The sequence below is a fragment of the Balaenoptera physalus genome (genome assembly GCF_965194825.1).
Source record: "Balaenoptera physalus genome assembly, chromosome: 14".
In the NCBI taxonomy this organism is placed as follows: domain Eukaryota; kingdom Metazoa; phylum Chordata; class Mammalia; order Artiodactyla; family Balaenopteridae; genus Balaenoptera; species Balaenoptera physalus.
Window position 1 is genome coordinate 31,354,381 of NC_138893.1, and position 70,950 is coordinate 31,425,330.

General features: G+C 47.2%; 3 protein-coding genes across 4 annotated transcripts; all 3 read right to left on the minus strand.

The window, feature by feature from the left end:
- Positions 1-14,851: 14,851 nt before the first annotated feature.
- BUB3 (BUB3 mitotic checkpoint protein) lies at positions 14,852-25,937 on the minus strand. 2 transcript variants are annotated; one of them, XM_082424351.1, is made up of 8 exons: positions 25,810-25,937; positions 25,120-25,314; positions 24,436-24,505; positions 22,488-22,639; positions 19,793-19,951; positions 17,900-18,077; positions 17,437-17,653; positions 14,852-15,199 (listed from the first exon to the last, which is right to left on the minus strand). In XM_082424351.1, exons 1-8 carry the CDS (start codon positions 25,921-25,923, stop codon positions 15,190-15,192), a joined length of 1,095 nt encoding a protein of 364 aa, XP_082280477.1. In that variant the 5' UTR covers positions 25,924-25,937; the 3' UTR covers positions 14,852-15,189. The 2 variants fall into 2 exon arrangements, with proteins under 2 accessions (XP_082280477.1, XP_082280476.1); XM_082424350.1 differs by having other exon boundaries at positions 14,852-16,435.
- Positions 25,938-29,204: 3,267 nt separating this feature from the next.
- On the minus strand, positions 29,205-37,967 carry HMX2 (H6 family homeobox 2). Its single transcript, XM_082425025.1, has 3 exons — positions 37,896-37,967; positions 31,612-31,880; positions 29,205-30,670 (listed from the first exon to the last, which is right to left on the minus strand). The coding sequence occupies exons 2-3, from the start codon at positions 31,877-31,879 to the stop codon at positions 30,114-30,116; spliced, it is 825 nt and encodes a 274-aa protein (XP_082281151.1). The 5' UTR covers position 31,880; positions 37,896-37,967; the 3' UTR covers positions 29,205-30,113.
- Positions 37,968-40,311: 2,344 nt separating this feature from the next.
- On the minus strand, positions 40,312-44,067 carry HMX3 (H6 family homeobox 3; the record flags this gene model as incomplete). Its single annotated transcript, XM_082424710.1, has 2 exons — positions 40,312-43,051; positions 43,674-44,067. The coding sequence occupies 2 exons, from the start codon at positions 44,065-44,067 to the stop codon at positions 42,378-42,380; spliced, it is 1,068 nt and encodes a 355-aa protein (XP_082280836.1). The 3' UTR covers positions 40,312-42,377.
- Between the last annotated feature and the right edge of the window lie 26,883 nt (positions 44,068-70,950).

Genomic DNA, 70,950 nt, shown 5'->3' on the forward strand with positions numbered 1-70,950 from the left:
AAACATTCCTATGGACTTGAGTAGCTGATCTCTGGCACTGGAAGCAGGAAGCGGCAGCAGGGAGTTTAATTTCTGCTGGGTAGAAGGGGACTACTAGACAGGAAGAGGGAAGTATGAAGAGAGAAAAATCAACACCAACAACGAAGGACCAAAATTTAAAACCCCTACTCAAAACTCAGTGGGGGAATCCTGTCACAATGTATACGTGTATCAAATCATCACACTGTATGTTTTAAATATCTTATAATTTTATTTGTCAATTAACCTCAGTAAAGCTGGAGGGTAGGGGGAAAAAGGCCTAAAACAACAAAATTACAAGTCAGCCACCAAAATCAAAATTGAAACATGTATTAAACTCCAGATGAAACTGATTTTACAGTTCCATCAACCAAAGACTTTATTTATGTTCAAAATATTCAAAGAGGTAAATGAAGGCATAAATTCATTTAAAGCAATTCAAGGAATTATACAATTGACCCTTGGACAACATAGGTTTGAACTGTGTGGGTCCACTTATACGTGGATTTTTTTTTCAATAAATATGTACTACAGTACCACACAAGACACTGTTGGTTGAAGCCACAGAGGTGGAACTGTGGATACAGAGGGCTGACTATAAAGTTATACACAGATTTTCAACTGCAAAGGGGTCAGTGCCCCTAACCCCCACATTGTTCAACGGTCAACTGTATATCAAAAATAGGCAAGTGTAAAGCAAGAAGAGGTTAGATATGAAAAAAATCGAAACCCTAGAAGTGAAAAAAACTTACTAGGTGGAATAAATTCTGGACTAGATACAAAGAGAGAATTAGTAAATTGGAAGAGCGTTCTGAGGAACTCACCCAGAACACAGCACGGAGAGAAAATAAAATTAAAATATGAAAGAGCAATTAAGAGACATGGAGGAAGAATTATAAGATTCCAACATTCATCAAGCAGGAGCCAGAATAAGAGAATACAGGGAATACGGACAAGCAAGAGATATAAATGCTGAAAATCTTCCAGAATTGAAGACTTGTACTATATTTTGAATATCAAGCAGGGATATAAATAAATCCACACCTAGAAACATCACAGTGAAACTACAGAATACAAAGGATACAAAGACAATAGTTTGCAGAGTGTGATGGTTAATTTTATGTGCAACGCGGCTGAGCCATTATGCCCAGATACTTGGTCAAACATTATTCTGGATGTTTCTGTGAGGGTGTTTGGATGACATTTATACTTAAATCAGTAGACTTTGAGTAAAGCAGATTGCCCTCCATAATGTGCGTGGGCCTCACCCAATCAACGGAAGGCCTGAATAGAACAAAAGGTTGACCTCCCCCAAGCAGGAGAGGTTCTGCCACAGACTGCCTTCAGATTTCATGTGCAACATTGGCTCATTCTAGTTCACCAGCAAGCTGCCTTTGGATATGAACTGCAACTCTTTCCTCAGTCTCCAGCCTGCAGCCTATTCTATCAGATTTTGGGCTCACCAAGCCACCAAAATTGCATAAGCCAATTCCTTAAAACAAGTATCCACACACAAACATACATAAACACACACACACACACACACACCCCTTATTGGTTCTGTTTCTCTGGAGAATCCTGACTAATACACAGAGGGGGAAAAGAGATAGATGTTCTGTAAAGGAACAATAGTCTCACAACAGACCTGTCAACAGGAAATACAGATGATTAAAAAAAAAAAAAAAGGATACTGAGGAGAAAGTAACTTTCAACTTAGAATTTTATATCCAGCTAAACTATCCTTCATGCGTGAGGACAAAATAAAGGCATTATCTGGAATACAGACATATACTCAGATTCTTACTAGGAAAAAAAAAAACTACTAAAGGATATATTTCAGCAAGAAGAAAAATTAACCCAAGGGAACAAACAACTATGGGCAAAGATAAAAAATATATATGTTAATACATTTAATTAACTGCTAGATTATACAAAAAAAAAACTTTGATAATTTAAAATTGGGTAAAATTAAACTATAAACATCAATTAAAGGATGGTGGAATAGAGTGTTCGGTGAGTGGGTAACATATGAGAGACCACTGTGGTTGATGGGAAGAGGCTAGAATTACTGAATAATTATAGAGTATGACAGAAAATTTTATAGTTAATTATGAGTGTTAAAATTTTAAGGGTAACTACCAACTTATAGCTTCCAAACCAGAAGTGAGGTGGGAGAATAGGGAGGAATATGAAAAACTCTATCAATCCAACAGAGAGCAGAGAAAGAGGAAAGAGAAAACAAAAGCATAGTAAACAAAAATGTGCAAATAAATAAGATAGTAGAAACTGTAGAAATAAACTCATATGTTCAGTGATCACACACACACACAAAAAATCTAAATGGATTAAATTCATCAATTAAAAGACTGATATTATTAGATTTCTTTTGCATTTTTAATCCAGGTATGAGATACTTAAAATAGACATACGTGAAATCCCCAAGGCTGAAAATATACATATATATAAATATACATGACATGCAAATGTTAACCAAAAGATAGCTCACAGGGTAATATTACATCAGATAATACTTAAAGCAAAAGGTATTCATAGGGATGAAGAGGCATACTTTGTAATAATTAAAGGAAAAAATCCACCTAGAAAATATAATAATCATAAACTTGTATATATCTGATAACATAGCCTCAAAATATTGTAATTCATAAAATATATAAACATACATAAAGCAAAAGGCAAAAAAATACACAAAGAAAAATCAGAATTACAAGCAGAAACTGACAAATCAACATAGTGGGAGAGCTTAACACATCAGAAAACTGACAGATGATATAGTTCAAAATTAATAGGAACATAACAGGACTTCCCTGGTGGTGCAGTGGCTAAGAATCTGCCTGCCAATGCAGGGGACACGGGTTCAAGCCCTGGTCCAGGAAGATCCCACATGCCACGAAGCAACTAAGCCTGTATACCACAACTACTGAGCCTGCGTGTCACAACTACTGAAGCCCGCGTGCCTAGAGCCCGTGCTCTGCAACAAGAGAAGCCACCGCAATGAGAAGCCCGTGCACTGCAACAAAGAGTAGCCCCGGCTCACCACAACTAGAGAAAACCCACACGCAGCAACAAAGACCCAATGCAGCCAAAAATAAATAAATAAATTTATTAAACAAACTAAAAAGCAATTTAAAGATTGGGTCTATTTAAAAATAAATAAATAAATAAGAACATTACAGATCTGAACAACAAAATCAGCAATCTAATAAATATAAAAACTGAACCATGCACCTGACAAGTAGAGAAAAAAAATCTTTGTAGATGTATAAAAACATACTTGTGTCACAATGGAAAACTTAAATCACAAAAATTGGTATCATTCAGACCACTCTTTCTGACTACACTGTCATTAAGCTATAAATCAACTAAAGAATAGCCCACATGTTTGGAATTTTAAATGTACATCTCAATAATTCATGGGTAAAAGAGGAAAACTCAGTGGAAATTATTAATATGTGGAACCAAACAACTATGAAATAACTCGTATCAAAACTGGTGAGATACAATAAAGAATGTACTTAAAAGTAAATATATAGCGGGGGCTTCCCTGGTGGCGCAGTGGTTGAGAATCTGCCTGCCAATGCAGGGGACACGGGTTCGAGCCCTGGTCTGGGAAGATCCCACATGCCGCGGAGCAACTAGGCCTGTGAGCCACAACTACTGAGCCTGCGCGTCTGGAGCCTGTGCTCCGCAACAAGAGAGGCCGCGATAGTGAGAGGCCCGCGCACCGCGATGAAGAGTGGCCCCCACTCGCCACAACTAGAGAAAGCCCTCGCACAGAAACGAAGACCCAACACAGCCATAAATAAATAAATAAATAAATTAAAAAAAAAAAAGTAAATATATAGCTTTATATACATTTATTTTAAAATAAGACTGAGAATTAGTGAGTTTTGTGTTCCAGTAAAGAAGCATGAAAGAGAACCAAAGAGCCAGACTGATCTATAAAAGTCACAAATAATCAATATCAGGAATAGTAAACAGTAAAGATTTTTTAAATCAAGAGAATACTATGAACAATAAATTTGAAAACTTACATGAAATAAATAGGTTTTTAAAATATATATGTTCAAATTACTAAAATAGACTCAAAAGAATTTGCCTAAATAAATCAAATTGAATTGCTAATGAAGATTCTCTACCACCCCTAACACTTAAAGTCTACAAGGTCCAGATGATTTTCTACACAGCTTTTACCAAACTTTCAAGGAATTTATAATCATTGTTTTAAATCATTTCAGAGACTAGAAAAATTAAGGAAGCTATCCAATTTATTTTATAAGGTGAACATAAACTTGATACAACTAGACAAGGCCCGTACAAGAAAGAATAAATGGACCTATAGAACTGCATCCCAGAGACTCCAAGAAATGCAAGTAAGGCAAGAAATACAAAAGAAGACACAGCCTACATACCATTGCAAAAAATAGCCCCAGACCAAATATGTCCATGGAAGCAAGATCTCCATTTCTCAGGGGCCCCAAGGTCTCTGCTCCTCGGTGCACACCTCTGTTCCCTTCTCCTTAACTTACCTGTTTGCACGTGGGCCAGAAGTGGCTCCCCCAGCCCCTAAATATGTAGGACCCACCATTCAGTTGTGGAACCCACCACCATTGCCTCAGACTCTTTAGTGCCCTAGGAGGGAATTCCATTTGATCCAACTCATCTTTCTTCAGCAAGACAACAAAAGTCCAAGGTCACTACCCCAGGTCCAACCAGAAAGTCAGCTGCCCTTGAGTCAAGTATTATCTTAAGTCTGTTTAAATGTGCTGGAGAGGGGTGAGCTGAGGTTACATACACAGTCCTGTGGCTTTGTGTCCATCCCATGGGGCCTTGGTCCAGGACTGAAAGTGCAATTGTGCAGAAGATATGTTGGGGGGTGGTAATTTGAGAGACTTTTTTCTTTTAAACAATGATTATTATCATGATTATGTAATATATTTGCATTTGGTATGTATCCACATAATATTCATTCACTACACCTCCAAAATCTCTAGGCTTAAGAGAAAAATATCTAATTCTTGTCTCCTTCCTCTCAGCCTCAGGCCACTTCGCTGGCTTATGTGCCTGCCCGACCCAGTAAACTGTAAGCTTCTTGAAGACAAAAGCAAAAATTCATCTTTGATTAATTACAACAACAACCATACGTCAATTATATCTCAATAAAGTTGGGGACAATAATAACACCACCAATTAACATTTTGTAATGGTAACAGACCATATACCGGTGTTAATCACTTTATACCCATTATCTCATCTAATCCTTATAACCACCCTATGAAATAGGCACCACATTATTATCATCACATAAAAGACCAAGGACATGAGGCTCAGAAATTAAATAACAACCCCAAATTCCATAGTTAGCTAGTAACAGCAACTGCACTCAAACCCAACAGGTCTGCTACAGATCCCACCTTCCTGAACCCAATGCTGTGTCCAAGTCAGGTCATTTAGAAGTGTAGGTGGATGGATGGATGGATGGACGGATAGACAGATGGAAGGACAGATGGATAGATGGGTGAATGGATGGATGAATGGGTAAATGGGTAGATGGAGGAAGGGAGGAATGGATTGATGGATGGGTGGGTGGATGGTGGATGAATGAAAATGTTAGGAAAACAAAAAGTGACCCACAAAGGGAATACTTTGGTGGCCAGTGAGCTTAGTGGCATTAAGGCATGTTCCTGAGTAAGGTTAAGGGCATGGATTTGTTATATTCCTACTCTAGGTAAAACTTGGACCCCTAATAAAAAATCCCCACCACTGGTCCTAAAAGCGTAAGGGTCGTGTGTGGCGTGTGTGTGTGTGTGTGTGTGTGTGTGTGTGTGAGAGAGCGAGAGAGGGGGGAAGGGATGAAGGACAGAAATAAACACACGGTGAGTGTTAATTCTCTTTTAGGAGCTTTCACAAATCTGAGTTTGTCTGGATCAGCACAAACCCACCCTCACAAATGTTAGTGGGTCAGAAGGGTCATCTTCTCATGAAAGACATCTCATTATGCTCTAGAGACCAAGGAAGCAAGTCAGAAATGTTTTAGCACCTTTGTTCACCTCTAAATATTTGCCCTTTATAACAACATTAAAAGCAAAAGGCTCTGAAAGAATGAAATGCCTTTTGAAAAAAGACTTCACTCTTGCTTCTAATTCTCCTACTTGTGTCAGTTAGGTTCGGTCAGGGGAGCAGAGACACCACAAGGTCATGGAGTAGGGCTTTATTATAGGAATCTGACCGTATGTAGTTGTGGGAAAAGCTGAGGGAGGGGCGGAAAGGTCTGGAAGGGGTGCTGGAGGATCAGCACTCACCAAGCAGTCTATCAGAGAGGGCAGACGTCCAGACACCAAAGGACTGCAAAGGGAAGCTGGGGAGAGGCCTCTGTGCAGCTGTGGTCCTGTCAGTCTGCAGCCACCCATCTGGTGGTGGGCCTCAGGGCCAAGAGTCAGAAAGAAATGCTAGATGCAGGTCAGAAGAAAGCAAGGAACCCATCAGACACCTCTGCTGCCATCCATCACTGCACCTGACATCCAACAAAGCTCGGAGAGTAATGGCCATCCCAGTCTGTGTATGTTCCTCTTTGGGCCAACTCTAACCTGGAAACAGGCAGGCTAGGGGATGCTGGGAAACGTAGTTCTCAGCTTAACCTAGGCAACACAGCACAGTCCACCAGACTCCTTTAATTAAATATAGAATACTTAACGTTATTACTCACATCTTTGGGGAGACTGTACATTTTAATCATAATTACATGATAAATATTTCATGGTATATATCTTTGTCATATAATTAGGAATAAAAAATGCAATCTCAAAAAGATGCTAAATAATTCAAATGGCTGAGGATGTGATTAAAGCCTTGACTGAAATATGGTCAGAAGGTAACTCAAGGTCTTCAAGCATGATCTCCCAAGAAACATGTCACAATCAGGTATTTTTAAAAGTGCATTGAAATGGAAACACCCCAAAAGAAAAAAAATTTATATGGCTTTTAAATATGGGGTGAAAATCTAAAGAATATATCCACCTCAAGTTACAATCTGGCAAAAAATATTTTGGCCAGTTTATGAAATCAATATCCTTTCTTCTCTGGCCACTGCTAAGACAATGGCATTCATCTCACTCATTCATTTTGAAAATATCTTCATTTTTTCAAACCCCTGAGGTTAGGGACTATGCTATGTTACTTCTAAAGCCCCTCACAGCACCTAATACAAGCACATAGGCACTTGGGGAAAAATCTCTGGACAAATTTCAATCTAGTTCCACATTTACTGCATTCACTTCATACAAAGCACTGTTTGGTGCTAGGGAGCTGTGAGCAAAGGGGTTCCTGACCTCTAGGGGCTCATAAACCAGTATAAGAAACTACTCATGCACAAAATTTACTCTGAAAATAGAAATAGATGGGGCTTTGATAAGTGCTGTAGCTGAAATACAAGAAAGTATGCTTTGGGGAACATAGGAAGAGGTGAGATTAATGTGATATAGGGAATGTAGGAAGGTGTCTTGCAGGAGGTGGGAACAGGCCTTGAAGAGTAATCCTTCAAAAGAAGGATTTTGTGTGTGGATTTTGTACATGTGCGTGTGCGTGCGTGAGAGAGAAAGAGAGGAGATAAGCACGGAGGAGGGAAGAGTACAGTTGAAGATAAATTGAGGAACTTGTTGGGGATAAATTAGGCATGACTTCCCAATGGATCAACTTAAATATTCTCCGTGCTTCTCCCTCAACCTACAGCAAAGTCAGTGCCCATGGCTTCCATCATTATATCCTCAAACTCGGTAAGAAACACTTCTATCAAGAGTTACATCCTAGGTTTAATGAACTCACATCCTGTGAAGGAAACTGGAAACTCTTAGATGGGTCAAACTCTTGTATCCACAAACTACACTCCCCCCACCTCTGGCTGTCATTCATGTAGCATACATACATTTATTATGCTACAGGTGGTTTCCTCACTGTAAAATAACATCACTCTCATTTGTTTGTTGTGAGAGGGAACACTATTGAAGGAAATAGTGGAAAAAAACTATGGAAAAAATAGTGTCCTTTAGAAGCGATGATTATCGAGTCATTTAAGGATTCTAAGCAGGAAGAGGTAAAACATTTCAATTTTTCTTATTTCAAAACTTCATCCACTGAAATACTTAAATATAACAAGTCCATACTTGCAGAAGCTGAGAACCTTTGCCTTTCGAAAGGAAAGAGACATCAGGTCAGGCCACGTCAGCACGGGGATGAGCCTCAGAGAGCCTTTCAGAAAGAGATGGAGCCTCAAGTCCCTCACGCACCCCACGACACCCAGCTAACTGGGCCAGACCTCGGTTTCCTGACGTCTAGCCCAAAGCTGTTAACCCTACTCCACGTTTTCCCAAGAAGTTGTATTTCAGGGTAGAAATTTTGCTTCAATATTTTCCCAACATGTTCCTCTTCAAAGTTACTAGACTTGAAAAATCTATACACCATCCAAATAATCAGCTTACTAAGATGCGTTTTTTACAATCCAGTGGTGCCCACAAACACCTACTGTCTTCTGAATCTCCAGAGGTATGTTCTGCTTAAATGTGAGCTGGGCCCAAAGTGAGGACAAGGGCATCTCCTAAGCTACTGCCTGGCACAGTGCATGTGTTTTTAATTACTGGAAGTAAAATGTGCTATCTCACTGTGCCCTCAAAAGGCCCAATTATTATGGCATAACGCAGGCCACGTCAGAGCCAATGCTTGGTCTTCAGGCATGCGACGGGCTGATTTATCCATTGCCACCCCCATCGCCTGGACCAGTGGCACAATGGCGCCCCAAGCATCTATTTCAAAAACCCACCAATGGCCTTATTTTCCTAAGTCAACTTTTGCACAAATGGCTTTATCTGCCTATTGATTGAAGGAAAGGAGAGAGGGAAAGAGGAAGAAGGAAGTGAGAGAGGAACAAAGGAACAACAAAAAAAAGTGGACTATATGGTCTGAATTACAAATCTGCATGATTAGCTATAAGCAGTGGCCAACAGAAGACCCTGAAGTGTGTGCCATGGTAACCTTCCGCCTGGCACAGGCTTCAGATCCCCGAGGGTTATGACGCTGTTGTGAGAGATCCCTGATATTTTTTCCAGCAAGAAATTGGCAGTGATGGACGATTACATTAGAAGAACAGCCATGATGCCATGTTTTCTGTGAGGCCCTCAACATTATGAAGCTTTTCAGATCTCAGTTCTCCAGGTGCCCAAGGAGTTGGGATACCCATCATTCAGTAAGTTCCCACACATGTCAGACAAGGCTTGTTTCAAACTGGTTTCTTCAGTTTCCAGTTCCTGACCTTTAACTATATTTCTGGAGAGCCAATAAAAACAAAGATGAATCCCCTTCTCCCAAAAGTAATGACAACTCCACCCACATATATTATAGGCTTAGCCTCTGGCACAGCTGTCACTCCCTGCAACATGTCCACTTCCCTCTCCTGCCAGGTTCTTCTTCGGAGTTGCCAAAAAAGCAGAACCTTTCACAGGCATTTTTGTCCCTTTAATTGCAAATCTACAATTAGCTGCTCAAGTCAACAAGTATTAAAAATAACTTTCCCTAATCTTATTTTTCTTCTCATCCACTCCACAAGAAGCTCTAATCAGGGAGAAACCAGTCCAGATTAAAAAGATGAAATCAATCAGGAAGGTTGGCAAAACAGGTCTAAACACTGGCCAAAAGAGGAAACAGGAATAATCCCCTCTTCCAAGCTCTATTCATTTTGGATCGATAATGAATAAGAAAACCTTTTCTGAAATTTGGACTCTCTAGTCAAATTAAAATTTTGCCTTGATAGCCCAATTTAAATTTCCGCTTAGTCTTACTATTTCCCAAGTAATCCCAAGAGGCTAGTTTTTCTCTGTTTTCACAGGCTTGTCCTCAAACTGTTTTCACTATTTTCAGCCAAAAAGTGTTTCTTTATAAATATTTAATGTGCCCAACCCTGGTAATGCGGATGGTTATTCTACTGCTTCCAGGCAGAAGTCCTGTTCAAAGTACAGACCAAATATTACTACTATTATTAGCAATATTACTACTATTATATGCTAATTTCCATAAAGGAGTCTTCCTTCAAGAACTAAACATGTTCCCTCTGATCTCATTTGCTTTTCCTCCTAAGACAATTCAATTTATCACAAATTCTGATAGTGAAGTCCAAATAAATGAGATTTCTCTTTCTCTTCAATAGCTTCAGACTTGAGTCCAAAACGAAACTCTGGATAACGCCTGGCAGGCACAAGCACAGGATGTTTTGAAATGGCACAAATGGTAGGTCTTATTGCAAAGCACAGGTGAAGCCCAACATTTAACAGAGCACATTCCGTTAACATAAGTAAAGTAAGCAAGGAAATACCAAGCTCTGAATAAACAGTGCCCATTCTAACTTGTGCTGGTAACTGAGGTCCATGTTCACCTGATGAACAGCAGCAACTAAGGGCAACGATCACGGTCACAGCCTAATGGGTAACATCCTTGCCCCCCGTTCCACGACCACCTTCACGTTAGTCACATACGGAAAGCTGTGCTTCTCCACAGTATCACCAGCGATCTTGAACTAACAGTGAACCCAGCCGGAGGGCCGCTTCTACACCCAAAGCTTGAAGGCAAACGTTGCCATTGTTCCCAACAAGGGCATTTCTTTAAATGGAGAATGCTAATAACTGACTGCCATGTTAAGCTGTGAACTAATGAAAAAAACTGAAGGATTTCTGTCTGGCAATTCAGTAAGAACGTTAGGGCTTACCGGCTGAGGACATATGGGTAATGTAACACTAAAGACAAATCATCTGGGCTCTTTAAGAATACATGGCTGATGCTAAGAAAATCTTCAAGAGCCAAGTATTTTGAGAATTATGAAATGATGTTATAACAAGGTCAGGAGTCTAGGTACATAGGTTTTAAATTACTGCAATAGTCTATAACAGAGTCCTATAAAGGGATGAAAGGTACTTCGTTACCACATTGGAAAAGCAAACTTAGGTGCTTCTGAGACCAGTAGGTATAATTTGTACGGCTTCCTCAGGTTTGTGTTAACTGCACAAAGTTAGCTAGGATGGTCAGAGGTGAAAGAATATTTCTTGGGAAATTAGTTAATGAAATAAACCACTGGAAATGAGCCTTCAATTACTTCAGTCTGACACCCTGCTCAGTAAAGCAAAGCATTTCTTTTTCCATTTCTCTATTCAAGTCAGGTGACTGGAAAAGTCATCCCACCAGTGGTGTATTCAAACAAAGCAAAACAAAATAACACCAATTGCTTTTCATTTAAAGTAAGTTCTGAGAGCTGGTTGCCAAATCCTGAGTTATACTAAACAAGCAGGCTAACTCGTGCGTGTTCCCCCAATTATAGCTCTCTATAAACCACAGTAGACTCCAGTTTTTACGTTCAGATTTCTTTACATCAGGACACAAAATAATTCCCAACTAAGAAGTCAATGCCCCACGACAACTCCATGACAAGTTCTGTGGGTATCCATCAAAAATGAAAGCACTGTTGCAACACACCACTGATCAAGGGAAAAGTGCCTTTGTACGTAATGGTCCAATCGGTATTTGTGGCCACCAGGCTCCGCAGCTCTCATTTCTCTTAGCGCTAGTCCCAAAGCAATGTAGCCAGGTGCCACTTTGAAAGGAAAACTGCTGCAACTAGTCCTAATAGCTTAAATCAGTATTTTCCCAAGTGAAAGATGGGCTACCCAGAGATATTTCAAAGACTGAGGAGGGGAAGTCACAGGAGAGAAGAACCATGAAACTAGACCTATGGTTTCCTTCCTGGATGGCAACAAGGATGTTTTAATACACCTAATCTACTGGATACTATTAACACACTCAACTATTTTCTTGGGGAAAGAACCACCACTGTTAGATTATGCAGTTTTCACCCTTGAAGACCCAACACATCAGAGAACTGGTATTCCTTTTGTCATAGTGACTGATCTCATAGTTCAAGAAAGGGGGGCACTCAGAGGGGCTTTCCTGACAGTCCAGGGGTTAAGACTCCACACTTCCACTGTAGGGGGCACGGGTGTGATCCCTGCTCGAGGAACTATGACCCTGCATGCAGCCCACAGCATAGCCTAAAAAAAAACCCCTTTCCTTCTACATCTTATTAACACCACCTGATGTCAAATAGGGGTCGGTTCATTCCAGAATAGAAAACAGTATACCATTTATGCAAATTTTTAAAAACATATATAGGCAGACCTCCTTTTATCACGCTTCACTTTACTGTACTTGGCAGATGTTGCAGTTTTTTTCTTTTACAATTTGAAGATTTGTGGCAACCCTATCTGTGCCATTTTTCCAACAGCAGTTGCTTACTTCATGTCTGTGTCACATTTTGGTAATTCTCACAATATTCCAAACTTTTTCATTATTACTATGTTATGGTGATCTATAATCAGTGATCTTTGATAATACTCTTGCAAAAAGATTACAGCTCACTGAAGGCTCAAATGATGGCTAGCATTTTTTAGCAATAAAGTAACTAAGGTATGTACATCGTATTTTTAGACATAATGCTATTGCACACTTAACAGACTACAGTCTAAACATAACTTTTATATGCACTGCAAAACCAGACAACTTGTGTCAGTCCTTTATTGCTGTACTCACTTTATCGCGGTGGTCTGTACCAAACCAACAATACCTCCAAGGTCAGCCTGTATATGGATACTTCACAAGCATAAAGGCATAAGTGAGTACAATACTTAAGAATGGAAAATGGAAATGTGGTGAGACAGGGGTACAAATGAGGCTTCAAATACGTGCAATGTTTTATTTTAAAACAAAGGGAAGTAAATATGACAAAATATTAACATTTTAAAATCTGGATGGTGGGTTTATAGATGTGATTCTCTTGAGTTTTTCTGAATGTTTGAAACAGTTGATAAATGTTTTTAAAAAGATGAATATACTGACAAATTTAAGAACTTGGAATCCCACAGATATCTAAGAACATTAATTTATGGAAAAGAAAAGAACCTGAAAAGTCAGCTAATAACTGAGAGCAATGGATTGAATACTTTTTCATCCTAAGAAAGTGATGACTGTGTCAGGCATGACCTAATCAACATTTTATATATTCATTTATAACTCCATGAGTTAGGTATTACTTTCATTTCACAGATGAGGAAACTGTTACTCAGAAATTAACTTGGCCAGTGATGCAATGAATTAAACAGCAAAGTTGGGATTCAAAGCCAGGTTCAAAGGCTAAACTCCAAGATTCAGGCTGTCTCATATGAATTTCCCCCAGAACAAAGGAGTTCCCCCCACAACTAACATACCTTTAAGTTTTTACACGGTGGAACTCAGAACCAGACATTGCAGCCACCAGAACATTCCCATCTACCTGTCAGAATTCCCAGTGAGGGTCAGCTCCCCCCACATTCTTTTAAGAGTACCTTGACAGTCAGCAGTCCCTTCCTGGTGATCTGCAGGCTTTGGAAGAAGCATATAGTCTTACAAAGTGAATGAAGGGGAACGGGGGCACTGGAGGGTCTCAAGCACAGCATGATAAAAAAGAGCAAGAGTTTTAAAAGTTTCGTGTGGTATAGAGCTGTTTTTCAAATTAGAGGTGGTAAGGCATTTGTTATAAAATCCATTCAGGGGGCCGTAACCAGAATTTCCTAAAAAAAAAAAAGAAAAAAAAAGGAAGGAAGGGAACTGATGTATCACATGTACAAAGGGCAAGTGATGCTTTACACAACTGTCACCACTGTATATACTGTACTGACCTCTGTGTGTTCTGGACCGTGGTTCAAATGTATTTCTTACTTGGGTCACAACCGAAAGGTTTGAAAGTCACTGCTCTAGAAGACAGAGGATTTAGGGCCCAGACTGGAGGCTGCTGCATTCCCCTAGATGGGCAGAGGGGACCCTTTAAGGTGGTGGGATAGTAGCAGCAAAAAGAAAAAGATTAACAGAAGAGACACTTTAAAACAGAGAAGAGAATCTGGGTAAGGGAAACCAACGAAAATGCTAAGGTGTTACACCTGGGTCATTTGAGGGGAAAGGTGGCATAATCATAAACAGGCCAACTGTGAAGAAGAGCTGGTAAAGAGGTCCACAGAAGAGGCAGTAGACACCTTTAAGGTGAGATACATTGGTTTCAAGAGACAAGAAGACATCGCGATAGAAAGACAAAAAAAGCTCTGCCACACCATGCCCTCAAAACCAGGTCCCCCACATTGCTTTAATTTAGTCACCTTTTACAATACTATATTAATTCTCTTTCAGCTAAACAATGTTTTAAATTTATGCTCTGTCCTCAACCAAGTGGTTATGACTTTAAAAAGCACATAATCACACTAAAGAACCAATACCATCAGTTAGTCTCTGGCTATTACATTATTTACCATCCCAAGGGCTTCACTTTGATTTAGCATTTGATGGATAAGTACAGACGGGTCTGTCACTTGGCTGCAAGTGCGCCCGCTGACTGCATCAGCACCGGGCTGGGTGAGCTGCAGGATCCCGGCTGCACCAGCACTACCGGCAGAGAGTCATGCCAAAAGGCGCCCAGCAGCTGCCATGCAGTCTGTGCCCGTCCCGTGAAGCTGTACAGTTGGCTCGAGGGCCCTGCTGATCCAGCGAGAGGGCACAAGGGAAATGGCAGAACTCCAACAGATCACTTTATCCAAGACTGAATCCCCAAAGTACATCAGAATAGACATAATTAAATGAGGCAGTGTGGACCTAAAGGTACAATGTCATCCCCACCAGGCCCTTGATGAAGGGAGTTTTGCTTTACAGAAGCCTTTTTATGAAGTAAATTACATTAATTACCAACATTTAAAAACATCCAACATTTAAGGGTTCTGAATCTCTGATTTATTAGACAGCATGGAATTAACAGGTTTAGGTTATTTTACAAAAAGAGCTCAAGCCGCTCATACACAGCAACTGGGCTTGCCGGGGGAAAAAACAATTCTTCAGACTACTGCAAAAGGACACAAAGACTCCTCATCCTACACACAGTCAGTATGAAAGGGCACACAGACAAGTTTTTTGCAAGACAGAAAACAGAGAAATCCACATACTAAATAACGCATCCACAATGACTATAACGCACCCCTTAGGGGATAAGCATGTATTTGTAGGAAGCAAAACAAAGCTTTCCATAGAGAAACCATTTTCACGAGATGATTAGGTGGACCTGCAATGAAGAAAATACATTTCAAAAGATGGGTTCAGACTTACACTAAGTTTTCACTGAAATACTTACAAATAAAAATAAGACCTTTCTCTGTATCAGAAGAATTTTTTTTTAATATATCATGGATAAAATAAATTTCAGTAAAGGTCCAAATACCATTCAGAAACATACATTTGCAAATAATATAAATAAAAAACAAAAAGCGTGGCAACAAAAATACTATTTGGAACTACCTAGAATAGGCCAAGCTAAGTTCATGTTCTGCTTCAGGGCATTATATTGAAATGAATCTCATTCTCGCTATAATTTTTTTCTTTTTAACCTTAATCACCAGTGGCTGGGTAACTGAAATGGACATGAGAACTATATAAATGTCAGAGAAATATGTAAACCTCATTAATGTTTCCAAAAATTCATTTAGAGATAGAAACAGGTCCAAATAGATGCCTGTCTAAATGTACTGCAATTACGTTACAATTATTTTTCCAAATACACAGATATGCTCTGTCTTTTCTCAGCTCATTACTGACTCAAACAATTTGCCCTTCTGGGATCAATTGTTTGCTAATAAATAATTGTTTACAGTCACAAAATGATGTTAGGAGGTTTTCTTATTAGTTTTCCTTCTGCACCCTAATAAGATTGAAAACGAGCTGATTCCCCAGAGTCTAACCTTAACCTCGCTTTGTTTCACAGCCCAGGAAATGATGACCCATCTGCTTCAGAAAATAATGGACGGCCGAGAGGAAATATTGTTTAATTGTAGATTAACCTCCTCATGAGGCAGTCTGAAGCAGCTTTAGAATTAGCAACTATAACCAGCAAGGGAAACAAATGGCTCAAGAGCCTTTTTCTCCACCATTTAAGGTCCACAAAGAAGGCAAAGGGGGTTTTACTACCTACATTTATTCACAAACATTTATTTCCACAATGGAAACAAAAACCATCAAGGTCAAAACTGATTCTCAAAAGTGCTGTCGCTGCCCTCCAATTCTGTTTGTCCGAATACCTTTAAATGCAGCAAACCATCTCATGCACTAAAGAAAGTGTCTGTTTTAAAAAAAAGGCAATAAAAACCTCTTTTCCAATATTTTCAGGTTCTTATAATATTAAAATTAAAATTTTTCCCTGGTTTCTTTGTTAAAAGTAATAAATCCACCATTGGGGAGTACGAATTGTTTTATTATCATCAACATGGCACTTAAGTAAATGAAATCTTGTCAAGTACATGGTGACCTACAAGTTCAAAAGAAAAAAGAACAGCATGAGATCAAAATGGCCAGCCAGGACAAGAGATACAAAAGTGAGAGATTAAACGCAAACACAGCCCTTTATCCAACAGGCTTCACATGCTAAGTCTGTTCTAAAGTCAAACCTGTAAAAGCACATATGATATTGAGTATTTAATACTCTGCCCCCTCTCAGGGACTCAACCAATTTAGCAAGGGGACTCTATACCATTCTAACTCAGAGAGGTACAGAAATCCTGAAAACAGTCTGGTATTCCATAAATATTTACTGAGGACTTCCTTCCAGGGCCTGAGTAGACAGGGACAAGGAACAGGACAAAGACTCTTGGGGGGTGGTATTTTATGGTTAAACAAGTGCCTAAGTATCAGGTTTCCCTTAAGCCTGGAAGCCTGGTGCAGGTAATTAAGTAAAAAGCTTTGCCCTAGGTACCAAAAAATGGAAATGGTTCCTCTCTGTCAGCAGTTACAACCAAGAGCCAAAGACATCTATGAAAATTTCAAAACTAAGGAAATCTGCTATTGCAGGCAAGGCCATATTACTCTGAATTTCCAGTAAGACCTGAAGGTCATTCATTTTGTGTAAATATTAAAGAAACAACCTCTGTGGAGAGGGAAGATTTTTGGTAGTTCAAATTCTTAAATATCTTAAATAGAATTTGCTAAAATAAATTATTCTTGAATTCTTCAACTTAATTTTGAAGCAATGAGTTAGTAATAACTCCAGAGATTCAAATAATAGTGCCTATTCAAGAAGAATGAGAGTTTGACATTCTTCTCTACAAAACAACTAGGCACAATTTTATCCATCAGACGTCTATCAACCTACGGATATTGAAAGCTTGGGAGAACAAGATAAAATCAACTCCAACCCTAGAGTCAGCTGTAATATCGAGCAGGCATCAACAATGCTATTCATGAATTTAGAAAAATTAATAAATCCTGGGGTGAATGCAAGAAAAGGCTCAAATACAGGTGAAGCATACTCACTTGGGTTTTGTTTCTGCATCTGTCACTTGGCGAATGAAGATACCATCTTCGGGATGTTCCGTGTCATCCATTTCATACATATACGATGATGCTATTGCAAGTGTAGTCCCATCATTACTGAAGGCGAGTGACGCAATGCTGGTGGGGTACCGATGGAACTGGCACAGTCGCTTTTTGTTAAATGGATCCCAAATATTTACAAATCCATCAGAACCACCTACAAGTAATTTCAAAAGAGTTACAACAGTTCTTAAAAGCAGATACAAAAATAACCATTATCTTAACCATTTTTAAGGTCACAGAAGTTACAATTTCCCCAGGGAGTACTATAACAGATTTTCTTCCCTTTAAATATCATAAAAAGCAAGCACAATTTTTTAAAACTCTGCCCAAGTATAAACGTGCAGTGTTCAATTAATAGCAAAATGATGTTACCTTAACAACTAGATACAGGTTAGCGTACCTGTGGCAAAGGTATTGTGGATGTTGTGAAACGAAATGGCGTTGACTGGGTAAATTTGCTCAATATTATTTTCTTTTAGTCTGTGACACTTGAAGGCATACTTCTTCTTCTGTACCTCAGGGCTTGGGTCCAAGTACTCAACTGCCACTCGGCCTTCAATAGAGCTTAATACATAACCCTGAAAGGAAATCAGAGGACAAAAATGGTGAATCCAGCTTCCAAAGCAAGGCCTGGATTCTCAAATTCAACCCAATTCCCAAATTCAGCCCACAGTAAAGAAAGATGATTATTTTTAAAATGAAAAGAGAATACAGCCAGGTTTTAACCACATGTTTAAACTGTACTAACATATAACATAGTTAAGATCACTCCAAAAATTTAAGAACACTTATACCTGTTTTATTACACGTAAATAAATAGAAGGCCACCATCATTTGCCTTCTTCATTCTACCAGTACCCTGCACACTGCAATCAAAAACGTTGAGTTATTCTGTCAAACCTCAACAAGAATTTTAAAGTGTTTCAATATCATTTATTTGTTGTCCTGTCCAGAAGGGGACTCGAATTCATTCCATCAGCTGGAATATATTTTTCTTTGCTCTACGCCTCCTCACCTCTAACAACTCGAAGAGAATTGTGTCTCCTTCACTGAGGGTACCAATAATCCAAACCAAGTGGAAAACCAGCCTTCTATCTTGGTCATCCTGCCTCTTGCATTTAACTACAGAAAGTCAAGTGTACGCACAAACCACAGAGATTTTCAGCGATGTTCAAAAGTGGCTTATAATTTCAAACCTTTCCTCACTTTGCCTCGAAACAGTATGTCAAAGAAAGTAAGAGATGAAGATAAATATGAAATCTATATATTTTTTTTTAATTCTTCAAGGTATGAAAAAGATTTACTCCTAAAAAACTACTTATGGAGAAAAAAAAAATCAGTAAAATGTTACTTTTAAACTTCCATTATAAACTGGAAATAAACTCCGATGGAAAATTTTAGATAGAAGACATAATAACATTCATAAATGCAAGCATATTTTAATCATGCACTTAAATCTCTAAAGTTTCACATAACTGCAATTCCTTATCTTCAATGGAAATTCACAATATCCTGAGAAGAAGAATTGTGATCACTATTTGAGGTACTAGCCTTCTGACAAGCACTAAAGGATAGCCATTAGATTCCAAAGATATCCACTGTTTTTAATGACTTTTCCTCTTATAAAATTCCTACAGCAGCTGACCCCACCACCAACTTCCCTTCGAACTTTAAGGATTTGGGGAGGAAAGGGCAGATTAATGAAGTGTCATCTCATCTAGTAATGATGATGGAAGGGTGACCTACCCTGTTCGTCATTATATGAGGGACAACGCCTCTCTACCCTCAATGGCATTCTTTTAAAAAAGAAAAATCCAAGTTCTGCTAGCAGACTGACTAAACTCTATTAGCATTAGGGTACAAAGAGGCGCAAAAAAAAAAAGAAAAAGAGAGAGAGAAAACAGCAAATTCCATAATCCTAAATTTCCAGGTTTAAATTTGAATTTGCTGGTCTGTAAATTAACATACCTGCAAAGCTCTCTCTGATTACTGTACGCATGTCAAGCATCCTGCACTAGGATCACCAAGGAATCTGAAAACCTCTACTCAAACCCCTGGCAGATTACTTATCCTCTCTGAACATCAAAGCTTTCTCTAAAATTGAGTTAACATACCACCTTTTAACAAAAGGCTATCAAAAATTTACAACAACAAATTCTAAATCTAAATCTAACAAATTCTAAATCACTACTCAAAAAAAAAAGCAAAGCTTTAAAAGGCAGTGACCAAATCATTATCATATAAGACCCTCTTATTTTCAAATTCCCCAGGCACAGGGAGGAGAGGTCAGTACCTGCTTGTTTGGAAATGCTCGTATGCAGCGAGTCTGGTACTTGAGGCTGGACTCCCGGCGCTGCTGCACGTAGCCCATGTTCCGTAAGTCCCACACCAACACTCTGCGGCCTGCGGTGCCCACAATCAGCCGGTCTCCGGACACTGAGAGGGTATACACCTTTCGAGAAAGACCAAAACTTGCTGAAAATCATCTGCTTGCCTGCAAATGGCATTTCGCACCAAAATAAAGTCCACTCATCATAAAACCATAAAAAAGTTAGCTGATCAGGTTCACAAACACAGGTACAAAATTTTAAGTGCTACAGTTACACAAACCAATTGACACAAAATAATAAACACAAGATATTCTTAATACTTAACCAAGTATCACATAATGCACATTCTAGTTAATTCTCCGAAAGCATCTTTGAAACAATTCTCTTCGTTACTAAAACAAGTTAAATTATTAAACAATTTTTACAGTCCTCTTGTTTCATTCAGTGACAATATAAAATTGTAGAAAATACTCAAAAAGGAGATAATAAAGCCATAAAAACAATTCAAGACACCTTTCAATGGGCTTCTGACTTTTCATAAAACAATCATTTTCAAAGTTATTTTTCTATGACCACCTTTTGGAAGGATATTTCATGTTGTAACTCTAAAAATCTTGACTCTCCCAGCTGTCACACTGAATAAATAGGCCTTCCCAGAAAGAGTGAGAGAGCTATCATTAATTAGCTTCTTAGTTGCTTTTGGTGGCATAGGAACTCAAAATTAAAAGACAAGGATAGTGGTCTGGCATATGACAAGGCAAATTCTTATACCCTGACGTCATACTGAACACTCAAAACAGAGTTATCTTTAGGGAAAATTTAAAAAGCATTTTATTCCCTAAAAGCATCTATTTTTTTCCCCTCAAAATTCCTTTTCTTCAATATCAAAACAACTTCTACAAAATATTCCTTTAAAACAAATCACAAAATTTCCTGCAAATAAGCATTTAAAGTTACTTATTTTCAAATATGTTATCTGGGGACTAAATAGAGATAGCAAATTCATGAAAATGGTGGCAAAACATATGTTCCGATCATATTAAATCATTTTTTTAAAGTCTAGACTTCAGGTATATAACTATGCCCTGATCATTACTTTCAATTAATAAGCAACTCTAATCTAATATTTTAAAACCTGAAAAATCACTATAAAAAATGAAGAGGCCTCATGACATGGTAAAACATCTCTTTAACATTCAGTAATTAAACCTTATGGTTAGTAATCACTAATATGTTAACCACATACCACCAGCCCGGAGGAAAAAAACAAATTGGGTTTCACAATGTAACGACCCGATAGTCTCTACAATCTGGCCTTTAAATTCAACAGCTAATTTGACCAAGGGAAAAACAAGAAATTTTAAAGATTCAAAACAGTAGATTTAACACACAAGCGTATTTCAGTAAGAGACATGTTAAGATTTACCGCTGTTTATTCAGAAAACATGTTTGCAGAAAAACAGAAATTAACTTAAGACATATGAAACACCAAATTAAAAAAAACACAGAAAGAGATCAATTTATAACAGTACAATCAGAATGGGAATTTTATCTTAAATCTTTACTATACAGGTGACACACAAGCTTCTAAAAGTGCTTTCTATCCCCACGGATCATAAATCAAGTAAAAACACTGTCATGCTACTGACTAGGTATATACATTTATCAAAGACAGTATTAAAAAAAGTGACATAATGAACCTTGCTGAACCAATAAGCAGCTTGATTCAGTGTGGCTGTCCATTATATGATATTCTGTCAGCAATTTATCACAGCTCTTAACATGTTACATACAACCATAAATCAAAACTAGAAACAATGCAATTATTTTATTCTGAACAAAGGTCTTGCCAGGAGTAGATTCGAATGTGATGTGACAAAAATAATGGCTCTTTGGATGCACTACAGTATATAATGACAGCTAACAGGAACTGAATAGTATATTTACACTGAGGAAATAAGACTCAAGTGAAGGATACCTTTAAATTGCTAAAACAATCAATCTTTAAAATTAACTACCACCTGATAAAGTCTGATAAAGGATACAGCAAGAATGCTCAATTACACTTCCACTGTACAGATCAAAAGGTTACAATAATACACAAAGTTTCAGTTTTAAGAAGCTTCCTTCACTACAGCCTTCAAACTACATCTGTCAGTATTAAAAATAAATAAATGGTAAAAACCAGGGAATATAGGCCATCTTTTTCACTAAACTTCAAATGATAACCCACTTCACCCTCTTAGTCAACTCAAGAGAAACCTCAGATCATAAGTGAAAAGGAGCGATGCTCCACCCCACTTCCTGGTTTGGGGCCGTCAAACCCAACTGAAGGCAATGGAACAGTCTTTGCTAAATGACTTCTCTACAAAGTTCAGTCATTGCTAAATGACTTCTCTGCAAAGTTGCTTCTCAGCCCTAGGACTGAATGCGTTAATACATGGAAGTGGGTTTAGGACTAGTGCTATCCAGTACAAATATGACAACTGACAGAAAATGTAGACCAAAATACCAAAATTAGTTTTCCTTCACATATTTAGCTCAGTTTGTAAAATGACTCATCAACTCTTAACCTCTAAATTCAACATCATATTCATCATTTATCAAGTCAAACCATCCCAAAGACCATAATTCCTGTTACAAATATAAAGAGCCTACCTTTTCAGGCTGAGAGAAGGTCCCAGCATTACAAGGGGTTCTGGGATCCCACAATTTAACTGTCTGATCCCAACTCCCAGTAACCATCACATTCACTTCTGGACAGTATTCAACACATCTGATAGGGGCATCATGGGTTCCAACAAGATTTTCTGTAGAAAAAAACAAACCAACAAACCACACCTAGCTTTACTAAACAAAGATTCCTCAAGTGAACAATAGAAGGAAACATTCATTGCACTGTAATGAATCCGCTTCCACCCACTCAATGGAAGTACTACACACAGAAAAATTTCTCCATGACTACGAGAAGTCATCCTTTCACCTCTGTTCACCTGACAGCGCATAGCTTGATTCACTGGCATGGTAATACCAAAAGCTGACTTCAGTTTCAGGTTACATTAAAATGGTGGCATATTTGTTATTTTCCTCACTTGATTCTAGATTCCTTCAAATCAGGAACCTTGTTTAACTCTATAGTTCTGACTATCTAGTACAGGTTCTGATACATGGTAGGTGCTCAAGAAATGAAATGAACCAATGAGTGGAGAACTCTGGTCGAATGGATCTGGATAAAACTTATCGCATTAAGCTGATGTTTCAAAGAAACTTATTTAAGTGGTAACAGGATTATCTGACAGCTGGGGATGAGGAAGGCAGGGAGTCTTATGATTAACCCACTTGGTTTTCATGGTGGGTCAAATTTCTAATACACAATTTCTTTCCTCTCAATTTCAACTCTTCACCCTATATGATTCATTCATTCAACTAACATCTACTGAATGTCTACTATGTGCCAGAATCTATACCACATGCTAAGGATACAACAAAGAACAAACAATATGTGGCCCTGATCCTCAAAGAGGAAAACTACCTGTTTAAAAACATACTTTTGTTTCTCGTTTAAATGGTATCTCGTGAAGTTCAGCAATGACCTTCTGAGAATAAACAGCTAATTCCCTTAATTATGGTCTTTAACATCAAAAACCTTTGTTTGCTTTTCAGTGCTTTTTTTCTGCTGAGCTTTCAAACAAATAGAACCTAAACCTGCAAGCTAACTTCCCATCTAGAATAAGCTGCTAGCAAACAAAACCAAACATCTGCAGCTGTAAGTTACATGACAAAACGGCTTTCATGCAAAAGCCTCTTCTGATTGGATCCTTCTTTTTTTTTTTTTTTGTTAAGATATCGTGCCCATCCTCTATCCGTCCTCCCACTGTCCAACTCATCCTCGTTAGTCATATCGCTGTGCCTTGCCATGTCCTTCAAGTACATCTATGTCTAACGTACGCATATACCAAAAAAAAAAAAACCCTCCACTAGAGAGCTCTGTGTATTCGGGTTCCATCCCAATCTCTACTCTGCTCCAAAGTCACCATAAAAATGTGGGTAAGTTATTTCGTATCTCTTAGAAATTAACTAAAAGAAAACGTGCCATCTTGTCCTTCACTCAATAAATGCAACTGAAGCATATTCTATGCTAAACAATTATACAAGCAGGGTTAACATGGTATCCGGACAGGGTTGGCTATTTTATAATGTTAAATTTTTTAAAACCTATCTTCCTTCAGTCTAAACTAAATTAGCTTCTGAAAAGAGAACGCTGAAACATCAGCACTGTCCTGGAAAAATCCTACTGAAAGGTAGTCCACTGCGGGACCCAGTCCCCTTCTGAGGGCAAGGGAAAGGTCAAATACTTAAGTGCCACTTCACGTAAACACTGTGGATGGAGACCATGAGTTTCACTGATAAAATCCATGCATAATATTTTGTGATTGTAATTTAATGGTTATCATTTAAACGAAAAAGTCCTGAATTTAAGCCATTTTTACTTGTATCTAAGCAACTTAGGAACTAAGCAATTCAAGAACTACTCTTCGTGAATAAACATTTACAAGTAAGCACTAACTAAGAAAATACTAAACTGGTAAAAACGTGGCTATGTTACCTTGATCAGTGTTCAAATCATGCATTTTCAATTGATGGTCTAATCCCCCACTCCAGGCATGTGTTGGATCCTACAAAACAAAGTTGCAAGTCATTTAAAACTTACAGAGCTTTAAAAAGAATTTAAAAATTCCTGTTTCCACAGCCAACTATCCAGTTTATGCTCAAGATGAGAGGTACACTGGGCTCAGCTACTCATTGTAAACAAACAAAAAAACAGTACAAAAAAATAAAGCAAATTAAGGAGCTGAGAAAACTACTACGCCAGAAAATTAAGGAAGAACTGTTCACCACACTGGCTGACAGCCAACAGGCATTCCCATGGACTCGCAAACAGACCTTCCTTTTAACAAGGCAGCCAAATGTTACTGTCTTGTTGTGAGTTTCAAACACATTATGTCCAAAAGGTTTGCAGAGTTACGCCATTAGAATCCAAGGGGAGACCGAGTTCCTGACGTCTGCAAGTCCCCAGCGCCAAAAAAACCCCACACACAAAAACAAAACCAAACAAACCAAAAAACAGTACCTGGGGCGCAAGGTAAGTGTTGGGGGAAGGGAGGGGAGCTGTCCAAATGACCCCACCGACAAAAGCCTCTGCCCAACAACGGAAAACGGACACTGTTGACCAGGAACACCACACCGACGATATTAAAGGGGGGCAGGAGCGGAAGCGGAGGACACCTACGTAGAAAGCGCAGTCCAGGACGGCGCCGGTGTGCTGGTACTTGAGCCGCATGGAATTGGCCGGCACATCGTAGAGGCGCACGGACGTGTCCCAGGAGGAGACCAACAGGAACTGGGAGGTGTTCGGGCTGAACTTCACCGAGGAGATGCCGTCCTCGGGTGGCTGGTTCAGCTTGAACTCGTTAGAACCGGTCATCTACGGAACAAGCGCCCAGTGAGAGTCCCCAAGGGTCCGGGGGCTGGACTCGCCGACGGCGGGGCAGTGAAGGGGCCCCACCGGGGCGGGGCCTAGGGAAGGCCGCCGACACGGCCTCTGCGCCGACACGGCCTCTGCGCCGACACGGCCTCTGCGCCGACACGGCCTCTGCGCCTGCGCGGAACCGCCGCGCCCGCCGCGGTCCGGCCTCATCTCCCCCACCCCGCCCGCCGCCCCTCCTAAGCGCCCCAGCCGGCCGGGCCGCCGCCACCGCCACCGCACCCCTAACTCCAGCCTCCAGCGTGGCCCGCCGCGGGCTCCTGCACCCCGGCCTCCCCCGCTGGGCCTGCCGCCCCGCGTGCTCCTGAAATAAAAGAAAACCTATGGAAGAGGAACCGGTTCCCAGAGGACGGCTCCGCCAGCTCCGGGCCCGAGGTGGGAGTGGAGGGGTCCCCAGAGAGTTCGCTACTGCGCCCGGCCGCCTCTCCCCGTTACCTTAGGCTCCCTCAGAAGCAACTTCGCCGCTACTCGCCACCGCCTAGCTTCCCTCGAAGCTCTCGCGGGCCGGGCGAAGGGGGCGGAGAGGAAGTTCCAGTCAATGCCTGCCATTGGCTGATTTCAAACGCCAACGTCTCGCTCTAGGCAGCCGATTGGTCCGCCCCGGAGGCCGGGCGTCGGTCAACGCAGGCAACCTGTTCCGGCACAGAGGCGAACGACGGCTTTTCCGATCACGTGGCCTCTTTTCACCACCAGGCTGCGGCGCCAGCGGCGGTGCCGGACGAGTGAAAACTACAACTCCCAAAGAGCATCGCGCCAAGGGTACGCTCACGCCCTCGCCCGTCCGTGTGCGGCACGCTGGGAAATGTAGTCTCCCTGGGGCCGACGCCCGGCCTGTCCTCTGAATAGTAGGCGGGAAAGATGCTCTTTCCAGTTGACTCTTGGGGCCCTCCCCATCTCAGTTAATCTCTCAGACACAAGAACCTTATTTTGGTCAGTACTTTTATAGAGTTAAATTAGTCTCCCTTCCACTGCACATGCATATGCCCATGAAGTTGACCAAAACTGGAGTGGAGAAAAAAATATTTGCTCTAATGAAGTGTATATTTTGCCCTACTTTTTTCTCATTTTCCTGGACTTTCCACCTATGAACCGGGCTCTCACATTTCCCACTGTCGAAGATCTACTGACCTTAGAGATACTCATCCTTATTTATACTCTGCTTTATCTCTTCATTCCATTTTCCTGCAAACATTTATTGAGCACCCAGCACACCCAGGCCTGGTGAGAAAACCAGGAAGATGCATTAATCAGACCAATTCTTGCTCTTGAGGAACTCTTTGTCCAGAAGGTTGGACAGACTGAGAAACAAATGATTACTCTGCAGTGTGTTAAAGCTCAAAAGCCTCTTTGAGACATATGTTCAAGTAGGGCCCTAAACAGCTACAAGCTTCTCCCACCCCAAGAACTTACCAGACTTGCAGGCTCAGTTTGCTGGATTTTCTGTTTCTAGAATCCTCCAGAAATAGGAGAATCAAGAACATTGCTCCTGTAATGAGAAATAATTTGGTCTCCATGAAAGAAAAGCAATACTTAATTTATAACTAGAATGCTGTGACTCAGTTACTCTTGAATATCAAAAGTGCACTGAAAATTTTCAATTTAATCCATGCTATAACCTCTTTTTCACAGGCTTTTGTAAAAAAAAAAAAAATCTTATGTTATTAAATGATCTTGTATGAAGTGGGAGGAAACTGCTGAGGTTAAAGTGTTTAATTTCTAAGGTACCTTGATAGAGAAAAAGTGTTGTTGGTCCTTGTGCATTCATATATGCTGACTCAGGTGCACTTTTTTATGAATGGTGACACAGTAAACACACAACAACCACCCTTCTGCCCGGTGTATTGATGATATTCCTGTCAAAAGGACAGATTCTTGCCCTGTCTCCTCACCAGTCCTCATACTTGGTTCTCTCTCCTCTTTCAACAACTTAATGGCTAGGTTAAGAATTTTAAAGTGCAGTGCCTTGCCTCCATTCTAATTTTGGCTAAATAATTTTATCTCCAAATAATTTTATTTGGTTCCCTCTCCCAGTTGTTTATTTAATTCTACTAGTGTTTCGAGATTCTGAGCATGAATTATCCACTAATAAAATCTAAGCGTATTTCATTATCCAGTGTGTGTATGATTCAGGTCCCTCTGGGCAGGCAGTTGCAGCCGGACTCGATTTGAGTTTTAAGAAACGTCAATCTTTTAAATCCAGTTTAGAGCCTGAAAGGAGGCTGATGATTTTGCTGCTTATTCAAATGAATTGATAGTCTTGAGATAGGAAATCTGGCCACAATGGAGTCTTGAACATTTCAAATCCAAATGCAAAGCCGTGTGTGTGTGTGTGTGTGTGTGTGCGTGTGTGTGTGTGTGTGTGTATACTTAGTTACCTATAAGAAAGAGGAATTCCTAGAAACTAATCACACTGTTGGATCACCTTTGACTACTAATTTCTGGATTAGTAAAAAAAGTGAAGTACCCGCTATATGACAAACTGGAAAAGGATCATCCCTAAAATCTTAAGGGCAAAAACCACTCTGCCATTAACTGCCTACAGGAAACAACTTCCTATGAAAGAAGTAAGCCCAAGAAGGATATAGTGACCCAATACTGTTAAAACCATCATCTCTTCTTAAAAAACGTAATCTATTGAAGTGCAGACAAAAATGATATGGGTGAAATATTCCTATACAAGTAGTTCCTTGAAGGCAGTTTGGATATTTCTGCATGGAATATTCAAATAGCAACTTGAGAGGAAAGAAAAATTTAAAGCAGGTTATCTGGAAAGAGAAAACTTCATTGAAATATGTGTACCAAATAAATCAGAAAAAAACAGATCCAGTGTCAGTTCTGTTTTCTCTCTGACTAGCCAACATCTAGCATAGTTTTCAGCAAGTACTAGGGCTCAGTAAATATTTATTGAACTGAACTCAGCTGAAATGAAATAAATGCAGTTGACCTAACAGCATTGGCACATGTGTTCTTGAATTTTATGAAATATAACATAAAAAAATATGACCTCACAAATGGACAAGACACCAAGCATTTCAGACATGACACTGCGGGTCACATAGACGGGTAACAGATATCCTACATACTTTCATAAAATGCAGATAATTTCGATGCCTCTCGGCTCAGAGAGACAGGTCTGTCACGCAAATATTCCCCTACTAGAGGATGGGATCCGGGCTCCGCGCTGCCGACTCCCGGCACCTTTGCAGCGGCTAAGGAGTAGCCCGGGGCTGGAGGCAGGAGGACCCGGGAGCTCGCCCCACGTGACACCGAACCATCAGCATCCTCAAAGCTCAGGCAATTTTTTTTTTTTTCTGACGTTTTACAAGGAACAGGTGGCTGCGATCTAACACTGCGAGGCTGCGATTTGCATGACACTCGCGCGCGTCTGTCCTCTCGGTGCCGCGCCCGCCCAGCCAAGGTGAGGCAGCAGGTGCTGGGGCGCCGAGGTCCGTGGGCGCGCAAACCGCGCGCCAGGGTTCCATTCAGTGCCCGCTGCCACGTGCTTGCCCGCGACCCGGCCCCTTAGCCACGCACAATGCAAACTATAAACAACAACAACAAAACAGTGTGGGGAGGAGCCTTTGCCTCCCGCGCTTTCTTTGCCTAGTCTCGGGCCTCATCCCTCCTCAGCCGAAGTGCTGCCTTTCCGCGCCCTGTTCCCGCACCGCGCGGCTCGGGAACCGTGAGCGGCTGGAAGCCTGTCGCGCCAGGCTGGGGGACGAGCAAACCGGGCTCTATACCTGATCCAGGCAGCGCCGCCCCACCTGCCCTGTGCCCTCGGAGAGGAGGCTCCTGTCACAGGTTGGACCACGTCGCACGACGCCCTGCTGCCGCCAACACAGAGGCGCTCCCAGGGCTGGAAAGAAGCTCGTTCCAGGAGGCAACCGCTTCGGCAGTGAAGCCTGCCGCCCCCCATCTGTACCTCTCCGCGCGGGCTCCGGAGCTGGATTCCCGCCGAGGTGAGCCTCCGCCACGCGGAGACTACGGGCACCAGCTAGTGGAAAGGGGTGCGCCTCCAGCCCACGTGCCGTCTCGGCGGGGCCAAGGTCCCAACCTTTAACCTCTGACCCCCCGCCCCACCTTCCACGTGGGGCGAGCCCGACCTCTTCTGACGCCCGCCTGCAAGCTCTTCCACGGAAAAGCGAGAAAACCTGCGCCTTAGCACACCGGACAATCAATTCCACCAAAGTTAGCAACGATGCTTAAAATGTTTTATTTTTTTCTTTTTAAAAATATTTACAGATCTGAAATCTCCCCCCCCCCTTTCGCCCCTACCCATCCTCGGGACAAGGGAAACGAAAAGAGGAGTCGAGATCATTGTTCAAAGCCCCCAAGGGCTGGCTCGGCCAGCCGTGTGTGCGTGTGCATATATACAGGTGTATATATGGGGAGAAGAATGTACCTGGTCTGGTGTTTTTCTGATTTTTTTTCCTACCGATCAATGTCGATCTGGCCGAAACTCCCTTTCCCACCACCACCGTAGAACATCCCCTCGAACATGGTTTTCAAAACGTATTGGTTTGTTTGGGGTAGAAAGCAGATGATCTGGCTGGAGGAATGCCGATAAATACCAGAAACAATCAAAACAAAAAGTAGGGCAGAGGCCATAAATAAGAGGTAACGAATACACATGGTGTATCTCGTAATATTTCTGGAAACGCGCCGCCCTGCTCCGGAGCGGGGGCAGCCCGCGCCAGGCTGGCGGGGAGCGGGCGGGCGGCGCGCGGCCGGCGGGCCGCTCAGTAGTCGAGCTTGCTGTAGAGGTTGTAGAGCGGTAAGGCCGAGAGGTTGCTGCCCGGGTAGTAGAGCGGCGCGGGGAAGGCGAGCGAGCGCGGCACCGGCACGCGCAGCAGCGAGCTGTCCCGGAACACCAGCGGCATTCCCACCAGAGTCTGCGCCGACGCGTGCGCCATGTTGGCCGCCTCTAGCTCCGCGGAGAGCTGCCGCTTCCACTTGTTGCGGCGGTTCTGAAACCAAGTCTTGACCTGGGTCTCGGTGAGCTGCAGGCTGGAGGCAAGGCAGGCGCGCTCCGAGCTGCTCAGGTAGCGCTTCATGTCGAAGGTGGACTCGAGCTGGTACACCTGGCTGCGCGAGAAGACCGTGCGCGTCTTCTTCTTGGCCGCGCCCGCCTGCCTCTCGGCGCCGCCGCCGTCCCGCGGCCGCTCGGGCCCCGGCGACGGCGAGCCCGCGGGCAAGAGCCTCTCTTTCTCTTCCTTAAAGTCTGGGTGCGAAGAAGAAAGGAAAGGCGTGCGCTCCGAGCTCGCCGGCCCCGCGCCTCCGCTGCCCTTGGGGGTGCCTGGGGAGTGAGAACAAAGAGGAAGGCCATGGAGTTGGGAAGCCTCAAAGACCCCCAGCTCTCGCCGGAACCAGGGGGTTGGCAGGCGCCTGCAGCCTTGGTCCCATCTTCCTTGGTCCCACCCCCATCCTCTTCTCTCCCTCTCGCTGAAACCCAAAGCCCGGCACCCGGCTTTTGAAAAGCAACAGGACAGGGATCCAGCTACTTCGAGTCTGGGGTCTCTGTGCTCCCAGCTTCGTGAAAGGACGTGTGGCAACAGGGGGAGGAGATCTGGAGGGGGGACATTAGCATCATTTTAAAAGATGATTTTGCCTTGTAATAACTGAACTGGAAGAGTTCCCTGAGCTTTATAGTGTGGCATTATTTCACAGGCCGTTTGTTCTGAAATCACGCTAAGGACTAACGCGGGGCTCCCCTTGGTCAGATGTTGTAAAGAGGAACCATCTACGAAAGGCACCATTGTCAATCATCTTTGAGTGCTAATCATTCCGAGGAGAAGGAGAGAGAGAGAGAGAGGCAGAGGTCGAGAGAGCGGAAGAGAGAGAGAAGAAAAAGACGCTGAAAGAGATTGCGGTAGAGACGGACCGACCGCTCAGATCCGACTTCCAGACCTCGTGTGCAGAAAGTATACGATGTGCAAAGGGGATATTGAGGGCACAGCCATGCGTGCGGCAGGTCCTGTGCCCAACCCACTATGGTACACTCTCCCTCCAGCCCAACCTTCCCCAAAACCGCGCCGCGCGACATCTGTGTTCCCGGTTTCTTCCCGAGCGCCCGCCGGGCGGAGGAGTCAGCACCGAGCGCGCGTCTCCTCCCCTCGGCGCTGGACCCCGCGCGGCCGCGGCTCTGGCCAGGGGAGGGGGGGCCGACGCGAGAGCCCCCGCACAGCTTCCCTCCCCTAGAGCTTGCTCGCTGCTGACCCGGGGGCGTGCGATCCTTACCCAGGCAAGGAAAGGGGATGGGGGGGTGGTGCTTGGGGCCGGGCTCCTTGGGGCCGTGCGGGTCTGGGCAGAAGCAGGCGGGTGCCTTCCAGCCGTCGTCCGGCTCCTCCTCCTCCGAGGACACGGACAGGCTGCGCTTCCTGGTCGGCCAGCCGGCGGGCTCCCGTGGCGCCTCCGAGGGGCCCCCGCCCAGGATGGACTGAATGGTGAAGCTGGAGACGCCGCCGGCCGCCGGACACCCCTTGCCCGCATCTTCCTTGCTTCCCATCCTGGGTTCATAAGAAATCGGAGGAAACCAAGAACTCCCTTTAGAGATGATCTGGGTGGAAGGTGGTGCAGGCAGGCAAGCAGGCAGGCGGAGGGGGGGGGGAGGGGGGAGGGGAGTCAGGGGGAGGGGGCGGCGAAGCTGGCGAGGCGTCCCCTCCGCGCGGGGGACACGCGGGCACCGGACGGCTGCGCTGGAGTCCGTGCCCGCCCGGCTTTAGGTGCGGCCGCCCAGCCCCGGCGCGAATGCCCCTTCCTTGCCCGCCAGCTCGCCGGGTCCCCGGCGGCGCAGAGGTGGCGCGGCCTCATTTGCATAGAGGTTACTCAGACGCGGCCAATCGCAGCGCCGCCGAGCGGCCCCGGAAAATTTCAAAAAAGCCCAGGCCCCGCACGCAGCGCCTGTGCTCCCCGGAGCGCGCAAAGAGCCGGGCGGGCATCTGCTGTGTCCAACCAGCCTGGACCGAAAGCAACATAGATTCCAGCCCAAGTTCCTACCCTGTGTGGCGACACTGATCGCTCGGACCCCTACCCTCTCGAGAGGTAGGGGCAGTTCGGGGCTCAGCTGGAGTGACCCGACGCCTCCCATAGGCGACGGGTCCTCGCACCCTCAGAGGGGCTCACAGGCTGTTCCACGACCCTCCCCAAACTCACTCCTTCTCGCCTGGGCAGGCAAGCAGGGCTGGCACCCCGCAGACCGCTGCGCCCGGCGCGGGAGGCGGGGGGGGGGGGGGGGAACGTGGGATTTAGGAGCGTGCGCATAGGAACTGATGCTCTTTCCGGGAGCTTAACGGGGAGGCCTGGGAGCAGACAACTTGTGCCCTTCCCCGCCTACAGACCCCACCCCTGTCACAGGCCCAACGGGGCTGCAAGATCGTTGGGGGTGGGGGAGGGAAGCCCTAGATCTTGTTTCAAGAGATCCGGGTTCAAGTCCCAGCACCCTCATTTCCATGCTGCCTGAACTTGGACAAGTGAAGTCCCAGTCGGAGCCTCACTGCCCTCATAGGTGATATGAACTTCTCGTTAATATCTCCCCTTGACCTGTTTCGAGGATGGCCTTAGGTAGGAATGAAAAAGCACCGGAAAGCCTAGAATCACTAGGAGCTCATAGTAGGTCCTCTGTAAATCTTTGTAAACAGCCCAGAGCTCGGCCTCCTGTTCCATAAGTGACTCTCACTTTTAGGCAAATATTGGAGGTGAGGGAATTGCTGCAAAAAGAGAAGCGCTTCGCTCCAGGAAAGGAGAGAAGGAGGTGAGGAGAGCGACGTGGCTTTAGAATTAGACAAAGTGTATTCATAATGGCTGGGTGACCTTGGACAGGATACGTAAACTTTCTGAGCCTCGGTTTCCTCATTCCTAAAATTGGGGGGAGAAGCAAGATTACCTCGCAGAAGCTGTATGAGGTCAAAGCGCCTAACTCTGAGCACAGCTTGCGGTGGGCGCTCAATTAACCATATTTCCCTACCTCATCCTCACGGCCCCCTCAAAGCCCTGACTCTTGTTCTTTTAATTCCCAGATCAGCTGGTACCGGATGTGGAACCAGTCCGGCGCAGGCAAAATGTTTCGGGGGCACAGCTGTCTGTACAAGCGTCGAGGAACCAAAGGCGGAAGCAAGGCTCCGAGGCGCTCAGACAACCCCACCCTCTGGGTCTGAAGCCTCGAGACCGCTCGACCAAATGATCCCGGGAGCCCTGACCCTAGGGTGCCCCCCAAATACAGCCAAGGGTGAGAGGAGACTCTGGAATCAGTCCCTGCAAATGTCCAGACGCTGCACCATGACGGTGCAGTTCCCTCCTCGCCCGCGCCGCGCCCGGGTTATTGAGCAAAGCGCTTATAATATCATTAGCCGCGGTGAGTTACCGACTGCAGCCTTACCCGTGGCAGAACCTCTCCCTACTTAACTCCTCCAAGGGCTCGTTAATGGGCTAATTGATTAGGAGTCGGCGGCGCAACCGGGGCAGAGGCAGGGAAGGGGGCGGGGGTGGGGGGGCAGAGGCTGTGCGCCACGGCCCGGGAGGCCCGCGAGGGGCAGGTGCCGGCCTCCGTCACCGCATTAACCTCTTCAGGGCTCGGCGGCGGGGTCGAGACACATTACAAATGGTCAGCTTTAATCATGGTGTCAGCTCATTAACCCGGAAGGACCCGGTGCTGAAATACAATTTGTGCGTCCCCCTCTGCGGGGCCGCGGCGCAGGCTCCCGGGCCACGTCACAGCCCATCCCGCGCGCTCCCGCACGGTTGGGGGATAGAAGGGCGCATCCTGAAAACAAACACCCGACTCTCACCCGCCTGCGACCTCTCCGCCTCCCGCAAGCACCCTGAGTGGGTGCTGTCTCCCGGCCCGGGCTTAAGCCACCCGGCGGGAAATTGGCGGACCGGAGGAGCTGAGCCTGCCCTCCACTGGGGACGAAAGAGGATTTGGGGTAGAGGGAGGGCATTGGTTGAACACTTCTGAGCTAGCAAATACTTGGTGCCGGCAACCTGGAATATTCTGAGAGCATCCTACCATTCTTCACTTTAATCCTCACAGCAAACCTGTGGTGCAGATCTGTAGCCCCCCGCCCCCAATGTACAGGCAGAGAAACTGAGGCTCAGGAAAAAAAAAAAAAAAAACAGCCCAAGCAGAGTAAGCAAGATTGAAGCCCGAGGTTGTTCCACTGCCAATACCTGACTCTTTGGAAGGGGCGAGGGGCGGGGCATGCATTGGCCTTGAGCTTGGGAGTGGCTGCGGGGTAGACTGTGAGGACCCCCGCCATCTCGGGACCGCGGGGGCATATGTTTGGGTGGAGTCAAGGGCCCACAGGGTTGGCCTCGGCCAGAGCAGTGACCAAGTGAGGCAGCAGCTGGGCCTCCGGGGTGGGCCTCGGAGAAGCAGCTCTCAGACCGGGGAACGGCGAGGGACTGGGGAGCTGACCTGTGCAGCCTGGCTTGAGGACTATAAGAAACCATGCGGCCTCGCTACCCCACAAAGGCCACCACCCGCCTCCGCGGGCTAGTTTGGGAGGGAAGTCAAAAGGAACCATCTGGCCTCGTTCTCCGCCTGCTCGCTACTCCCTCTCCCTCTGACGATCTCGTCTACACAGCGTCGCGCTACAACCAAGTGCTGTGCGCCCTCCTCCTCCACCCTGACACTCTGTGCACCTTCAGACGCGAACGCCTGAAGCCTCACGCACGCGCTTGCATAAACGCTTTCGCAGTCACACACAGTCAGCAAACTTTCACTGAGCCCCGACTAGTGTGTGCCTCACACTGACACACTCTGAACTGAGCCGGGGAAGTGGTGCTGGTGGCGCAGGACGGAGGCAGGGAGGCTGTGGTGGAGACTCCCCTCTCCTCCAGTCTCTTCAACTGGGCACCTGCAGGGACTCCCCCACCTCGGGCAGACAGCAGTCCCACGGCAGGGGCCAGAGGGCCAAGACACGATCTTCCTGCCATCCCTTTAGGGCATTTGGGGGGGCGGTCCCCAAGACTTCACGGCGAGTGCAGAGGCCCACACGCCCTCTCCTGGGCTCAACGCAGCTGCCAAACACACTCCCAGGAACCTGAAGCTTCAGGAACCGCCACCCACAGACACTCCATCTCTCTGCCCTCAAGTGTGGCAATTCTTCAACTCAGTCTCACCTCCCGCCCCACCCTCCAAGCCTCCGGCTAGCTGCGCCCCGCCCTACTCCAGTCAGATTAACAGCCCCTACCCAGGAGGAAGGCCCCTCATCATCTTCGGGATGCCCCCCACCCTTCCTAGGAATTAGGCATAAACGGGTTCCAAGGAATGATAAACTTGCCGAGACTGAAAGGACGCTTAAAGTTTAGGTCCCGAGATTATGCCACTGCTCAATATTAAAGCGGCCCAGAGCAAACTTGCCGAGGAGCCTAATAAAAATTGATCCTCTCTTCTCTGCGGCAGTTGGGAAATAGGCTGGCTGAGCCGGGTAATAGTAGAAGAAGGCTCCCTCTGAAATGACAGATGAAGTCATAAACAAGTTTGATCTTGGAATCAAGCTTCGATAAATATTAAACACAGTCTGACCCCCCCTTTACGCGAGTGGATTATGATATATGGCACGTCCAAACTTTAAAATAAGGAAATACCAGAGAAAATGATCTCAATAAATTTTCTAAGTATAAACGTTGATTATGTTTCGATTTTCATTCAAGGGCCTCTGCTGTTCGTTCTTTGGTGCAAATGACATCTCGCAATAGGCTTTTGGGGAAAAGGGCTCCCTATTTGAAAAAGAGAGCCCCAGAGGTGTACAATTTATGTAATCTGCGGCTGGAAAATGAATTGTGTAATTTATTGGAAAACAGAAAGTCGTGAAGATTGGATCAGCATAGCCGAGTCCCAACACCCCCCTCCCCACATCCATCAAGTTCCAATTAACAGCCTAACCAGAGAGCTTTAATGGGTTTCCAATCTAGTGGCCTGATAGACTCATCAATTCCTCTGGGAGAAATTAAGAAAATCGACCGCCCCTTGGCGACGCAGTGTCATTCCTTTCTGCAACTATATGTCAAATTAAAAACACAATTAAAATTTAAACTGTTTCAATCAAAGGGTGCCCTGCAACCTATGTTTCACTTAATAGAACTTTGATGAAAATCTGATGCGTGCACTCCATCACCAAGGGGGGCGAGGGCGGCGAAGGAGCTCACGAGAGAAGGGGATTCTTTCTATTTCTTTAAGCCTTTAGCCCTCCGGTGAGGCACACCAGGTGACTCCACCTCGTCGCTCCTGACTAAATGATGGGCGCAACTCGCTGTTGCGAGTCGCTCTCGCTCGCTCGCTCTACACCTCTCCCCCAACTCTTTTTCCTCTCCGTCCACTGCAACCAGAAGGGATCCTTTTGGAAACCGGGCGACAGAGATTTGGGGCAGTTTCGCCGCGAAGACGCATCGCCTGGAGCAGCAGCCAAGGAAGGGACCTGGGCGAGTACAAGGGCACATCTCCTGGGAACTGTCCGAGGATGCACGCTGCTTCCAGCGATCTCTTGTCTCTTGTCTCGGGAATTGCCCGGACACACGGTTGAAGTGCTACGGGATCCTGGAGGCAGAATGGTGGGGAGAAAGCCCTGGCGGATAACTGGCCCCCAGCTGCGCTGCTGTCTGAGACCGGATTCCCCAGAAGCTGTGGCTCCCCACCCGATAAGCCTCCAGGGTACTTCCGCAGGAGAAGCAAGCTCGGGAACTGGCGCGTCCGAAATCTCAACTCAAGATCCGGGTCCGAGTCACTAGGCAGGGCTCCAAAGTATAGCAGGCCCACTTATCTTTACAGCCCTTTTCTCTCTTCCGCCATCCACCCACAGCACCCCTCCCCGACGATTTGTGAAGCCAAAGGGTCAACATTCGCCCTGCACACCCAGACGGGCGCATGTGCACACAAAGGCGTGCACACCGCGATATGCTTACGCCCAGACGCGCGGATCGCTCGCACCCAGAAGGCAGAGACTGCCTGCAGGCTGGGCGGGAGGGGGTGGGCAGAGAGTGGGCGGGAAGCCGCGAGGAGGAGTGGAGGAGCGCCTCTGCCTGGCCCGGTGTAAGTGCCTGGGCGGGCGACGTCCCAGGGGCTTCCCCGGCTGTGCTCTGGACCCCGAGTGAGGATTTCTATGGGGCTCATGGTTTTTGCACCCTGACCCCGTCGCGGTGACCCAGTAGAGTGGTCTTTTCCTAGCCGCTTTGCGTTCTAAGTTTGGATCGCTGAGGGGAAGAAGCCTCCTGGATGGGTCACAGGACTCGGGGCGTGGACAAGCGCGAGGGGTGGGGCAAAATGGAGCCTTGGAGGCGGGCAGGGCGGTGCTCTGCAACGTCTCCGGTCCCCGCAGGGCCTTTCCAGGGAAGTTCAGGTGCCCCGCGCGCGCAGAGTAGAAGCTGGAGTGCTTGGCCCGGGCCCAGGCAGCCCTCGCCAAAGCTCCCGAAGGTTGAAGGCTGTGCAGCCCTCTAGGCCCCCACTGCTCTGACCCCAGCTCCCATCGCCCGGGCTGCAGCGGACCCAGCGTGCTCTTGCAGATGAGAAAGCGAATCCCACCGACCTTCGTGCCTCCTCCTCCTTCTCCCCGCTCCACCCTCCAGCGCGCACTCTGGGGCTCTGGCGTGCCAGGGGACGTCCTGGCTCAGAATGAGGGCCCAGTGGCGGGGGTGGGGCAGTTTATATCTGTCTTGCTCTTGTTTGATGTACACACACCCGCTCTATTTACCACCAAATAAAAGAAATACATCTGTGTTGCCAACAGAAACAGCTCGAGAGCTGGCTCTCTGGTCTCCCAGGGCCCGGAGACGCTCCCGGGCACTCAGAGCCGCAAAGCCCAGCCCTGTGAGGACCCCGGCTCCGAGTGAGGTCCTGGCCCATAGGTATATGGGGGTCTGAAGTGGGATGATGGCGGCTCCCATAGTTTGTCCCAGGTGGCTTGTGACGAGGGAACATGAGGCATCTCTGCCCAGAGGATTTCAAGCTTTATGCCCCAGAAGTAGGAGCACCACCTCGCTCCCTGCCCAATCCTTTCCGCAAGGTTCTTCCCAGCTTGCCTTAGCCTGGGACCATCCGAGAAAACCAGCTGCCCAGGGTCACCCAGAACAAAGTGTGCCTGGCTGTGTCTGTGCTGCTATGTGACCACAATGTATATGTGATGCTAAACACATATACAGGTTGGGCCCTGGGAGCCCCTGGATATGGTGTCTGTTAGGAGGTCTAACAGAAGTGGGGGGGGGGCAGTGAGTGTTTCATATCATCCTTGAGGGTGAGCGTATCCTGTATGTTGTTTGCATGTGTGTCTGGATGATGCAGAGAGGATTAAGCCAGGAAGCCGCTGCCATTGCACTGGCTTGATTAATTGGGGGTGCCAATAGGGAAGGATCTGAAGTTAGGCTAGGAGAGAAGGCTGGGTTCCACAATCTGAAGGGAGGGAAGATGAAAGGATAAAATTGGGGATGTTGGCTCAGTGTCCTAGGGATTTCTTGGAGGAGTTGAGTGGAGGTACGCTCACTCCGCCACATAGCCCCTTCTGCTGAGCAGTTCCAGAAGCTCCTGGCAATCCCTGCAGAGGCATCGCCTAGAGAAGCATTCTGTGTAGGGGGAAGACGGCCCCAGGCTAGCTCTCGGGATGTGACAGTTCCATCAAAGTGCTGTCTTGGCCTCTCCTGACACGAAGGCTTGCAGTAGAGCCTAGGATGCTTCGTGCTCGGGGAGCAGCTTCCGTGCTCCCTGTCTCTTGCATTGTGAGAAATACCACGACCCCCAGCCGACGGGGGCGAAGCAGACGTTTCCCGCCTGGGCAGGCTTCTAGGTTCATATCACCGCCAGTCCCAGGCGACGGCCGAGCCACATTCCTTCCCCAGGGCTTCACCTTGGCTCCCGGGAGGGACTCACCGGCCTAGGGCAACGGGGTCCTCAAAGGGAGGGAAAGGGAGGCTGCAGGAGCAGGACAAAGAACAAACTGTGCGTGTGGAGAACCAGTTATTTCTCGACTTTGTAAAGACCAGGTCAGTCAAGAACCATTCTCTAGAATCCAAACACAAATAAAGAAGTATTTTCTTGGCGTTTGATAACATCGTGTTCTGGCTGTAAAATCTAAGAACGTGTTTGCTATTGCAACATTATTTTTAATGAGCTGTTATTGGCCTGTCCCGCAGTTAGTATTGCCAACAGTAAAAGGCATCACTGTGTTTGCAGGTAACACAAGGAACAACATATCTGGACCCCGAATTTCTGTTTATTTTTCATTTGTGACACATGCCCTCGTTTTTATCCCAAACCAGAGGAAAATAAAGGGAGATCCATCTTCACTGAGGTCCAGGCTAAATTTTGCCATAACTACACATGCCAGTTTATTTGGAGGCAGTTTCCCATCCATAGGAAACGATACTTGACGTTTCAGCCGCAGAAGAATCAATCGTGTGGATTGGGTTTGAGCAACTGCAACTGTAAAGCTCGGGGAGAGGGAATGGGAGCGCGTGCAGGCGCTCCCCAGCGGACGCGCCCGCGGTGTGCTCACAGGGAACTTCACCGTCTCCCCTTTCTCGGCTCCCCAGCTTCAAACGCGCCCTGCCAGGAGCTGGCCGTGCAGACCCCACGCCCTAGGGCAGGCAGTCGCGCCGCGTTGGCAAGGGGCGCCCAATCACCTGCTTCCGCCCTCGGGGCCCGCGCTCGCGAGAAGCTCCGGGAGCGCTGCGCTCGGCAGGCCGCCCACCCGGTGCGCGGAGGCCGGGCGCCCGGCAGGAGCTTGGGAACCGCTAGCGCTGCACTTCCCGGCGGCTGCCGGGATCGGGGTACAGGGCCCAGAGAAACCCTGCGCCCGTGAGGCTTTGGGCGCGGTGCACAGAAAAGGATCTGGCCGGGAAGAGGCAAAGTCTTCTCGGTTGTCGCCGCCGCAGTCGGGTGGTCTCTGCTCCCCGGCACTGGACACACAGGACCGCGCCCACACCCGAGCAACCCCGGGAGCCACAGTTGCTCCAGGCTTGCGGAGGCCTCCCTGTCCCGGGAGCTGGGAGCCGCCGTCCCTAGGGCTGGTTGGCCTCCCTGGGGTCGCCCGCTCGCAGCCTGGCCTCTCCCAGCTGGACATCGCGATCTGCCTCGGACCGCAGCTAAACTCCAAGTTCACTCCCTTCTTCCCTCCCCCCACCCTGGAGGCAGCCGGAGCCGACCCCGCTCAGGCCCAGTGAGTGTTCAGGGATGTTCTGCCCAAAAGCTCGCGGCTCCCAAAGGACCCCGCGGTCTGGGAACGGAATGCGAGGCTGCTGCCCTGCGATCGGAAATAACAGCGGTCTCTGAGCTCGCGGCTGTCGCTGCGCTCAATTCCGCGAACTAGATAAGCCCGGGTCCTCACCCGTTCCGCCCCGCATTCTTCCCTTGCTCACAGGGCGTTTCAAGAGGCGTACGGTACTGGGGAGAGAGCGGATCTGGTCGCGAACAAAGCCGCCTCTGTCTCCGCCGCCTCCTGGAGTATAGGGATGTGCGTCCAGGTCGGACTCGGCCATTGCAGAGGCAGCCAGAGAGCGAGGCAGAAGAGAGTTCGCAGACACCTGCTCTGGGGAAAATCGTCCAAAGTTACACACTCTGGCAACAGGAAATGCCTCGCTTTTCTTTTCTTTTTAATTAATTCCATTTCACGACAACGTTAAGTGTAACAATATTTTGTGATTTTTTTTCCCTCTTTTTCTTAAAAAGCGACTGAATCCGGGCAGAGGTGAGGGAGATGGGTGGGAGGGACAAACTATCGCAGAACAACAGGTGTAGCCGACAGAAAGAAAACAGATTGGGTGGCAGAGCAAGGAGCCCTGAGGAGTTGAGGGTGAACTTTACAAGAAATCTGTACATTTATCAAATAAGTTAAAATTCTCCTAAATTGATTGTCCTTCACTTAAAGCGCTCCAGTATACCTATCTTACTCCTTTGAGCATTGCTACCTATCCTTGTTTCCTTCCTTCCCCCCTTTCCCCTTCTTAATTTCTTCCTCACAAACGAATGACCGGGATTATACATTGAAGACGTCTGCTTCTCTCCGTGGAGGAAGAAGCAGGATCTCAGGAAATTTTGTTCAATATTGCACAGGTCAAAAGTACAACAGTTACTGCAGAACAAAACGGTAGGTGCAGAGGATAAAAGATAAGGTTTTTTTTTAATATTGAAATATTCTCTCAAAATAGGGAACAAAGTAATAATGGTAATATTAATAATAATTTACCAACAAATGAAATTCCCCAAATATAGGCTGCTAATAAATAAGACCATCCACACCAGGCCAGATGTGGAGTTGTTTCAATAATCAGAAGTCTGATTTGGGGCTGCCTCGTCTTTTCCCTTTAAACACTTAATTAGAGAATTCATCGGTCCCAAAAAGGACAGATGAAGAGGTCAATTGTGACAGACCTCTGCAGGGGAGAGAAAAGTGGCCTGAGTCGGGGTTCTTATGAGAGGCTGCTCAGGTTTTGAAAACTGGGGAATATCTGATTGGGAGTGGAGAGGAAGAACCACACCCAGAAATCCAGAAATAAAAGTACTACAACGTGAATTTCTCTCTCTCTTTCTCTCTCTCTCTCTCTCTCTCTCTCGACTTCTGAAAATAGTTCTATAGAAAATGAATCAATTAGAGGGGTTCAGGATTTGCGCTTACTTTCCTTCCATAAAAATAAAACCAAAAAGCCACAGCGCAATGCAAACTGGGGACGGGGACGGGGGCGGGGGCGGGGGCGGGGGTGGGGGAGGGCGGCACATCTTGCAAAAGCTTTCAGCCGAAATATTTGACCTGGGAATTTTGTCTTTTTCCTGCTTTCTCTTAATATAAACCAAAACCAAAAGTAAGAGGGGAAGCGCCTCAAATCCATTAGGGGTGAATTGCACGAAAATGCATTGCAAATACTTACAAAACGCTACCGATTAGGGGAGGGGAGGCCGGAGCCGCGCGCCGAAGCCCCGGTTCCCGAAGGCCGCTGGAGGTCTCTGTGCCCCCGGCCCGGCCCAGTCTCCTCTGGGGTCTGGGAAGGGGGCCGGGCGCTCCCTCCTCCTCCCCTCTCGGGCCTCAGACGGGCCGGAGCAGCGGCACGGACGAGACCACTGGGTGAGAGTAATACACGGGGTGCGGGAAGGTGAGCAGCGGCTGGCTGACTGGCACCGGGGCCCCCGCGGCCGCGGCCGCCGCGCCCTCGGCCGCCGAGTTCTCGTGATAGAGGATGGGCACCCGTACGATGCGCTGCGCCGCGGCGTGGCTCAGGTTGGCCGCCTCCAGCTCGGCTGCCAGCTGCCGCTTCCACTTGTTGCGGCGGTTCTGGAACCAGATCTTGACCTGCGTCTCGGTGAGGTGCAGCGACGCGGCCAGGCCGGCGCGCTCCGAGCTGCTCAGGTAGCGCTTCATGTCGAAGGTGGACTCGAGCTGGAAGACCTGGCTGCGCGAGAAGACCGTGCGCGTCTTCTTCTTGCGGCACGCGGGCTTCTTCTCCGGGCTCTCTGCGCCCTTCTTCCAGTCCTCGGCGCCCGGCGTCGCCGCCGCCGCTCCCACGCTCGCCCCGGCCGCGCCCGGCGCCGCCTCGCCCTCCTTCTTCCCTTCCTCCGAGTCGCTCTCCTCCAGGATGATCTCGTCCGGGCTCTTGGAGTCCAGCTCCTTGTGGTCCGGGTCGGCTTTAAGCAGCGGCTCCGGGGAGTCGCGGTCGGTGCCCGAGGCGGGCGAGGAGTCTCGTAGCAGGGCCTTCTCCGAGGCTGGAGAGAGACAGACAGACGGACGCACACACACGCACACGGACACAGCCTTCAGCGAGGCCTGGCGCCTGGGAGCGGCAGGCTCAAGCCGCGCCGGCCTCTGGGCCCCAGGCCGCGAGGCCTCACCATTCCCGCGGGCCTCCTCCTTCCCGGCTGGGCCAGAAGAGGGGCGCCACATCCTGGCATCCAACCTTCTCCCGAGGAGAGGCTAGGGAGACCCGGAGTGGGCAGCACGGCCGGTTCCTTTCTTTCCCTCAGTTCCCTCGCCGGGGGCCCGCGGAGATTCGCCTCCAGCTTGGGCCCGCCGGGGTCACTCCCTCCATCCAGGCCAGGTCCCCAGTCCCAGCCACCTAAAGCCTCCCCATTCATGCCCGAGGCCACCTTCCCGGGAAGCGCCGCGCCCCGGACTCCAACTCCATTTGTTTTCTCACCAAGTGGGATTGGATTTCCTAGCAGCGCAACAGAGCGCGCGGGCAGGAGTTGCAAGCCAGGGGACGGAGGAAGCCGGCCAAACGGCGCGTTTGAGGGTGCGGGGGTCCCAGGGCTGCGGTGCAAGGCAGCGCGGACCGGGCTGGGACAGGCGCGCAGGGAGGACAACGAAAGTTCAAAGAGAGGTCGGTACCTTCAGGTCGTGGGAGGTGGCCGCCAGCGGGGGTCAGGGTGTAGGGGTACCACCAGGCCGGGGAGCGCTCCAGGTAGTGCGCGGGCAGGGCAAACCTCTGCGCCGGGATCTCAAAGCGGGGGAAAGCCAGGTCGCCCACCTGCGAGAGCGCGAAGCCCGCGGCGCCCTCCAGGGCCCCCTTGGCCGCAGCGGCAGCGGCGGCGGCGGCGGCGGCGGCGGCCGAGGCCGGAGCGAAGAGCGTCCGTGGGGGCGGCTGCGGCTTAGGGGGCTGCCGGTGGTGGTCTCCGTTGAGCAGGTTCTTGATGGAGAATGGGGACTCCTTGGGCGCGGGAGGCGGGGGCGGCGGCGGCTGCGCGCTAGCGGTGCCGGGGGCGTCCGGCCCGGGCTCCGGCATTGTCCCCTCTCCTCCGGGTCCCCGGGAGGGAGGGAACGGGACAGGCAGGCGGCCGGGCGAGCAGACGGGCGCCGGAAATCAGACCATAAACGGAACTCAACTACGGGGCGCAAAGTCGGGGGCCGCCCCGGGCGCAAATCCAACGGCAGGAGGGCGGGGTGAGGACCCGGCCGGGGCTGGCTCGCATGGGGGAGGGGTGCTGAGGGGCGGGGAGCGGCCCCGTAGCGGCACCGAGGGAGCGAGGCGGCTAGGCGGCGGCTGCAGCTCCCGGGGAGGAGGCGGCTAGAGCAGTCCCCGGCTTGGGGCTGCGTCAATCCGGCGCCGGATGCTAATGATGAAATCAAAATGTCATCCAAGTTAAATGCGGGGAGTATACGGCGATTGGGCGCGTACAATGGCAAATGGGATTAGGCAGGCGAAGGCGCAGCCGAGCCCGGGTCCCGCAGCCGCCTCCGCCACTGCCCCCTCCTCGCCTTCCCTCGGATTTTGGCGCTTTGGCTTCGGGCTATAAGAGCCCGCCTATTATTGGCTTTATATAGTCCAATTAGGCAGCAAATGAGGACAAGCCTATTAGCACAAAAGGATATTGGCTCCTGCTAAAGAGGCACTCGGAGCGCTCCGGCGAGCGCAGGAGGCGAACTAGGGACGCTGAGCCGGCGGCGCCCCCGGCCGGAGCGCACTGACAGCCGCGGCTCCTGGAGCCCGCGCCTCCCTCTCCCCCCTGCAGCTCGGGGACCCGCTTCCAGCCGCCTGGCCTGCGGGAGGGGGAAGGGGCGGTCCAGGCCCGCCCGGGTCACCTCGGGGTTATCCGCGCTCGCAGCTGCCTCTTCCCCGCCCCCAGGGGTTTGGCAGGGGCCCTCCGCCCCCACTCAGCTGGAGAGCCACGCAGCGCCGGCCCAGGAGGCAGGACTCGGCCTCCGGCCCGCGGTGAACTCAGCACTTTCCTACCCTTTGGGGGTCCAGCGACCTCAGCATTTCCCCTAAAGCTTGCTAAAGGCGCGGCCAGGAAGAGTGGGATTTGGGTTCCCCACCCACCATCTAGTCGATAGGAAGGGAATCGGGGTGTAAGTCCTTGCACTGCGTCAGCCGTCTCAGAAATCCGCGTGGCCTTGGCCTTTGGCCTTGGGAAACCGAAGGGTGAGCCTTCCCCGGAGAGCGGGAGTGGTTGTGCGTCTCTGCGCACCCAGGTGTGCGCGCAGAACAGGCTGACGCCCGCGCGTCACTTGGTGGGGCGGTGGGGCCGCGGCATCTCGGCACCGACGGCTACGCTCTGCAGGGCATTCTTTTCCTCTGGTCGCCGGGACCCAAACCTTGACGATCAACTCTGAGCCTGCTGCCCCGAAGACTGCACTTTCTCCCGAGAAGTCTCTCTGGTCAGCCTTTGGAGCTGCCTAACGCTTTAAGAGGAGCAGTGCGAACCGAAGGCACAATGGCGTACCTTCCTCTGTGGCGGCTTTGGCAGCGACACCGCAGCGCGTCCCGCCTGCCGTCAAGTCCCTAGAGAACCCTGCTGGACCTGTGAGCTGCGCGGACGGTTACTCTACTCCATGGACTTTAAAAACGACTCTCCAAATTGCACAAGAAAGCCGGAAGACAGGCATCTAAGACTCTAAGCTTAAGCATCAAATAAACCAGAATTACTTGTGGGGTCCCTTCCCAAGAGACAGCTCCCTGGTCAGAGAAAGGTGGAAAACTGGCCGTCACTCCCCTCCACCCATTGTGAGCTTCCATACACCCGAGGTCTTTTTGTGGCCCCTTCCTTTACCATCGCCTTTTTTTGTTAGATGAAGCCCTCAGCTAACTCAAAGCTGCCCTGCATTGGCAGGCGCGACCGCTTTGGTTACCCAGTTGAGAAGTGGGTATGTTTTATTTTCCGATCTGGGGCTTCAGACCCTCCCCCACCAAATCTCAAAGGTCACAGTTAACGCTTCTTTCACCAAACATTCACCTACAGTAGTGAGCCCTATATTGATTTGCTTTGGGAACCTGGAAGCATTGTAAATGGTACTTCCATAAACAATTATTATTCTCATTCTCATTACTCACTTGAGTTTGTACAGGGCTTTACTGGAATATAAAATGCTATTCCATCCAAAAATCTGATTGGAGCCAGTTACAGCCCTGAGATTCGAACAGGGTGGATCTCACACTCAGGTTTTATAGATAGAAACAGGCTCCCAGAGAGGAGGAGACCAGGCCAAGGTCACCCAACACTGGGTGCTGGACACCCAGAAGTCATTTTCTCTCCAACTGCAGAAATAGCTCGAGGGGCCTATGTCCAAACCCGTTCGGTGGGCAGCGCCCACACCCGCCGGCCAAGCGGCAGAGGGTGTGACGAAGAGGCCCCTGCGTGTCTGTGTGTGCGCGCTTGTGTTTTGGAAGCTCTCCCGTTCGAGGCAGAGGCGTGCAAACTTGGCCAAAGTTCTGACGCGTGGAGCTGCCTTTAAGCTGAAACAAGCGGAAAAGCTGCTGGCCTCCCAGGAAAAAGAAGCGTTCAGCAGACGTCGCCGAAAAGTTCTGACTGAGGAAGTGGTCTCTTGGCTGATTGCAACTGGGGACTAGACCCAGATGGGGAGGGGTGCAGGCTAGCGGGAGAAGAGTCCTCTGGGACAGCAGTTCCTGCACCTGCGGCGCCGCTACCGGAGCCTCACTCTCTCTTGACCCAAGTTCTCCCGGTGTCTTCCCTCCCAGGGCGCACAGGTACGCTGGCTTTTGTCTGTGCGTTTTGACCAGGGAGAGAGGAGATGCTCAGGTGTCAGCACCCCCAGCCCGTCCCCTAAGTTTCAGGGATGCTGGGTTTGAACCGCCAGAAACGCAGATTAAATCTTTTTTCCCCTCCCACTTCCAGAAAACTCGTGGACATAAGGTCCCAGGCGCGAACACAGCCCTTCACTCGCCCTCTGGCGAGTGGTGTTGCCTCCGTTTACTTGCGCCCGCAACTGCATTCAAAGTCAGGCAAACAGCGCCCTCTATGGGACATCCTCTAAACCAAACCTGTTGGCTGCGCGGGAGAAACCACCGTCCAGGCACAAAGCATTTAAAACCCCGACGGTCTTACCCTTCCCGGCGTTGGCTTGAGAACAAAAGCACGTTTTCTCTGGATTCCGGGAGAAACAGAGAGTGAAACACCTGCAGATCTCTGCTGATCTTTACCTGGCCATCATAGGAAATGGTCCTGTCTCTCACCCTCCCTCCCTCCTTTCCTGACCCTGTTTTAGGGCACATTTTATGTTCCCGCTTGTAACTGATCCCTTAGGTTCCCACCCTGACTGCAGGCTAGATGTGAGCTGCTGGAAGGGCGGTGGGCCTGTCTCATTCCTCTTCCCGGGACTCAGAGCACAGTTGGCCAACCAGTGGTCCTCAGTAACCGCTTGTTAATGCCTGAGTGAATGAAGGAGTGAATGAATGGACTCACAGTTTCCATTGCAGAGGATTTGCCTAGCTGATTAGGGTCCTTCAGATAGCCTGTTCATACCCAAAAACAGTTTTTAAAAGGTTTAATGAGAACTTGAGGTCTTTGGTGACGCATTTTACAAAACCTAAAGGAGCCCCAGCAGCAGGACCCCTGGAGGGCCCCCTCGCAGGCTGCTCCAAGGCAGGTGGGCTGTGCAGAGCAGGGCCTCTGCAGCACTGTGCAGAGAGAACAAGCAGCTAAGAGGGCAGAGGGGGCCTGGAGACACTAGTGACTAACACCCGACTTTTACCCAAAAGAATGAGGTCTGGCAAAGGGTGCTTAGGATGGCACCTGCCTCCTCATCCCCACCACACATGCACAGCACATGTATACACATGCACACATACAGGTCAGCAAGTATGAGCTCCTGGGGAGGGAGTATTTCTATATTCTCTAAAAACTTCTGCTTCCTTCCATAGGGTCCTTCTTCTTGAAACAGCTTCCTGGGTTAGTCCACCTGCTTATCTGTGGAATGGGAAGGACTGTTTAGGCTTCTAGCCAAGACTACAAAGCCCCCCAGGCATGGAGGTGCCCCACAATTAACATAGCCAGGGTTTGCATTGGTCCTGAGGGTGACAGCTCTCCTGACCTATGGGTCCTGTAGGCAGAAGGGACAAAAGCCTGCAGTTGTGTTCCTGAGGAAACTGCCCGAGGCTGCATATGCTCTGGCCCTCTTTCCTGGAAAGTTCTCTCCCATCTGGTTCCAGTGCTGCCAGGAATTCCGCCAAAGACTCCTCCCTTAGGCCAATGACTGTGACTCTGAGAAAATGCACAGCCCTCGGAGATGGGTCATAGCCATGCTGTCCTCAATCATATTAAATGATATACAATGTCCTTAGAGTGGCTGCATGTCTAGCCCTTCCCTGAGAGGAAAATCCAATCATTTTTGGATTTGTCAAGTTCCAGAGGGATTCTTATCCTGAAAAATCCACATCCCAGGAATGAATAGAGAAAATGGGGGTATATCCATACAATGGAATATTAGTCCGCAATGAAACGAAATAGTGATATATGCTACAATATGGGTGAACCTTTGAAAGCATTATGCTAAGTGAAAGAAGCCAGACATAAAAGGAACACATATCGTATGGTTACATTTATATGAAATTTTGCCACAATAGGCAACTTCATAGAGACAACAAGTGAAAAAGTGGTTGCCTAGGGCTGGGGGATTGAGGGCGAATGGGGAGTGACCGCTAGTGGGGACCAGGTCTCTTTGGGGCATGATGAAAATGGCCTAAAATTGATTGTGATGATGGTTGCCCAATTCTGTGACTATACTAGATCCCGTTGAAGTGTATGGTTTAAATGGGTAGATTGTGTGATCCATAAATGGTATCTCAATCAAGTTGTTATTTAACAATCCACCTCCCAGCAACCAGGCACAGGTACAGTCTTTCCAAAGCCTCTTGTCTTGTGAGCCCCATGGAGCTGGCCCAGTGACCCACTTGGGGCTCCCTCACCTCTTCCCACTCAGTTCCTGTTTGTGCTGGTGAAGGCAGGGAGCAAGGGACACAGGAACCACAGGCTCAGTCTCCTGTGTGTGAGCAACTCTCTCTCCACACCAGAGGGGGGAGCTTTTCCCTCTCGGCCCTCAGTGGAGTCATCTGAGCTGAGCCCCTTGACCATCCCCGTGGTCCACATAGGGTTGTTGCCCTGGATGCCTCCCTTCCAGCTCCGATGTTCTTTGAGTCTGTGCTCCTTGTTTCAGTGCCTGAGGAATGACCCATTCTCCCTGAACCATCAATTCTCTTCTGCCACATGAAGGTGGCACAGTCATTACCATCGAAATCAGTGGAAGGATTTTCAACAGGAAGCAAGAGGATCTGATCAGATTTAATTTCTGGAAAGGTCACTTGAATAAGTTGAAGGATTTGTCAGAGAAGGGAGGGATAGAAAGCTGGAAAGTCCAATATCAAGGTGCTGGCAGATTTGGTGTCTGATGAGGGCCCTCTTCCTGGTTTGCAGACAGTCGCCTCCTTGCTGTATGTATCCTCATGTGGCAGAGAGAGGTCTCATGTCTCATCTTATAAGGGCACTAATCCCTTCTTGCGGGCTCCACTCTCAGGACCTAAGTACCTCCCCAAAGCCCCATCTTGAAATACGATTGCTTTGGGAATTGGGCTTCAACATATGAATTTGGTGGGGTCAGGAGGACACAATTCAGTCCATAGCAATAAGGAAGTGAGGATCCAGATAGGGTCAGAGCTGAGGGTCCCACAGGAGATCCTGTGCACCCAGAACTGCCCAGGTCATCCCAACCAGGCCTTAAATATGGGCTGCACTTTGGAAAGCACTTTCACACCTACCCTCCCACACCTTCCTAATGAGGCTATGATCAGGAATATTTAGGGACTTCCCTGGCGATCCAGTAGTTAACGACTTCGCCTTCCAATGCAGGGGGTACGGGTTTGATCTCTTGTCGAGGAGCTAAGATCCCACATGCCTCACGGCCAAAAAAAACCAAAGCATAAAAGAGAAGCAATATTGTAACAAATTCAATAAAGACTTTAAAAATGGTCCACATCAGAAAAATCTTTTTTTTTAAAAAAAGGAATATTTATTATTCCTTTTCAGAAAATAAACAAAAATATGAAGTCTCAAAAAAATTGAGCAACTTGCCTTCCTCTTCCTCATCCAGTCTGCCAAGTCTTTACCTTCCCTGAAAACTCGGCTCAAATCCATTTATTAGAAATTAGTACGAGGCCCTCAAATGCTGAGTCGGGCCAGATTGAGCTGAGGTCTTTACACAGGGCTCAGATTTCTTCTGAGAGGTCCTGAAAGAAAACTCTCTCCTCTTGTTGTAGGTTATAATGGGCTTGAGAGGGAATGGGAATTCAGTTGAAGCATAGAATAATAGGTTTAGAATCAGACAGACCTTGCTTTAGATCCCAAATTGGCTGCTCGTGGGCTGTGTGAATTCTGGCAAGTATGTACCCCTAAGTCTTGGTCTCCTCATCTGAACCACAGTGATGATCCTGCCCACTTCTCAGGGCAGGTGTGAGGCTGAGATGAGGTCCTGTGTAAGGAGTGCTCAGCATGGTATATCTGCCTAGTCCACGCTCAGTAAGTGGTAGCTGATCAGAGGTTACGGGGCGGACAGAGGGCAGGAGGGAGGTGACAGGGTGTCTTAGTTCAGGCTATCCTAACAAAAATACCATAGTCTGCTGCCTTAATAGCTCACATTTCCGGAGGCTGGAAGTCTGAGATCAGGGTTCTAGCAAGACCCTCTTCCTGCTTTATGATGGCCATCTTCTCACTGTATCCTCACTTGGCAGAAGGAGAAACTCTCTGTGTCTCTTATAAGGGCACTACTTCCATTCAGGAGGGCTCCACCCTCATGACCTAATCACCTCCCAAGGGCCCCACTTCCTAGTTCCATCACATCTGGGGTTAGGGCTTTGACATATGAAGTTTGAGTGGAGGGGGGGGACACAAACATTCACTCCATAACCCAGGAAAAGTGCTTGAAGCCTGGATTTGAGTCAATCCTGGTTGTCACTGGCACCTGCGTGGCTTGTCTGAATCATGTCACCTCCCCAGAGCTCAATTGTCCTTGTTTCCTCATCCATAAAGTGAAGGGTTGCGCTAGACAGATCTAGCTCAAAAGTGCTGTGATTTTGTCGTGCCCTTTTCTCACCTCCCTGAAAAACTCCTATAGATTAGATAGAATTGAAAGAGGGGTTCATTCTCACACTTGCAGTTCATAAATGACCTTCCATGAGGCTGGTTCTCTCAGGAACGCCAGCCAGAAGGAAGTCATCCCAGGACATGAGTGCCCCAGTCTTCTTCCTAAATAGGCGGTCCAAAAGCAACGATATCTCTGAAGATTTCTCTCTGAAAGATGTAAGCATTTTCCAAAACTCTGAAAGGGCCATAATGATTGATCAGATAAACTGATTACCTGAAGTATGCAGGACCCTGTGATCTGTGTGGTTTGCACGCTGACACTCCCTGTGTGTATGCTGTTTTTCTGCAACATGGGGTGACTAAAATGCTGAACAACTGAACTCAATTTGGCAAACATGTATGGAGCAACTACCATGTGTCAAACCCCCCATAAAGGGGCACAAGCTTGATTGAGATGTGGTCTCTCTCCTTGGGAGCTTTACTGGCTAGGGCAGGAGTCAGACAAAGGCCACAAATAGCTTAAAGTCAAGTTGGAACAGGATGAGTGCTAGCACAGAGATAGAAAGCACCAGGTGAGATCTGAGAAAGTGGAGGTGAATTCTGAAGAGAGGGCATGGGGGGGAAGGGGAGCAGCTGTCTTGGAAAGTCTCATGGTTGGGGGAGGAGAGGCAGGTGGCATTGAATCCAGGTCTTTAAGATGGAGATGATTTCAACAAGCACAGATGGGAGGGGAGGAGAAGGCATTCCAGGTAGAGGGAACAGCACGTGCGAAGACCCAGAGACTTGCACGTGCAGGTTGGGGCTGATGCATTTGCTGTGCATGGAGCATAGTCTGTGTGTGAGGAGGGGGGCAGTGGGAGTGAGAGTTAGCTGTAAAGGTGGGTTGGGTCCAAGTCATGAGACTCCTAATGTCAGGCTAGGGAGTTGGAATATTCTTGTGGCAGTGGGGAGCCAGAGAAGGTTTTGGAGCAAAAGCACTGTAGGGTCAGAGCTGCAGTTCATGAAGATAAATCTGCCATCTGAGTGAGGCAGGATGGGAGCAGGGAGAGTCTGGTGCCTGGGAGACCAGGCAGGAGGTTATGGCTACAGTTTAGGGGAGAGGTTATGAGGTCTGAACCAGGAAAATGGCCATGAGAATGGAAGAGAGGGGCTGGATTTGAGATTCACTGAGAAGGCAGAGCCACAGGACCTGGTAACTAATTCGACGCCGCAGTCAGGGAGAGAGAAGAGTTGAACATGCTTGAGATTCCAATATCCTGGCAGATGATCATAAATTGCTGAATTTCCACCATTCTAAGACAGTATCAATCTTGAAATGCACCATCAATTTAATAACAGTTTTTAGGCAAAAAAAAAAGTAAGAAATCACTACATTAAACGTACACACTAATTGTCATTCATATCCCAATTTCAGAGAAGTTAAATATAAAAGCATACATACCTTAGATCGAGGAAATACAATAATTGGGAGAACATAAGAGGAACACCTGGTTTGAGGATGTAACAGATTAAATTGCTGTTCAAAATAAGTCAGCCGTCCATGCAAAGATTTCACTTCCTACCCCACTGATATGGAGCTTGTCCCCAGACTTGCTTTTGGCCTTAAGCTGATGATTGTACTTGGCCGTCCCTTGTCAGGCTTGGCTATCTGATTTGCCTAGGCCAGTGGGATGGTAGCAGGCATGTTGCAAGCAGAGGCTTGAAATGTGCTCGTACAGTGGACCTAGCCCTTTTATGCCATAGAGATGGAGAGAATTCCCCCGGGGTAACTGCTGTCCTTTCATCTTGGGGCCCAGACTAAACAGACCTGGGCCCAGCCCCTGATGTGGAACCAAGTCCTGCTCGCCACTCAGCCTGAAGCAGAGTCACTCAGCTTGAAGTGAGTGACTATACACTTCAACTGTAGGTTTAATTCCCAGATTACCAAACCTAGAGATTAAGCCTAGTGATCAGGGCAGGCCTTTATTGAAAGACTGACATTTTTCTCGTCATCCTTTCATTAATATGTCCTGGGTGCCTACTCTAGGGCAGGTGCTGTACTAGGCATGTGTTGAATGAATCTTCTTACATTTCTGCAACGCCACACTTGAGAAAGCAGAGGTTGACCGACCTGCCCAAAGACCCAAAGCCAGAAGGGGTGGGACTCTGAGATACGACCTCTGAGTACAGTCAGCCCTCTGCATCTGTGGGTTTCTGCAGCTCAACCAATCTTGGATAGAAAATATTCAGAAAAAAAATTTCCAGAAAGTTCCAAAAAGCAAAGTTTGAAGTTGCCGTTCTCCTGTAACTATTTACATAACATTTACGTTGTATTTACAGCTATTTATATAGCATTTACATTGTACTATGTGTTATAAGTAATCTAGAGATGATTTAAAGTATACAGAGAATGTGCATAAGTTATATGCAAATACTATGCCATTTTATATAAAGGACTTGAGCATCCTTAAATTTTGGTATCCGAGGGGGGTCCTGGAACCAATCCCCCATGGATACTGAGGGACGACTGTAGAGCCTTCTTTTCATAAGCCACTGCTGCATTCCGTTATGCCCACAGCCTTATGCTCTCACTCCGAGCAGGAAATGGACCTCAATTTATTGAGATACCTCCTTGCTGGGAATTGTCCTTCCCTCTCCCTCCCCATCCTCCATTCCCAGGAGCCATGTTTGTAGCACATGACAATGCCCACTGATTGGAAGTGTTTGGACATGTTTTACTAGCCACATGCACGATGAAGTGGAGGAAGTAGGTCTGGAGAAAGAGAAGCCCAGTAGAGAGGAGATGGCCTGACCCCTGGTGACTTTCTTATCCCTAGTCACACTCACCTCCTGAGGCCTGGCTGCATTTCTGTCTTGGGCTCTGTGTATCCTTATACTAAATTTCCCTTCTCTGCTTAGGCTAGCTTGAAAACTCATTCTCATTTATCTGTCAATTTGGAAAGAGTTTGACTGATTCTTTCTGAAGTGCATTCAAAAAAGAACTCACTAAAATATTTGTAGCATGTGTATTGAAAGACTAGGAGCCAGTCACGATGCTTAGTGTTTCACGTGCTTTATCTGGTTTTCAGCCCATGCCCTTAAATTTTTACTATACCATGTCTCTGATAGAGGATACTTGTAAGTATGAAGCTATAAGCTTGAGATGTAGTACCTCACAGGTAGCCTGGGTTTGGAGGCTCAGGGAGAATCTGCGCAGATGGAACCAGCAAAGAGCTCCCTGGCCCATCAAATCCCCACCATCGCCTTCTCTGTTAACCCAGCTGAGAGGCCTGAGGTTGTACAGATACCTCATGACTGTTTTCTCTCTCAGCAAATCTTGGTTGTGGCATTAAGATGTGGCCGCTATGCCCTTAATGCACAGGTGTTTTTAATCTACAAAGGGAGCAGGCCCGCATGACTACTCCAGGAAGCTACGTGTGTGTTGGCGAGGGGTGTTCACCAGCCACGCAGGAGCCTCTTGAGGTGGGAGAAGCTGCAGGATTTGGCTGGAGCAGGCGTCCGGCTGCATCTCCCTGCAAGACCGTGAGGTCTGCACAGAGGTAGGAGCGATGTGGCAGCGCCCATGACCTGGACGATCTCCCCTCTCTCCGCTGGGGACTAAGGTGACACAAAATGCTAGGGCGAGCATCCTTTGTCTTGAGGTGACCCCAGGCCCTCTGCTTCACCCACTGCTTCATAACCTTCTCCTTCATCTGCACCATTGCTCTGCTGGATGGGCTGTCCAGTGCGTGAGGGAGGGGCGAAGGTGGCGTGCTCTGCCACCAGATTGCCTGGGTTTGAATCCTGTCCCTGCCACTTACCAGCCATGTGAATGTGGACAAAGTGCTTAACGGCTCTGTGCTTTAATATCCCCATCTGTAAAATGGGGATAATATGAGTATCTTCCTCCTAGAGCTGCTGAGAGGATCAAACGAGACAGTGTGTGGAAAGTGCCTGCACAGGAGTTTCCAGACACTCACTCCATAAACGCCAGCAGCTGGCGACAATTGGGATCGCTGCTACTATTTTGTCTACTTTGTAGGTGATGGCTCTGGGGCCAGAGAAGTCAAGAGGCTTGCCAAGGTCACTCAGCTAGACAGCAGTTATCCTTGGATGGGTTCCCCCAAAGCGGACCCTCAGGTAAGGATTTCTTGAGTAAAGCGGTGTTCCCAGGGGACCTGGGAAGAGAAAGCAGAAGCGGAAGGGAAGGAAGCCTAGCTAGGTGCAATGCCAGGCCAAGTTCCGATCCCTAGTGGGGGCAACTCCCAAGTGACAGTTATGCCTCAGAGTGTCCTTGTCAGCGGCAAGGATGCTTGCTGAGCCTGTCATGTTCCTGCACCTCCAGGCAATCTGGCCAAGGCCGCCATGCAGGGGACACAAACTCCTAGGCTTTTCCAGAAATCTGGCCATTTGGGCAAAGTGGCTCCGGGAGCCTCAATGCAGTCCTCCGAAAAAGAGTCACGTGCTTGCAATTGGAAGCAGAAGCACCCAAAGCAGTGCAGGGGTGGCGCAAGGCGGGCTGTGTGTGTGCAGGATCTGGGGGTCTGGCTGGAGTACCAGCACCATCCTACTCAGTGCGTGAAAGCAGGATCCCAATCTATGGCTCTGGATTTAAGTTCACTCCTCACCAGGCCCCTCCATCCCTTAAAGGACCTAATCCAGATAGACACGTTCCTCCCACGTGTGCCCTAGCGGGGCTATCAGCTGCTGCCCTGCTTTGGTGGGAACGCTGAAACAAGGGAGGCCATCCCCACTTGGAGGACAAAAGAAGGCCCTCTCCTCAATCTGCTTTTTGTCTTGGGAAATTTGTAGCAACCATTTCAGTTTAAACATATGACAATTAAGTCGTTAAGAGTTTCAATGCCAAATTAATTACCCAGTAGAAAAGGGATCAATTGTGTAAATATATCATTTATGTAATGAGTCCTGGCTGTGATTTAGATGTCCAGATTGGTTTTTCTTCCAGCTTCTGTCCTGAAAACAAGTCTAGCCTTTGGGCCCAGGCCAAACAAACAGCCTCTATTAGGTCCGAAGGCAGAGCATTAAGTGGCCCAAACAGGCAGGTAGGGGCAGGTGATACAGGGGGGCCGAGACTGTGGGAAAATTGGAGCAATCTGAGCCAAAATGAGCCAAGTTTGTCCTATTATTCTTCATGTCTCTGCAGAAAATTGCTCTTCAGAAACAGGGAGTGGAAGTTAAACATCCCCTTAAATGACACTTCAGGCATGGCCCATTCACCCCGCTCCCACCCCCAGCACCAGACACCGCAGTCCGCTTGTGACGGCCTTTCCTGAAAAAGGAGCCACCGTCAGATTCCAGGACATGGCAGAGGCCCCCAAACATTTAACATTCTTGGGATCATCAGCGGTGGTCATCCAGCCTGTCGCCCGCCCACCCAGCCCAAGGGCCAGGTAGCAGTTTCACCGCGGCAGGTTTCCAGACAAGGCAGTCGGTGAGCTCTTCTGGTGGTGAAGCAATCACTGCTTCAAATTTTAAAAATTCGTTTAACTCTCTTTATTGAGTGTCCACTGTGTGTTATTGTGTCGGTCCCTCCCTCCCTGGCACCCCCAGGCTCTCAACACACTGGGTTTATTCATCTTTTGGCACTGAGCAAGGCCCCACGGCTGTCCCCAGGATGCCTGAGAGCTGGAACTCCCCTGGGTCATCCAGTCTCCAGGGCCTGTACGGAGCCCGGCACCTAGGGGACCCTCAAATGTGTTTGCAGAATGTCACCCAGACTCAGGGGACTTGGCGTAGAGAGGGGTGTCTCTCTGCACAGTCTTCTCAGCCAGGTGCCCACCACCCCTGGATCTCCCAGAGAGTCCCCCTTCTCTGAGATACAACACCAGGCATCCCGGGCTTTCTCTAGTTCCTTCGTTTCCTCCTTCCTTCCTTGCTTCCTCCCTCCGTCCCTTCCTTCCTTTCTTCCTTCCCTCTGCATAGGGAATCACCCTGCCTCTACAGTCAAGAATTAGTATGGTGGAAAGCGAGCTGACCTGAGTTCCAGGCTCAGCTCGGTTTCCCAGAGGTGAGGGGGAGACCCTGAAGGGGTCATGCAAGGCTATTGCCTCCCTGAGACCTGGTTTCCTGATTTGAATAACAAGGCCATTAATTCGCGATTACAAGAGCCCCACCAGCCCAGCTGCCTCTGGGTGAACTGTATCCAAGATGCCCATCCTGGGTGGGGGAGAGGGGCGGGAAGCTCCTGCTGGATCTTAGAGGGTGAAACTTGGAACATAAATGGTCCAGGAAGCCTTGGCCTTGGGGAAAATGAGATTGGAGGGGGGCAATTACGCATCAAATGCCATGTATTTGTCAGGAATTCATTGCTTAATTGATGCTTCATTGCTCCCACTGACACGTGTGATTGAAATGAAATTGCATCTACAGGGGAGGAAGTGAAATTTATTTCTGCTTGTATCTTAATAGGGGGAATAAAGTGTCGATTAAACAATGAAGGTGACATATATTTGATGTATGGTCTGAAGAAGGAATATTACTCACTAAAATGTTATTTTACAATTTACAGTTATGGAGCACCTGGCAGTAAGGAGAGGCACAGTTCACACATTTTCCATTATTTAAAAACAGCAAAAAAGTATCATTATTAAATAATACAAGAAAACTTCACTTCTAATAACATAGTAGAAGAATCGTACCAGTAACTCTTCTGTTGAGTTACCCGCTAATTAATAATAGGTATGGGGCAGGGGAACCAGGGAAGTAGAATGAGAAACGATATTGATACCTCTTTTCCCTGATCTTGAAAAGAGATAGACATGTAGCTCAGGAAGCCAGAATCATAGTAGGGGCTGCTTACTGAGCTCCTGGGTGCCAGGCTGAACCTGACCTTGATCCTAACCCTCAAAGTAACCCTGCTTTACAGGCAAGGAGACTGAGGCTTGGAGACCTGGCCAAAGGTCACACAGCAGATACGCAGCAAATCCAGGATTTGAACCCTGGTCAACCTGACCAAGTGTCCTCTCTTTCCTGTCTGTTAGAAGTTATTTAACAGGGGAGAAGCAGAAAGTTTTCCTGAATGCAGGGAAAAGGTGAGGGAGGAAGGAGTTTATGTGATCAAAGGCCATCAGAAAGGAGTGGAGAGGAAGGAAACTGGAACCACAAGGAAGCACAGGGAAAGTTCTGAAAAAAGGCCACTGTGGACATCTAGCTGAGTTACGTGCCTTTCGTAAAGATTGCCTTTAGTTTAGAAGTTAGTTCTGTACCTGTACAGTTAAGCCTCTACATGCTTCATGAAAGAGACAGATTCTGTAAATGGGATGTCTGTATATCAAGTCATTTATTTTTATTTTATTTTGCATTTATTTTTATTATCAGATGAGAAGTTTAGGCCTTTTCAAAAGATATATGGCCTCATTATGCAATCAAAAGATGCCTATGAATACAAAAAAGCAATCAGAAAAATTCTTTGCTGTAAATATGATAGTTAATATTCTTAATGTGTAAAAAGTATTTATGCATCATTACAAAACTATTTAACCAGTACAGAGATCTAGGCAAAGAATGTAATCAGCAAGTCTCAGACATAATGAACTGATTAAGGGTTACACTCTCTATCAAACAAATAAATGTAAATTAAAACAGCAATGAAATACTTTATTATTATTAAATTAACAAAACTAAGAGGAAGAGAATATTTAGTGCTGGCGAGGATGAAGAGAAATATTCTTACATATCACAGTTGGGACATAAATCAGTATAAGTTTTCCAGAAAATAATTTGTCAGTATGATTAAGAACTTTTAAAAAGTTTGAACTTGTGCCAATAGGTTCCCTTTAGAATTTATCCTAAAGAAATCATTATAAGCTTAAACACACACACACGCACACACACACACACACACAGATATACATTCCACTGTTATTTGTAATACAATATGATCTAAAAAAGCAAATGCTTAAATAAGTTGGGTACAGGCAAACATACCTATATGTGATGGAATGTCACATAAGCCATCAAAAATGGTGTTTTGGGGGAATTCCCTGGAGGTCCAGTGGTTAGGACTCTGCGCTTTTGCTGCCGAGGGCCTGGGTTCGATCCCTAGTCGGGGAACTAAGATCCCACAAGCTGCGCAGCATGCTCCCCCAAAAAGAAAGAAAAAAAATAGTGTTTTTGAAGTCTATTTAATGACAAGGAAAAGTTCTTATGATATAATCTTAATCAAAAATATTATGTTACAAAGCACAATATGGACACAATTTTCAAAAAACACTATGTGTGTGTGTGTGTGTGTGTGTGTGTGTGTGTAGGAAAAGAAACTAAAAATATAATAAAACTTTCACAGTTCTTTTTTTAATGATGAGATAAAGGGTAATTTTATTTTAGACTTTGTACTTTTGCATAATTTTCAAATTCTCTACATTAAGCAAATATAAATTTTGCAATCAGAAAAAAATTTTTTTTTAAACAGCAAAGTGCATGTGAAATGAAACATTTAAAGGAAAGTATTCTGAGCATAAAGTATTTATGCCATTTGGAACAAATCACAAAATGAATACAAAAGAGTTTGTGTGGGTTTCTATTACGCATCAATTTGCTTTGAAATCTAAGGACAAAATGACTGTCAAGTAAATTCAAGTAAGTTTATTTGAACAAATAATAGTAGATTGGAAATTCACTGAATGGTGAAGCTGATGGCTGAGAATAAATTAATTGGCTGTGCTCTGACAAGACCAGCCAGCTCAGTCCAGCAGTGCGTGAGTCTACCCCCTGCAGAGTCTGTCTGATGATCAGACTCACCTGAGCGGGTTCATCTGTGTGCAGAGTATTTACTATTTTCGTAGCATGGTAGTTCCCAGATAAATGTACAATGGGATTTAGGATTTGGCTCATTTTAAAACTAGTGACCCCGGTGGTCTCTCTTTTACTAAGTTTATGTAGATGGAGTTGGAATTTTTTTGGTTTTTTGTTTGTTTTGTTTTTTGGCAGAAGGATGAGCAAGAATTCCGTTTTACTTACCTTGAAAGAACGATGAGAGAAGAGACATTTGTCTGGTGACTGATTTGGGGCCCTGATAAGGAGAGAGACTGGGAACAGAAAGTGAGGCAGCTGTTTTCACAGAGAAATTGAGAGACCCTGGGCTCAGGTACGGGGAGGGAAGCCAGTCTTGTGCCTCATCACAGAGGGGACAGCCAGCACCCCCAAGCACTGGCTCAGGGTGGACCCCAACACACGTGGTGGTGGGATTTGGCAGAAAGAACTTCTTTGCAAGGACATGGGGCTATTCAAGAAGAGTTGGGAAGGCTGGAGATCTGACTCAGAAAAAAGCGGCAGCCAAAGGAGTCTAGACATGGCGAACACAAAGTCCTGCCAGAACTTTCTAGCTGGAGCTGGCTGCTGCCGAAGCAACCAGCATAGGACCTCACCAGCATGGCCACCAGCCTCTGCTGGGAACAGCCAGTTAACTGTCCTGCTTCCTCCCAAGATGCACAGTCCTGGCAGGAGCATCAGATTGGTCAAGCCCAGGTCACAAGCCATGTTCGTGCTGCCAGGGGTGGGGAGATAGGTTTGCCCCACCTCGGTAGCTTCTGAGCAGAAGCGAGCCTCTGTCTCCACCTCCAAGATCTGTGCAACGGTGGGAGTTCCCTGTATGAGGCTGGTGTTCCCACGCTCTGTGGCCAAGACACAGCAAACGTCCACTACACAACCTTGAGGTGGTGTGGAGAGGATTAACTGAGAAAATGAGTATGAAGACCTTGGCACAAAGCCTGGAACACAGTATGGGCTCATTAATGTGTGCTATGATCATTATTATAATATTTATTATTATTGTTGTTGTTGTTTTTGGCCGTGGGATCTTAGTTTCCCGACTAGGGATTGAACCTGGGCACCAGCAGGGAAAGTGCCGAGTCCTAACCACTGGACCACTGGGGAATTCCCTATTTATTATTATTTTAATAATTATTAAACATGAGACCTAGACTTGACCAACTGATGAACCTCCCAGGAACTCTTGACTCCTGGGAGAGTAATGCAAGTTTTATGCAAAAGCAGTAGTGCTATTTAGTGGAATTCTAAAGTGACAGCTTTTGCATAGAAAACATTCCATTCAGAAGGAGGAATAATCAACAATATCTGCTCAATAAAGATCTCATCAGTAACCAATATTGGTAACCATGTGCCCTGAGCTCCACAGAACAGCTTGCCTGGATGTCTTTGGATCCTCAGGTTGTTCAGGAAGATCCTCAGATTGTATTTGGGGCAGAGGCTGCTGGAGGCCTCTCCCAGCATCTTCTCCCCTCCTCCTGGTAACAGACCCCAGTTTTTAGAGGGCACTTTGCTGCCTGGACTAAAGGACTTCCTTGCAGCTAGGAGTGTCCATGCAATCGGATTTTAGCCAAACAGGTCTAGGCAGAAGTGTTGTAAGCATGTCAGGAGATCTGCATAAGGTTTCTTTCTGTGCAGCCAAATCCTCCCCAGCACAGCCTTACCATCTTCATCTCTGTTTGATGGATGGGAAGCTGGGGCACGGAGGGATGAAGCAACACATTCAGATGCCATGAAATCCCAGGGCTGATGAAGTCAGGTCCTCTCACCTGGAGAACTACGTTCTCTTCAATGTACCATTCTATCTTGCCTTTTGAAAAGTCAACATTATTGAGGTACAATTTGCATACCATCAAAATGTAGCAAAGTGTACAGTTCGATAACTTTTGTCAAATGCATACACCCGTGTAAGCCCCACCATGTCAAGAGAGAGCATTTCCATTTGCCCAGAGAGCTCCCTGCTGCTTCTCTGCAATTGCCCTCCCTGCCCCAGCCTCAGGCCACCACTGACCTTCTTTCTGTCACTATGGATTAGTTTGCCCGCTGTAGGATTTCATATAAATGGACTCATGCGTTATCTATTCTTTTGTGTCTGGCTTCTTTGGCTCAGCAGAATGTTTTGGACGTTGATTCAAATTGTTGCCGGTATCAGTAGCTCATTTGTTTTTCTTGCTGACTAGTACACCACTCTTTATCTATTCACCTGTTGATTCATATTTGGGTTGCTCCCAGGTTAGGGCCGCTATGAATATTTTTATGTAAGTTTGTGTGGACATATGTATTCATTTTTCTTGAGTAAGTGCTCAGGAGTGGAGTTGCTGGGTCCACAGGGTAGGATTATGTTTAGGTTTATATGGAAGTGCCAAACAGTTTTCAGAAGTGTTCCATGGTATCTTGCCTTTTTAAAAACTGGTTTTGAAACTCTGATTTTTAAACAAGGTAATTTTGAAATACCTGATTTATGTAGATGAGGTTCAACTTATGCCCCTCAGGGTGACCTGCTGTGAGACACATAGTCCCTTAGATCCCAAAGATCAGGTTTGAAATCTGCTATGGACTGAATGTTTGTGTTCCCCATTAAACCCGTATGTTGAAGCCCTAACCTTCAATGTGGTGGTATTAAGAGGTGGGGCCTTTGGGAGATAATTAGGTTTGGGTAAGGTCAAATCCCATCCCGGTGATGGGATTAGTGCCCTTGTATGGAGAGGAGGAGACCAGAACCCTCTTCTTCTCTCTCTCTCTCTCTCTCTCTCTCTCTCCTTCTCCCCCATGTGGAGACATGGCTGAGAAGGCAGCTGTCTACAAGCCAGGAAGGGGGCTCTCACCGGAACCCAACCATGCCCTCACCTTGATCTGGGACTTCAAGCCTTCAGAACTGTGAGAAATAAATTTCTGTTGTTTCAGCCATTCAGTGCATGGGCTTTTGTTATAGCAGCCCAATCTGACTACGACAAAAATCCTCGTTCAGCCTCTAAATGTGACCTTGAACAAGTTACTTTACCTCAATGAGAATTAGCTTCTTCAGCTATAACGTGGCTAACAGTAATAATATCCACCTCACCTAGTTGTTAGGATTCAGTGAGATACTATCTGTGGAAATGCCTGGCACATCATGGTTGCTTGTAATCTTGACATTAGCTTTATGATGAGGGCTTTTACTGGAGAATAAGGCATTTTTTTGTACCCTACAGTTGGAGAGCAATCTATCATCACATTTTATAAGTTGTAGAAATAAGTCCTTTCAAATGGATTTGCTTCAATAGTTCATATTAGAATTGTTGACACTTCTTGGAGTCATCATAGTCTAGATGGCTGTGCCTAACTCAGCAGGTGGGAAGGCTGTTGACAACATTAATTGTTTCATAAATAGTGTCAGGATGGGATTTTTTTCCCCCTCTGGCTTAAACCAAGTTACTGAAGAACCGATACTGTGCCATATGTTTATACTTTTCTTGGCACATAAACCAGATATTTTACAGACATGGATGGGTAATAAAAGGCAAGTATTCACTCAAGTCACATGTTTGATTCTCCATCAAAGAAAAACAGCCATAACCATCCCGATTCCACTGAAATTTTATCAGAATCAGTTGTAAATCTCAGACATTGGAGACAGCACCTTAAGTAGAAATGGCTATAGAACTAAGAAAACCCCCTGACCCCTTCTAGGTAGGTAATATGTCAAGTAAAATTTGGAATATGTGCCCCTTTTTTCATTGGCTTTCAGTATAGGAAATAAGTTAGGTGAAATAAATTTGACATTTGGAAAACCAAAGAATTGTCACCATTTATTGTAAGGGTAAATCCGGGACAGGTAAGAATTTTTAATAGTTGATTTGTTCCAGGTAGGTGGCCCCGAGGAGGGCTGACTGGCTTCCCAATGGACCTGTGAATTGCGTCATGTATATATATGCAACCTAAGTATATTCCCCAATAACTGGAGAGTGAGAGAGATTGATTCTGCCTGAGCTCGTGCCCGGACGGAGTGTGGGATCCAAGACCTGACCCTGTTCTTGCTTCCAAAGTCTTGTTGCTATGCTCCTCTCCAAGTGAGAATCAGAGCAAAGTTGAGTGTGACTCTAGGATTTCAAGTTTTGTCTTCTTTATACCCCCGGCCCCCCCAATGCCAACCTACTGTTTCGTGATGGCACTCTGCCCCAAGCCCCAGGAAGACCCTTGTGCCCAAGCTGGGCTTGCTGGGAGATGACATGTCAGTCTCCCAAGTGGCAGATAACATGGCATGGATACTACACTTAAGGCTGATTTAAAGAACTTTCCAGCCTAGGAGCAGGACAGGAGTAAAGACACAGAGGTAAAGAATGGACTTGAGGACATGGGGAGGGGAAAAGGTAAACTGGGATGAAGTGAGAGGGTAGCATGGATATATATACGCTACCAAATGTAAAATAGATAGCTAGTGGGAAGCAGCTGCATTGCACGGGGAGATCAGCTTGGTGCTTTTCGACCACCTAGAGGGGTGGGGTAGGGAGGATGGGAGGGAGACACAAGAGGGAGGGGATATGGGGATATATGTATGCATATAGCTGATTCACTTTGTTATACAGCAGAAACTAACACACCATTGTAAAGCAATTATACTCCAATAAAGATGTTAAAAATAATAATAAAATAAAAGTAGTTTTTAAAAGGAAAAAAAAATAAAGAACTTTCCAGAGTGATTTTGTCACTTGACACCACACTCATTTTGGATTTCTGCCTTCGCTCCTCTGCCTGGAAGGGCTGCTGGCTCTCCCACTAATTCGGAGGCACAATCCAAATCCAGCCTCTGTCTACAGCCCCCCCACACCCCAGTGACCACAGGACACCCCCATCTCCTCCAGGGGCAGGCTAGGGACCTGTCCGTACTGGGGTGGTGTATGTTCTTGGAAGGTGAGCTTTGGAGCTGGAAGGGCTCTCGCACATGATCACCGTGCTGCTTCTCTCAGCCACGAGGCTCCGTCTCATAAAGGCAAACGCAGACCCACAGCAGATGAAACAGACAGGAGGGGAGCTGCCCCCGGAAGCTGGGGAGCGGTGCGGTTCACACAAACCCACCATTTTACCAACGAGAAAATGTGCCTGCGGCTTCACATTTCCGACATTTTTAAGCAGAATATGGTGCAATTGCAAACATTTAATTTTTTTCTGGAAGAAATTACTAGAAACTGTTGACAGTGATTCCTTTTGTGGGAGGGGCTGGGGGAGCGGTAGCTTTTGCTCTCTTTTTAATACCTTTTCATTTAAGAGGCAGTAGAACATAACGTTACACTAAAGGGCGCTAGAGATGGGCTGTTGTCTTCAAAACCCGGGGCTGCCCCTCGGTACCCGGGGAACCTTGGCCACAACGCTCACGTTCCCTGAGTGTCCATTTCCTCATCCACAAGCAGGGATAATGGCCGTGTCTGCCTGGCACAATTTTTGTATACTGAGAACCACATGAGTGCTCTATAAGTATTAGCTACTTCTCTCTTCTTCCTGAACTTTCTGAGTATACCTACCCCCTTTATTTTAAAGAGCTCAATATGTAATATCTATTCAATAAGACTATTGAATTTTCTTCTTTATAATGTCCTCTATTTATAAAATCCTAGTAAGTATTTCACAAAATAAAACATAATTGCCTCAACGTTTGTGCAACAGATGCCCACACAAGAGGAGGGACTAGAGAATCGGGGAGGGCAAACATCTCTCCGGGGTCACAGAGACAGAAACCAAATAGGAGGTGCTGGGCGCCCAGGCTCTCCGGGCCGTGCTATCTTGCTGCCCCATTTCGGCTGGGCCTCTGCTAGTCTCATCAGCTCCTCTGGAGATGTGCTAGCTGCGTGAAGTATCTCTGAGGTCATTAGTCTGGAAAGGATTCTTTCTAGAAGGAATCAGGCCCTCTGCCCCCCACCTCTGACAAGGCTGCTGAAACTTTTTTTTTCTTTAACTTACATTTTAATTAAGAAAGTCACTCTTTGGTGAAAATTGCAAGATTCTTGTACTTAAGAATCAATAAAATGTGCACAGTCTAAAAGGAGATTAATAACGGCCAAACTCTCTATTTTGGGTGCAATTATTTATTCATCAAAGAAAACCAGCTGCTTAAAACCGTAATCCATCCTGAACGCCTAGGACACTTCCACTTCAATTCTGTTGTTAAAATTCCCTTCTATTGCTCCATCTGGTGTTAAATATAAAAAGCACGAAGGCTCATTCTCTACCTGCATACATTTTAAATAAGAATTTCAACATTATCTTGTCCATTTAAAATAATTGTATGAAAATGTGAAGAAATATGATCTTGTAAAAGCTGCAGTCTGACGCACCCAGGGAGCGAGCGAGAAAGAGCAAAGCCGCTATTATTTAAAATTCATGGAGACCATGGCAAGATGGATCGCAAGAAATTCCTTCCCGAGACTGGGCAGGCAGGAGGCTGAGGCCTGGCAGGGGGCTCGGCCAAGACCCCAGACCCTGAAAGGGCCCAAGGGCATTCACTGCCTCAGCCTGGACAGAGACGGGCCAGAGACGGGCCCTGGGCAAGCAGCAGGACCTGGGTTCTTGCACGGCAAGGATCCCCAGCAGGCCGGCCTTGGGGAAGAAAGGGAGAACCAGCATCTCTGGGCTCTGGGCAGGGTTGAGCCTCGTTTTGTAGGGCGGGGCAGGTGGAGGCTGGCTTATGGGGCAGGAAGCTCAGGCCAGGGCTGAGGACCCGAAGGGAGGGGACGTAACAACCCCCTGCTCAGGGCTTCAGCTGGAATTTGAATCATCTACCATCTCGCGGTTATAATCACTGCTCCCAAAGGGAAAAAGTAGCCGAGATCCCAGTATTTCCCTTCACCTGTGTCTGGACCTCCCAGCTTGCCTCTGCAGTGAGGGGTCCTGGACTGAGCCGGGGACTTTGGGCTCAATTCCGCTCTTTTCTTTCTGTGTGATTGCATTAGTTTCTTATGGCTGCTCTTACAAAGCACCACAAATTTAGTGGCCTAAAACAGCACAACTTTATTATCTTACAGCTCTGCGGTTCAGAAGTCCAAAATGAGTCTCATCAGGATAAAATCGAGGTGTCTTCGGGGCTGGATTTCTTCTGGACGCTCCGGGGGGAATGTGTTTGCTGGCCTTTTCCGGCTCCTAGAAGCTGCTCATAGCCCTCGTCTCACAGTTCCTTCCTCCCTCTTCAAAGCCAGCAAGGAAGGGGTGAGCCGTTCTCTGCCACTCTGCCTCTCCTGTCTCCCTCTCTCTCCTAGAGGGACACTTGTCATCACAAGGATCATGCAGGGCCCTCTCTCCAGCTCAAAATCCTTAACTTCATCACATCTGCAAAGTCCCTCTTGCCGTGAAGGTAAATATTCCCAGGTTTGGGGGATCAGGATATGCACATGTTCGGGAGCCATCATTCTGCCCACACGGTTACCTTGGACGCGTCTCTTGGCCTTTCTGGGCCTCAGATTCTTTATTCTAAGGTGGAGCTGTAACTAGTACCTTATGCTGTTTGCGTGAGGGTCCAAGGAGCTACGGCAATAAGTGTGCTTTGTAATCTGTTAAATTTCTTACAGAGAGAAGATATTTTTGGTGCATTTAAAGAAACTCAGTTAAAAAGTCCTCTGTCAGAGGGGACACGCACAGATGGATTCTGCTGAATTGCATTTAACATTTTTTCCCCTCCCTAAATCAGTGAGTGTTTGCAGGCAGCTCAGTTCCTGCCGGGTCCAAAACCTCAGACTGGGAGTAAACTCGGAATTCTAGGGGGTCCTATATGTGCACCTGCAGCCAGCACATTTCCACTCATACCGTTTGCTTGTTGGTCCCCAGATGGAGCCCAGGACAGAGCTGGCCCCATGCATGTAGAAAGAAGGAATCCGTGAGACCAAGGCTCTGTGGTCGTGATTGGTGAAGCAAGTCCGGGACCCTGCCGATGGGAAGAAGAGGCCTGGGGTGTGCGGGCCAGCTCCGCTGTTTGTGGTTGACCTTGGGCGGGTCACTCATGGGCTGCACCTCCACTTCCCCGTTGGCCACATTATGATGGGAGGTAGTGGTCCCCACCCCTGGCCACTCATTAGCATCATCAAGACTGTGTTTGGCAGATGAAGCCCCCGAGGCCTGAATTTCAACATTGATTTGGGTGCAGCCTGTGGCTTGATAATCCCCAAAGTCCTGTCATCACCAGTTCCAGGAATCTATATCTAGAACTTGACTCTAATGCACTCACTGATCAAGGGTTTCTCGAAGTGTACCTGTAGATCACCTTAGAGTCACTTTTGGAGGTGGGTAGGAATTTGTTAAAATACAGATTCCCGGGCACCCCCCACATCTGAGCTGGAGCCTAGGCGTCTGCATTTGAACCACAAGCTCCCCAGTGATCCCGCTGCCAAAATTGAGAACCACGGCTCTGACTACAGGTCCACCTGCGGGAAAATGGGGCTCAGTGCCCTTCTGTCTGAACCCCCTGCCTTCTCCCTAGCCCACCCAGAGCCTCTTTCTCAGCACTCTGAACTCAGCGTTGACTTTCACAACCCTTCCCAGCCTCAGTCTCCCTAAGGCCACGCATCCCTAAGGCCATGCATCCTCCCTAAGGCCACGCATCCAGGAAAGAAATCCCCCTTTGGGAAAAGAGCTCTTGGGATAAGGAATTTCCCTATGGGAATGGACAGGAGAAGGGGCCAAGGGGCTGAGACCCCCTCAGCCACTCCCACCCCCATATTTCCTCCCTGCAGGTGAGCCCACACCTGTCTCCAACTCGCCCTTGGCCGCCAGAGAGCGGCTCACCCCCTCCCCACTTTTCCCTTTAAACTCTGTCATTTGTACAGCCTATTAACCTTTAACTTTATGACTAACCAAAGATGAAATACTGGCAGCATTTAAGGCTGAGAATAGTCCAGGCCTACCTTCTCAGTTTGCAACAGGGGTGAAGCACTTTCTCTTAAATCAGTCATTTTTAATATCAGTCACAGAGACGTTGCCCACGGAGAGTATTTTTGGCTCCACATAGCCAGCTGATTCATAATAAATGTGGCAGCGCTGGTTCTTACCTCCACACTGCCCCTAGGGGCAGAAGGAGCTCTTCCCTTTAGCTCCTGGGATAAAATACTCTGTGTATTAATAACACCACCACCAACGGAATACCTACTGTGGGCTGTATCATATGCATGAGGTCAAATCTTCATAAAGGCCCTGCTGAAACATGCATATTTACTTTCATTTTCAGATGAGGAAGCTGAGGCTCAGAGAGGTTAAGCAATTTGACTAAGGTTACCCTGCTACTGAGTGACTGTGCTGGGATTGGATCCTAGGTCTGTTTGATTCCAGATTCGGTGAGAATAAGACCAAATCAGCTAAGTTTGTCTTTGCCAGCCTAGTCATACTAGAACTTTGAGTGACAGCTGCTGCCTCAGATTGCTTTGAGGGTGTACCAAGAGTGCACCAGCTTTAGCTAGAAGAGGCCTCCTCAGAGGGGCAGTGGGGAGCCTTAGACCCGAGTGAGTTTGAGATCCAGCTCTGACACTCGCCTGAGGATGACCAGCCATCCCGATGTGCCCGGGACTGCCCTGGTTTCAGCATGAAAGTCTCAAGGTGACAGGGACACTTGGTCACCCTACTTACCAGTGACTTGCTGCCTCCGAGCCTTGGGCTCCTGGCTATGAAGTGGGGACAGAGCTTCCTGCCTCACGGACGGGGGGTGGGGCATGGTCCTCGCACAGAGTGGTGTCTGGCAGCCTGGCCTTGACCCGAATAGGGTGTCATTAGGACCCCAAGGGAGATTGGTTCCCAGGGAAAGCGGGTAACCAAAGGTAGATCTGAGGCTGGATGGGGCACCTGGGAACCAGCAGAGATTTGGTCTGAACTTGAACCTCTCCCCTCACCCTGCTTTATGGTTCTCTCTAGCACTGACCACCTTCCTGACATATTGTGGATTCACATAGTGTGTCTATTTTATTGCCCTGACTAGCAGGTAAGCTCCAGGAGGTAGGGATTTTTGTGTTTGCTCCACTGCTGTACCCCTGGCGCCTAGAACAGTGCCTGGCGCTTAAGTAGGCTCTCAGTGCCATTTTGTTGAATGAATACGTGAATGAATGAACAAATGAAGCAGGGACCTGGGGGCTCTCCACTGCTATGGAAGAGCAGTACCAGATGTGGCCGACAAACTCATGGTGAGCTGTAGAGGGACCGCCAAGGGTCGCCTAATCCAGGAAGATCCCTGTGATCGGTCCGCTGCTTTGCTGCTTCTGGAACCCGCTCTCCATCAAGGCCACCTGGTGGCCTGGGTTCTTTGTGGCATTTCTCTCCCACAGAACACAAATCCGTGAAGCTGAATCTGGGCTGTGACCTCCTCTTGGATCTAAGCAAACTGCCTTCCATCTCTGGCATTTGGTGTGTGACCAATTGGGCCTTTTCTATCTGAAGCTATGACTCAGGGTCCCTGGCATGAACCTCAGTATGTCTGCACCTGTGTGATAGAGGCTGTGACAGACACTGTCACATCTGGCCCCCGCATACTGTGCTGACCACCACGCCGCTGCCTGACCTCAGCAGTGAGCTGCAGCAGAGGCCCAGCTCAACAGAACTCAAAGCAAATTAGGGAGGGAGACACGGGTACCAGTTTAATTCATGCTCCGAACTTGTTAACATTTATGTAAAAGTTTCCCTCTTGCTTTGGTCCCATTTTATGGTTAGTATAAGGCCAGTCTGAAAGATAATATATTGTGACTGTTATATTATTTATTTTCAAGCCAACTTATTGATTATTGAGTGCTGAAAGTGACAAATGGCGTCTGAGCGAGGCACGGTCAGCAGGTTCTATTAAAGAAATGATAGGATTGCTCATGGATTGTTAAAAGGTTCAGTTTAGGTTCTTTATAGGTTTATATCCATCACTGTTTAATGACCAAATGATGAAAAATATGAGCCACGGGGACAATTTTTTTCTGTTGGAGTTTTCTGTTTAAGCAGTTAGCAAAGTAAGACACTCCCTTTCTGTGGGGGAGTGGAGTGGCAGCAAAGGGGGTACAGTGAGGTTGTATTTCTCCAGATTTAATACACTGTAATAATTAATGTTG

Coding starts and splice junctions, on each gene's coding strand:
- BUB3 (XM_082424350.1), bottom strand. CDS start 25,923: ATGGCAGGCATTGACTGGAACTTCCTCTCCGCCCCCTTCGCCCGGCCC. Junction 25,315..25,809: donor TGCTTCTGAGGGAGCCTAAG/GTAACGGGGAGA, acceptor CTTGTTCCGTAG/ATGACCGGTTCTAACGAGTT. Junction 24,506..25,119: donor TCCTGGACTGCGCTTTCTAC/GTAGGTGTCCTC, acceptor TTTGTTTTGTAG/GATCCAACACATGCCTGGAG.
- HMX2 (XM_082425025.1), bottom strand. CDS start 31,879: ATGGGAAGCAAGGAAGATGCGGGCAAGGGGTGTCCGGCGGCCGGCGGC. Junction 30,671..31,611: donor CATCCCCTTTCCTTGCCTGG/GTAAGGATCGCA, acceptor CTCACTCCCCAG/GCACCCCCAAGGGCAGCGGA.